General features: G+C 52.1%; 1 protein-coding gene and 1 long non-coding RNA gene across 6 annotated transcripts; one reads left to right on the top strand and one right to left on the bottom strand.

The window, feature by feature from the left end:
* Positions 1-20529: 20529 nt before the first annotated feature.
* Positions 20530-31760, bottom strand: LOC116638233. The gene is made up of 3 exons (XR_004300667.1): positions 29063-31760; positions 26595-26810; positions 20530-20688 (listed from the first exon to the last, which is right to left on the bottom strand). It is a non-coding gene; the product is annotated as an uncharacterized LOC116638233 (long non-coding RNA).
* Positions 27908-44909, top strand: CHST1 (carbohydrate sulfotransferase 1). 5 transcript variants are annotated; one of them, XM_032413984.1, is made up of 4 exons: positions 27908-28296; positions 40995-41067; positions 41499-41595; positions 42745-44909. In XM_032413984.1, the coding sequence occupies exon 4, from the start codon at positions 42787-42789 to the stop codon at positions 44020-44022; it is 1236 nt and encodes a 411-aa protein (XP_032269875.1). In that variant the 5' UTR covers positions 27908-28296; positions 40995-41067; positions 41499-41595; positions 42745-42786; the 3' UTR covers positions 44023-44909. The 5 variants fall into 5 exon arrangements, with proteins under 5 accessions (XP_032269875.1, XP_032269873.1, XP_032269874.1 ...); XM_032413982.1 differs by lacking the exon at positions 40995-41067 and adding an exon at positions 40643-40825; XM_032413983.1 differs by lacking the exons at positions 27908-28296; positions 40995-41067 and adding exons at positions 36086-36284; positions 40704-40825.
* Positions 44910-67595: the final 22686 nt, after the last annotated feature.

The following is a 67595-nucleotide window of genomic DNA, read 5'->3' as shown; positions in this document are numbered from 1 at the left end:
CCCCCCCCCCCCCCCCCCCCCCCCCCCCCCCCCCCCCCGCCAGCCGCAAGCCCCACTTCACACATGGGGCAGCCGGGGCTTGAGTGTCTTACATGGGCTCACAGGAGAACCCAGGTGGCTTCTCAGGGCGCACCCTGGTCATTCGGCCAGAGTGCCTCTTGATCCGGATGTGAAAACCTGATGCCCAGAGAAGCCAGGAGGTGACTTTTGTCTGTGAATCTCTTCATACCCAGGGCGGGTGGGGGTGGGGGGCAGTGAGCCGGTGAGAGCAGGGTGCCAGGAAGGAAGGGAAAGCGAGGAGAGGGGAGGACACCAGAGAGCTTTTCCTGGACATGACAGTGTTGCCAAGCCTAAGGCCCTACAGTGTCCGTCCTTGAAATACTTGCGAACCAACACTCAGTCTCATCGAATGGAGGCCACTTGATTCTGGACCTCAAAGACACGACAGTCTTGATATGTCTTCCGTGGAAGTCCTATGCTTGCCTCCTCACCTTGTGAAGAAGGCAGGGGTGGGGGGTGGTGGACGACACTGTCTGGGGGGTGTCTCCTCTGAGGTGACAGGGTTGAACAATGGTGCTTGAGAGCATGGATTCATGCACTCGGCTTGGGTTCGAATCCTGGGTCTGCCACCCACCAGCTCTGTGACTGTGGGCGAATTCTGCACCTGTTTCCTCATCTGTAAAATGGGGATAATAGTGCCTACCTATTGGACGTGTCGCCAGGATGAAATGAGTTAATGTGTGTAAAGTGCTCAGAATGTCACTGCCCATCGTGGAGAAAATGCTGGGTGAGCGTTTGCTATGATTTCTCCACTCTGGTTGAGTGCTTGCTTCTCAGGGAAATAACTTCAGGTTTTTCCAGATCTCTGTGAAGCTGAGACCTGATAGCCACCATCAAAGTGACTCCTCTGGGCTTTGAGGAACCTGCCGTTGTGGCTGAAGCTCCTTTCACCCTGCCCTCTGTCTTGAACTCACGTATCACAGAGTATTCAAGTACTCTTAATCCTAGACTCTTCGACCCAAAGGGTTTCCTGAGATCGTCTGTCCAAATCTTTTGTTCTTCAGAGACTGAGATAGGGAACATGACTTCCCCGGAGATGCCTAGTCAGCTTGGGGGCTTTTGCTGCTCTAAGCCTTTGGGTTCTTAATCCTGTGATGGTGCCCCCCACAACCACAGACACTTGGCATCAGAGGTGTTGGGGGCCCTGCAGGTCGGAAGCCTCAGGATGGAGGGGAGGCCACCTGGGTAACCAGCAGAGGTTTAATTAGGTAAACCGTGCCACTGAAAATGCTCCCCACGTTGGTTTTATAAGGCACATTAGCATGCTGGTGGGCAGGGCAAAGAGGGGCAAGAGAGTCCCTTCTTTTCTTTGTCTGGGGGCGGAAGAAGCTGTTTCAGTCAGTGGAAGAAGAGATATGGCACTTTGGGGAGGAAGGGAGAGGCTGACTGAGGGCAAGAGCAACTTTCAGCCCTACTGGGCTGGTGGGCGGGAGAAGGGGCAAAAAGGGGAGAAGTGCCAGGTCGGGGGGAGGTCAGGAGGCTCGTCTGACATCGTGATGTGCTTACAGGAAGATGGAGATAAGCGCTGGGGCCTGGCAGGGATGGTTAGCAGGGACTGTTGACAGTCTCCTCCCCCGTCCTCCTCCAGCCCCCGCCCATCTCCACCTCAGGCTGCTTAGGGGGGCATCCGAATACTCTTGTTGCAAAAGAACTGCTCCAGAGTCTGTCAAGCTCGGGCCAGAACGTGGGAGCCCCCTGGAATTACACTGCCCAGAGGTTTGATCCCATAGGTCCGGGATGGAGTCTGGAAACCTGCATCTTTAACAAGCTTGCTGGGTATTTCTGCTGCCAGTGGTCCGTGGACCACATTTGAGAAGACTGCTTTCTGGAATCTATAGTGTCGAACAGACTGTCTGGGGGAGGGCAGTAGGCAGCCACTTGGAAGGAACGACGGATGTTTATTCGACATCTCACTGACGATCTAACATTTGTTGACCCTGTGTTTCCTGCCCTGTGCTAGGCCCTCTAGGAGCTGCGGAGGTGCTCTGCCCCCAAGGAGTTTGGAGATGAGCTGGGAGGACAGACCAGGACCAAAGTATTCGAGTGTGACCCGGAGTGGGACAAGTGCTGTAAGAGACGGACCGACAACACCCGGGCTCAGGGCTGAGCATCAGGGAGGGTAGGCTGGAAAGTCTTGTGGCACTGGCTCGGGAAGGCCCGGGCTGCCAGGCTGAGGAGTTTAGGCTTTGTTCTGCAGGAGGCTCGGAGAGGTCAGATTAAGCCCCATGGAGGTCAAGTGACTTGCCCAAGGTCACACAGCTAGTTAGCAGGAGCAAGACCAGTCTCCAAACCCACTCATGAGAAACCTCTCAAGGAATTTCAGTAGGGATGGAGATGATATGATTACAAGGGCTTTGGGGACCTTTGTCTTGCATGTAAGATGGATCAGGTGTGAGGGTTTTTTTTTATTATTATTATTATCGTGGAGGATGGCTGTGCTGGGGGTTGATGGCTACTTTAGGGAACAATTGTAAAAGCCCCTGTTGTAGGGCCTTCCGCTGCAGTGGAGGGACTCCGTGGTGTTAGACTTCCTTGAACCTGCCACAGCACGTGGTATAGGACGAGTGCCACCAGGCCTTCGCTGAATGACTTTTTAGTAGAATCTAAAGAGAGATCTTGGTCTCCCTTGTTTATTGGTGGTGGAGAGAACAGGTGGCCTGGGACAGGTGAGGCCCTCGAGCCACTTGTGCCTCTGACTCTGAGGTCAAAAGCAGCTTTCAGCTCTGTCTGGAACATCTACCCCTCCCCTCCCCTTTCTCTCCCCAATTCATCCTCCATGGTTCACTAGGAACTCTAGAAAATTCATGCCTCACGGTTCACCCGCGGGAATCCACAGTCTGTGAAGGGAATATGCATGAGTGAGGGAGAGTGAGAGTGAGAGGGAGAGCCAGTGATGAAGAGCTGGGCTGCTAACCCCTCCTACCTCTCCATAGTCTAGGACAGCTCTGTGGGTGTATGTGGGGGAGGGGACGAGGAAGTTTTCCTCTTGGCTGTCCAGAGCCTCTTGCTTACCTTCCAGAAGAGCCTTGGTCACCGAGTCAGTACCTTACTGGGACAGCAAGGGAGGTAACAAACATCCTGCTCCTACCATTCCTAGAGGCAGATGAACTTGTTCGGGATGGCTGGGGCAAGGCAGCCAGGAGCCGGGGCATGGCGCAGACCCCACAGTGACCAGAGAGATCAGCTCTTCCTCTAATCCTGAATTGAGTATAGAGAAAGAGCCCTAATAGATGATTTGGGTTTGAAGTCTGGTCTTGGCTGCTAACTAGCAGTGTAACCTTGGGCAAGTCATTTGACCTCTATGGGGCTTAGTTTCTTCATCTGAAATATTTGAACAAGACGTAGTTGTACGAACCTTGGGCTCATTTTCTCCTTACCAAAGAGGATGGGCCCCACACATGAGCTTGGAGATGTGCTTTGGGAGCTTGGTGGTGAGGGGCTCTGGCTATTGGCTTGGGAGGGTTGGAAAGGTGAGATGGTTTCTCCCAGGAATCTCACCTCCTGATCAGGGACCTAAAGAGGAAAATGAAAGGGGAAAAAAAGAACTTGCAGAGTTTACTTCTGACATGCCAGCCTGGAGCAAGGGCCTATCCTCCAACCTTATGCCACACCCTCCCTGCCCTGGAGGCTTCTGGCTTGGAGCTCTGGTGGTGGGGAGGCTCACTAAGGAGATAATGGGAGGATGGAAGGTCAAGGTGTGGAGTGGGGGTGGGGTCAGGAATAGAGTGCCTGCAATACCCTCAAAAGCAGAGAAAATACTTTTTTCTCACCCGGGACGTGTGTTGGTGCAACATCTAACCTTCCAGCTGCTTTCTGAATTGCCCCTTCAAATCCATCCTACGCACCCCTTCCAGATTAATCTCAAAGCCCTGCTTTTACGATGAACCTCCCCCACTCCGCCACACAAACCAAAACATTTTTGATTCCTTGCAAAAGCCAAACCAAAATAACCTGTTCTGGTTCATAATGCCTGACACTGAACTTCTAAAACACTTACTATCTCTCTCACTGGTTTGGCGCCTCTCTACTGTGTAATCTGTAATTGTCTCTTCAAGGTTTCCAAGTAAGTTGGAAACCTATTGATTCATTTTCTTATTCATTGCCTTGACAAACACGTATCGAGTCTTTATTGGGTGCCAGGCCGTGTGCTCTGAGAAAAATGTCTCCTTGTGCACAAGGAGTATGCCTTATCTAGAAACAATGACAGACAAAGGGAATTACAAAGTAGCGCGATCACCAGACCCTTTCTGGACGCTCTGCTAGGGAGTGCACGGGATGGGAATGGAGTCAGGGGCTGAGGTGTGTGGTGGTGCGGATGGAGGTCTCACAGGGGAGGAGATGTTGGAGCAGGGCTCACCTTGAAAAATGCATGGGGAATTGACCAGGTGGGGCACTGTGGCAAGGGGGGGGGTCTTGGTGACCCAATGGAATATTCAAAGTGTGGAGGGGGTGAGAGAAAGAGGGAGGGCATCAAAAGGGAATGGCAAATATCTGGAGCATGGCGTCTAAGTGAACACAGCAAGTTATGAACCCGAGGTGAGGAGGGGCCGCATCCTTAATGGTGTGTCTTCCTTCCCCAGAGCTCAGGTTCTGAAGGCAGTGGGAGCTCCTGAAGGTGCCTTCAGTTGGGAGTTGGGGTGGGGGGGTGGGGGGAGTGGAGGTTCATATGGTACAGGCTTCTTAGGGGACCACTTTAGCCATCTAGGCCAGACATGATGAGCGTTTGAGCTACCTTCAGCTGTGGGCAGGCAGGAGCCAGGAGGGGTCTGAATGGCAGGAGTCAATCTGACAGAAAGGATCTCCAGTGGTTCTTCCTCCCTTGAGCTTCTCATCCCGCCTCTTAATCCAAATCATAGTATCACAGACACAGAACAAAACCTGGGGATCCTGTGGATCAACTTGTCTTCCATCACACAGTTGGGGAAAATGGAGGCTCGGTCAAAGGACATGCTTTGGCCAAGGTTAAGAAGAGAAATGGGTGCTGGAAATGCATGGGGCCCATGATGATGTGCTGGTTGGATCTGGAGGTTGAATCTACCTACTGGTGATTTTGTATCTGAGGGCTGTCTCCTTTCCAGTTCCTGAAAAAGAGTGAGGCCCAATTCTATTAAGGGGATAGGAGTTCAAGTTGGGCCTGGTCACGGGTAGAAGGGAGTTAGATAATGTGGAAGCAGCTCCTTGTGATGCTATGAAGGCACCATCTTGCTTTCTACTGAGGGAGGCCGAAACTCAATTTTAAAAGGTGCTTTTAACAGAAAGTCCCTATAGCACTTTTGCTCTGTCTAATACTAGGAACAGTGATAAAGAGTCCTAGTTTGAGCTTTTGAAACTACGATCTAGAAATGCAATCTGAGGTCTGTTAGATACTTCCTGAAAAAGAATCCAGGAATGAAACCACGATGGTTCTCCAACTATGCCCAGCTAGAAGAGTCAGGAATTTCTGCCGTAGTCAGAGTGAGCTTTGGAAGACAAACTGAAAGCTAGGTGGTCCACGGCCATCGAAGGCCCCTGAAATAGAGCTGTGGCGTGAGAAAAATCCAGGCTTGGGTGTGGCTTATGAGGGTTTTAAATGCCTATAAGGTGTGAATGAACAGAACTCTCAGAATTCCTGGAGAAGGGCTCTGGCCCACCCAATGATTTAGTTTCTTGATTACCATAATTACGTATCCATAATGCATGCTATAGGAAGGGAAAATGGCAGCTGGGTCCTGGACTATAATAGTCTAGGTCGGGGTAAGCCATGTGCAGCCTCTGACATGTTTCTTAATAGCAAAGGCGTTGGGCACCCAGTACACTGCTTACCTAGGCTGTCACTTACAGTTTTTTTTTACCCAGCGTTTTCCAACCATGCTATCACATGGCAGAGAGAAGGCAAGCGCATCCCAATCTAGACCATGCAGGTTTTCGAAGCCATAGCGCAGCTGATGTGATTGGAACAAACACACAAATGACTGGATCTGGAGTTAAAGATCCCAGATTGGATATTCCAGCTGTGGTTGGCTGGGTCACATTGCTAGGCCTCGGTTTCCTCATTTTGTAAAATAAGTCTTTGTAAGACGAACACTCCTTCTGCTTCAAGGTCATTCGACAATTACGCGCAAGAGCGCTTTGGTACGGTGTTGGTCTTTGGTGTTTGGCAGGGTGAAGGTGAAGGCCGGAAGGAACATTAGTTAGGACAGCTCAGCAAATGAGTCTAACTAGGTGAAGTGCCTTGTGGCCCTGTGTGTTCAATGAGTGGTAGTGTTTGTGTCTTTCTGGAGGGGAGAGCTTTTAGTCTGGTTGATTTTGATTTGTTCTCTGGACACCATGGAAGGCATGATTTCCCTCAAACCGTGTCCCGGCATTTTCTCATCATTCTCTTTTTCTCCTTTATGCTTCTGCATGGTTTGGTACCCTTGTTACTTTCTGCTTTGGGAACACAGAGCCCTGTAGCCTCACTCCCCGTCACTCCCTGGGAGAAAGAGGGTGGGGTGGAGTGTCCCCTCTCTGGCAGCAACAAAGGACAGAAGAGCAACCAGGAGAGGGAGATGGGCTGCCACCCTCATTTACGAGATGAGCTAGCTGATCCAAGGAGACTGGTCAGACCAGTGAGAGAGCAGAGGGCTGTCCTGCTTGGGACTGAGCTTCCGAGCACTCAGGCTCCATACACTCTTCCTAATCTATGACCCAAGCCCTCCCTGAAGGGATCCAGGTATTGCCCTCTGATCCAGACTCCTTCCAAGCACTGTCCTTGGCTCCCTCTCTGTGGCCAGTCCAGGAATGTCCACACTGACAATGTCTTCCTCTTCCTCCTATCTGGGTCCCTAATTATCTTGCTGATCAAGACATGTTTTCCTGGTGGTCTGAATCGTGCTCATATAGTGTAGTCTAGTCTCCTACTTCTAAAAAACAAAACAAAACAAAACAGAAAGCAAACTCCTCCTGCCTCAACATGAGTGATCATATCCAGAGATGCTTACGAGATACCTTTCTCAGGCACGGTATTTAATGATTCCTCTCTAACTTAATAGCATTTCCCCTCGAGTGAAGCTGTGTCTCATAGCATGTCTCACCACCTCCTGCCTCTTGTCAAGTCGCTTATATACGTGTCCATGCCCTCCAGCCAAAGGTCACCGGAAACACACCTCTGGTTACACAAACTTGGTTTATTGACTCACTGCAACAACGGAGAAAAGCACTTTATGGGGAATAAGGGCAGTTTCGGTAAGAAGATGTTAGAAAGGACTTATTATAGGATTTGGGACTGTTTAAGTGATTTTGGGAAGAGAGTTAAGGAAGTGAGGCTTTGCTTTAGATTCAATGCTGTCAGAAGACACGTTAATTCTATGATTGGTATCTTAATAGATTTGATCTAGAGGGAATGAAGTGAGACTCAGACCATAATTGGGAAGGAAGCAGCAGTTACTTATATTAATATTAGCCAGAATAGGATGTCCGATCATTGCTGTGGCTTGGAAAATATGAAGGGCCAAGTGATAGTGCCAAGTCAGGACCTGTCAGGGGCTACTTTTCCCTTCCTTGGTCCTCTTGTTTGGCCAAGGACAAAGTAAGAGTGCAAGACGTTCATCTATGATATTCAGGTCTTCACTGTGGCCAAAATTCTGCTGATTAGGAGGCTGTTTAGAGAATGTAGTTTGTAGTTGGACCCAAGTTAGTGTCTCCTGCTCCTTTGTGGCAGGGAGAGTTTCTTAATCTTCTGATGTGACACGGGCTACACAGTAGCTTTCAAGACTGCACAGAATACACCAGGCAGCTGTAACACAGGCAGTGATCAGAAACAGAACTTCTTGTTGGTTCTTGTAATTGGCCCTGAGGACAGGCACCTGGATTATTAAATCCAGGCAATGAAAATGTGTCCCAAACCCAACTGTTTTTTTCTAGAGATTTGGGTGACTTTTTCCATTTAGCCTACTTCTAGATTGTTCTACTTGAGCCTATAGTGTTTATATGGTGTAGCCAGAGGGTTTGCTGTAGTGTGGATTCCCCTGGGCTATCTAAGAAGAAATTAAGGGCTATGTGATCATCCATGACAACTCTGGCTAATACATTTCCATTTAAAATGGTTGGTTTGGCTTCCAGAGCAGCAGTTGTTAAATTGATGACATCTTACTAGGGTCGGGGGAGGTTTTGGACCATCTTTTCCAGCTGAACTATCCCTTCTGTGGGAATTGCAGTTTGCACAGTATGCATGAAGAGTGAGTCTGCTGTCCCCTCTGGCAGTCCTCCCAGGTAGCTTGTGTTTGTCTCTTTTTGGAAGTTTCTGGACATTCTTTTCAGGGAAACATGATCCACTGAAAGGCTGGTAATGTTAAACATCTGAAAATCTCTCAGATTTGTCCGGAAAAGGAAAACTTAACGTGTGGCAGGTGGTATAAGCCTGATGTCCACAAAAAAAGTAATATCCTGGCGGGGCACAGACCATATTGGCAATGTCATTTATCCCAACAGGAGAGAGCCAGGTATTTTTTTTTTTTTTGGCCTCAGGGTGGGAAGCTTTCCTGAGCGGAGTTAAACAGCTTTTGCAAAGCACGATGGGGTGTCTCTGGAGAGAACGAACTATTGCAGCAAGAAAATGCCCAATATTAGTCTCCATTTCTGATGGGCTAAATTTTGCCGATAGGGTTATAATGACCTAAACAGAAGCATATTCCTGACCGGGGCCAAAGTCCAATTTTTTTAAACATTTAAATTTGGGATTAATTGTATGAGGATCAGAAGGACTTGTGGAAGAAGATCTATCTTCTGTAGTATTGAAAGGAACAGTTGTTAAATGTTTGTCACCTAGCATCAGCAGTAGTTATAGGCTGAGGAAAACACAAGGGAGTTTTATTTTTTTCTTCAGGGGCAGAAGACCTCAGGGGGTCAAAAATAACAGGATTTAGATAGGGAGGTCACGTTGAGAAGTCTTTTAGTTAGTTAATAGAGAGTGTCGAAGTATAGTCCTATACAAGATTATCGGTAGAGGAAAACAAAATGGCGCCAAAGAATCCGAATTAATCTTGTTTGGTGTCTCAGGTGGCAGTTATCCACTTCTTTGGTCAGCAGCCCGTCTGTTGTCTCAGGCAGAAGCTCTCCTTTTCTGCAGGCAGCTTTTTTCTTGAGGTTTCATAAGAACACTCGGTGTGACATCTTCCAGTGGAATGGGTGTCCAGTTTGGTGACGTCTGTCTTTGAGTAGGGAAACACAAAACCAGTGATCAACAGCTTGGCATTTTCCTGCTGTGTTAGTTGTTAACAGTACTTGATAAGGTCTTTCAAGGCTCCAAGGCTATTTTTGCCTGGCTACTTCAGAATACAAGCACCCTGGACCTCCTGCTTTCCGGTCACACAGAGGTTGCTTCAGGGGGGGCGAGATCCAGGAGTCCTCGATGTTTGCCCTATTATGGAGTCCAGGGTCCTGGGCCAAGGCAGCGAGAGCTTGAGCTGAATCTCATTTGAACCTCTATTTCTGTTAATACACCATTACCAACATACAAACAAAGTTGGGTTTATTGACTCATTGCCGTCAAAAAGAACACACATCATGGACAATGGTGGTGTTCCTCAGTGGGCTTTTTTTCTTTCCCATAAGTCCCCCTCGATTGATCTGGAAGCTTCAGGAAGACAGAACCTATGTGTGGTGTTCCTCATTGTGTTTACTCAATGTGTGACTCAGCAGATGCCCTTAAAATTAGCAGCTGGGTAAGGAAATGAAGGGATTTTAGCCTCTTATGGAGAGGCCTGTTACCTGGCAGCCTGAGAACTTACCGTCACTCCTCTTTCTCTGAGGCCGAAGGGGCTGAAAGGAAGACAGACAGATTCATCGGTGGGGAAGATGAAGATAGCACTCCAGAGAGAGCAAATCCCAAACTGGGACTCTCTTTCCAGTTGTTTTCCAAGAATGGGAAGTTGAACTTCTACTCCTGGACTGAACTGGGACCATGGAGACTGTGCAGGGTGCGGCTCTTACCGGACAAGAGAGGCGGTGCCTGAGAAGGAAGGGAACTCACAGAGCTGTCTTTCTGGAAGAATTGATGTGACAACAACAGCAAGAATAATTACACTATTTCTCACCTGTTGGTCTTGCTTTCGGTTGCTCCTTCTTCCTTTCCTTCCTCTGCTCTTGAAAAATCAACAATGCCATAAAATATTTGTGCCACTTTCATGCCAGGCATTGGACTTGGGTTATAAAGATGAGCAAGGCATGATGCCCAAGGCTCGCTCTTCAGTGATTTATGGGGTCGGGGGCAATGGCAGAGAAGTGATAACCAGATTACAACTTCCTGTTCCAGACTCTCTGAGCTCCAGATGACTTTTGGCTTCTTCTTTGGTTCTATGCAAGTACACAGAGAAAGAGGCATCATTTTGCTCCTTGATAGCCAAGGCGAGAGGCTCCTGGTGGTGACTTCTGGCCATCTGGAGGGAGAGAAAGGACTCACATACTGGAGGTGTGGCCTCAGCCAGCAATGAATTTCCAGCGGCCCAGCACCCAGGGCTCTGGAGGGATAGAAGGGAGGCAGGGTTGGAACAAGGAGTAGAGTGGCTCAGCGGTGGTTCAAGTTGAGTCAAGGCCAAGGTAATTAGGCTGGGAGTGAAAAATGGGGCAGCGAGAGTGGTCTGGCAGCTCGTGGAAGAGGGACCTGTCCCAACAACCCTCAGGACCCCTGAGCCTGTCCTGATCCTCCCCCAACTCCCTGAAATCTGGAGAAGCAGAGCCTGGGTGCGGGGAAGCACACTCCCTGGGACTGAGCTGACTCCTTTCCCCCTGCCCTGCAAGACCCTCACGAGGCCCCCGGGCTTCACTTTCTCCCAGGGCAGTCGTGTCCCTCCTCTCCACGTCCTCTCCCTCCAAATCCATCTTCATTAGTAACTATAAACGTCAGAGTCAGAGCCGTTAGAAGACTGTTCCTAGATAAATAATGCTTTTCATATTTAATTTATGAGTAGTTCTGCAGCCTCTTTGGGGTGTGCTGGGTTAATTAAGAGCTGAATTAGATGGAGCTGCATCTCCCTAAGGAGACTCCATTAAACTCTTTCTGACCAAAAAAAAAAAAAAAAAGGAGAGAGAGAGAGAAAGGTAGTTGAAGAGAAGGGTCCCTTCTCCAAGGACACCCCCTTCGTCATGGCCTCAAAAGAGAGCCAGTTGGAGGGGAGCTCAGGATGCTTGTAGTTCAGCTTTTCTTTCTTTTACAGTGTGGAGCTTCCTCCAGCCTCCGAGACAGGTGGTTCCCGCGTGTGGGTGGTGCAGGGAACTCAGCGTGGTGAGCCAGGTCAGCTTTTCTGGCTGGCATGGGGTTAAAGCCCTGTAGCCGGGAAACCAGCCTGGAACAGGGCCATTTGCCTATCGGACCCTGCCAGGAGCTGGATGTGGTGCTGGGGGGAGCTGATCCCAGGTCTCGGGCCAGGACTGTGGCTCTGAAATTTCAACCCCTATGCCCAGCCCTTTCACCCTCAAACTCAGTTCCCTTTGCTGGGGCTGAGCAGATGAGGGCCGTGTTTGTCCTGAGCATTTCATGGGCAGTCGGCGAAATCTCACAGAGCTCTGCCCTCCCCCCGGGAGGACTGGAGGTCTCGCCACTGGGGGAGGCTGCTGTGGCAGCGTTTCCCTGGTGGCTCTGCATCCCCCCGCCTCCACCCCCACTTCGTGGGATCAACCTGCAGAGCTCCAGCGGTTTGGTCCACCCCTCCCATTTAAGGGGAAGCAATAAGGACAAACTCTTAGAATGAATGGGTTACAGAGGTGGACTCAGAATCCTAGGCTGCTGCCACCAACACACTCAAATACACGAGTGTGTGTGTGTGTGTACATGGTCTGTGCATTCACAAGCCCTTTCATGGGCTATAGATTCACAGAGGGCTCTTACACCCCACCAAGCTGGTGGTCCTCAGATCCTCGGAGGTCTGTGGGGGGACAGATGTACAGCCTTGGATCACAAGCAGACCCTCCCAGTCTCCTGTTTCCCCTCGTTGTACAGAGAAGAGTGTCCCCACACCCCTGGAGACCCTGTCGCAGACCATGTGGTCAGGTAGAGTCTGCACACTTTCAGAGTCCTAGACCCTGCCAGCACCCCTGGTGTCCCCAGACATGGTCACCGAGTGCCAGACGATCACAGCCTGTGTCCTGACCTCGTTGCCACATGCTCACGTTCCTGGTATAAGCTTCGGGCTGCAGAATCAGTCTCTCTACCAAACATGCTTGTACATGCGTGTGCGTGCGTGCACACACGCACACGCACACACGCACACACACGCACACACGCACACACACACTTCAGCACAGGGCTCGAGTCCAGACTGCTACTTTGTTATGTAAAACAGATGGAGGGCTCTTTATGATGGTCCCTCGGCCTCCTGAGCAGTTCATTGTAGGATTGGCAGCCAATGGACAATGAACCTTCTCGTGAAGAATAGGAAAAGCAGAACGAGCGGGGCTGAAGGGTGCCCTCCGCACAAGCAGGCGTGCGACATCCCTCGACCCTGCAGACTCCAAGCACACACCGTTTGCTCCTTGGTCCATCCCACCTGGCGCTGCGACATCTTGTACTCTTGAGGACTGCTTTCCCTCAAAGGGCGGCTCCAGCAAATCAGACAGAAACTTGGCCCCACCTGCCCCTTTACCTTTGCCAGACCTGCAGCTGGTGGGAAGAGGCGGAAGCTTGAACAGGCTGGGCATTGTAGAGATGGGCGGAGGGGCTGCTGTGGTGCTCTCTGCATTTACCTGGTGTCCGATTTGTAGCTCCCCCTCCAGTTTCATGGCCAGGTTCATATCGGGGACAGATGTGGCTTCTCTGGCTAGTCCTGTGGGGCTTCTGCTTGGGCACAGTTTTGTGCCCCCCCGGCTCCCCCCACAATGCCTCGCTGGTGTTCACCTGGAGATGGACTCCCCAAAGCAGCATCAAGGACTTCAGTTCTGACCTGAGGGCTGGGAGGGTCTCAGAGGTTGTCTCTCTCCACTCTCCTGTGTACAGAGGAAGAGGAGGGACTTGACCTTGGCTGCAGCTCCAGACCCAGGACTCCTGGCTTCTGTCAGCCTTCTTCCCTGCCCTGGTGGCACACGCCACAGCTCTTTCTCGTCTTTGCTTTACTTACCTTGTCTCGTCTTTATCTTACATAGGTGTATCTTGCTTTATACAACAGATAAGTTCTTTTAAATGTTGTCTGTGAAGAGGGATTTCCACATCAAATCATACTGGAAAGTGCGTCTTCCCTCCCTCGAGGAGGAGTTTGCTCTTTAGGCCCCTAAGTTTGTAGAGCTGTCGTTTAAAAGGGGCTTTACATGTTGTTGCCTTTGATCCTCGAAAGAGCCCTGGGGATGGCAGGGCGGGCTGCCTCTTGTCTGCCTTTCGGCGGGAGGTCTGTCTGTCTCACTTGATCGCTGAAACACTCAGCTTGGAAACTGGATCGCTCAGTTCCATCCTGTGTTTTCCAAAGCACATTCCACAGAACACTGGTCCTGAGAAATCTCTGTGATGAAAGGGTTCCTCCGTCAGAACAGTTCAAGAAAGGCTGCAGACTCTCTCTCCCTCTTGGAGATTCGCCGCCACGCATCGGAGCCCATTAAAGGCTCTGAGAAGTCTTGCTATAAAAACCTGCTTAATTCTGCTTTTCTGAAACTTCTTTGGCCATAGGATCCTTTATTTCTGGTAATACCTATTGAATGGAAAGCACGGTGGGAAACATTTGTCTGGCTTATTTTCTGAGTTATTCTGGATTTTTCACCTCTCAAGTTTAAGGGAGGCCCACTGCCATCCTCCCCTTGCTGGGCTCCTCTCCCTTTCTCCCTTGGGCATCCCTGTGCAACCTCAGGGCAGAGGCCAGAGCTGTTTTCTCTGGCTCCTTTAGACGGGACAAGAGCAGGGAGGGCTCACAGTGGGGCTGGGCAGCGTGACCTGGCAAAGCTCAGGAGACCTAAGACGGACAGCAGGCCGGTGGAGGTGAGACCAAGCCATCCTGGGGCAGTGGAAGGGGGGCCCAGGTCCAGCTTGCTGGCCCTGAGTGTCTGGCTGGGCTCCCGCACTGCTCCACCCCCCACCTGGCCTCTCAGCCACTGGCCGGTCTGCCCAGTGCGCTCTGTCACCATCCATCATTCTCTCGGGAGCTGTGAGATGCATCTTCAGGGTCTTCCTCTCTTCCTCTCCTTGTCTTTATCATTCCAACCATAGCTTGGATTTCTTTTCTTTCACCTCCTGCCTGGACCCTCGGCTGAGGGGCTGTGAGAAGTCAGGTTTTCCTGTCGCCTCCTTGCCCTTGATCATACTGTCTGAGCCCTCCCCCACAATGTCCCGTCCACCATGTCTTGTCCTTCAAGTGCCTGACCCAGGCGCCTGTTGGATGACAGGGGCGGTGCTCACTTTGTGACCCCGGAAGTGAATCCAGTGCTGGTGATGCGATCTGCCCCCAGAGAAAAGGAGGGGATGGTCTCTCATCTTTCCTGATAACTCCTCTTCGAGTGCATCAAGGCCAAGCTCCCTCTGCTAGAGCCCCTTATTGACCGATCAGCAACTTGGGCACAAGGTCATGTCTGCCAGCCTTCCCCAGGGTGCCCGCAGTTGGCTTTTTGAATGCAAGGGCAGGAGCCCACTCTCCCCCTGTGACTTACAATGCTCAGCCCATTGTCTCCTCCTCTACAACCTTAGCCTGGCCATTCATCACAATGTACAAGAGGACAGCAAAGTGTCCTGGGACTGACACCACACAGTTTGGTCTTGGAGAAGCTACTCTATGCCTCACAGAGCCTCAGTTTAAACATCCTGAAAATAAGGGACCTGGGGCCTTCCTCACAGAGATCTAGTGAGGTTGAACGCGGTGTTAGGTACGAACAGCTCTTTATAAACTTTAATAAAATAAAGGCAGCTCGTCCACTCCCCTCGCTGGGAATGGAGGGTTTCCGTGCAGATGAACTGAGGATGCTTGGCCATTACAGGTGTTTGATAAAAGCGAACTTCTTTCCATTGTTCTTACGGAATCTTCCTCCTACTTGACGTCAGTCCCTGGAAGACCCTGGTCTCAGCCTCTGCCCAGAGTCAGCCGCCAGCATCTGTGTATTCTTTGCCAAAAGCATAGCAAGATTCGTGTCCCACCTTCTGCCCTCCTGAAGCACAGGATGGTCCCCTCTAGGACAGTGCCTGTCCCTTTGGACAATGCCCCCCACCCCGGGGCTGGGATTGTGACCCCTCCCTGGGCACTTCCTCTGTGTCGAATATGTGAATGATCCATCCAGAAAAAAAACAGTGCCCACTTCCTGCCTGAACACAGGGTCCTTCTCAGTTTGTCTCCCCTGGGAATCCCAGAGCTGCAGCTGAGGCTCTTCTCAGGAAAGCCATCTGTGAACATATGGGGCACCCTTGGTGTTCTGTTGGGTTTCACCCCAGCCTCATTCCCACATCTTGCCCTTGGAAACCCCCCTCCTTGTAGGAACCTTGTTCTCTCTCCCTCCCTGCTTTTTTCTGCGGGCTTCTGGTTCTGGGCAAAGCGTACCAATCCAGATCAGCGCAGGGCAGCAAGGGCCCCCGGCGCCGCGCCCCCCACCCCCGCAAGCAGGTCAGAGGCCCAGCCCAGCAGGCCGGCCCAGCCCCAGGGGGTGGGCGGCAGTGTGGGTGAGTGAGTGCCATTTGGAGAACTGTAGCTTGTGTGGGTGTAGCTGGAACCTCAGAAGGACAGTAACACAGATGCTGGCATTTGGGGCTGAGTCTTTCCTAGCTCCCTGAAATGAAGGGGGCAGTGGATGTCGTGGTGAATCATCAGACAGACTTGTTTGCAGTCCTGTGTGCAGGGTTCTGTCCCTGGGACAGGAGGCTTTCTCCCCCTCCAAGGCTCAGGCTGTGCTTCTCAGTGCACTGAAGGATGGATGGACGGGAGGATGTGCTGGTTCAAGACCAGGATTTGAGTTCCCAGTGTCCTGCTTTGGGGTCGGTTGGGAGAACGCACTGACCAGGTCATGTGGACCCCTCATTCTGAGGTCACTTTCTGCAAGTCATTTGGCAGCTTGGTGGCGGCCTCCCATGAGCTGGGGCCTGAACTGGGTCCGGGGTTTCCAGAGATGAGGAGTTAAGCTAGGGCCGTGACCTCAAAGCACTCTTCGTCTAGTGGGAAACACAGGTGCATAGATGTTTAAAGGGGCAAAATGGTAACAGATGGGGGTGTGAGAAGTATCATGAATTCCACTTTCCCGGGAGGGAGTTGGGGCAAAGGGCTGGCAGGGTAGGGGACCTGAAGCCAGACATCAAAGCTGGAAGTGGCCCTCGAGACAGATGAGGGAGAGGTAGAGACCGTGGGAAGGCGTCAGGCCAGGCTGTGGTGCTTGGGGTACATGAGGCAGGGGCGGCTTGGAGGAGGAGATGGTGTGGGAGAGCAGCGGGCCAGCCCAGACTCAGCCCTGACCGAAGGGCCGCTCTGGGGGCTGTGTCAAGGTTAGCTCAGGATCAGAACAGGTGCCAGGGTCACCGCTGAAAGCCAGATTGCTCAAGCCAGTATTTTAAAAAGGCAGGTGGAACATGAGGGCTTCCCTGTGATTTCTTCTGATCCCTGGGCTGCTTAGCAGGTTAAGTGGGACTTGGGATTTGGCCTTCTGGGGGAACTGTCAGCCCATCCATAGGCCCTGGGGTCCCTGTGCTGTCCCAGAGCACCAGAATGAGGGTCAGCCAGACAGCAGGCAGCTCGCCCTGCCTGAAGGAGTGTGCCCTGAGAGCTCAGCCCCCTGCCTCCTGCGGGAAGGGGGGGTCTGGAGTGGAAGGGATGAGAGCCGGAATTGGCTGAGAGGCTCTGGGAAGGTCCTTCCAGGTTGCATTTTTATCACGAGACGCTTCATTCTCTGTCCCCACGGAGAAGGTGCTCACAGTTCTCTCTGCATGACCTTAACATTTTCCCCACTTGTCGAGGTTCATTTCTTTTCATTTTCCCTCCCAGGGGGACAGACTTGGACCAAGAGCCTCCTTATGCAGTGCGGTAGCGGGCCTACATGGGGGCCTCCCTCTCACCTGGCTTGGCCTAGTCTCTCTTTGCAGTCTCTCTCACAGACACCCGTCTGAGCCCGGCGCTGCTCGCTCAGCACCTCCTCTGCAGGCTCTGGCCCTTACCGGCTGCCTGCAGCTGTCCCTGGGGACCCAGCCAGGCTCCCTCTTTCCCCCCATCTCCTCCACTCTCCACTTCTGGCTCGAAAGGCCTTGCACATCTCTAGACAAGGCCTGAAGTCCCCATTCTAGAAGCCCAGATTTTTTGTCTGTTTGTTTGTTTCCAAGGTTGAGCAGACATGTCATTGGTGGAGGAGCCAATAAGAGGGAGGGGGAAAAGTGGGGAAGGAGGGGGCAGAGGGACGCTTTTCAGGCGGTCTTAAAGTCAACTAGTAAAGCTAATAATGATAACAACTAGCATTTATTGAGTATCTGCTATGTGCTTGCTACTTTGTTAAATGCTTTGTCTAATACAATTATTTCTCTTACTCCTCTCAACAACCCAAGGACGTATATTCTATTACTACCCCCATTTAAAATGGAGGTCTGGACAGGGGGTGAGAAGAACCTGCTGTTTACCTGCTTCTCTGTGGGGAGCGGGGAGGGCTTCCTCACCAAGGGGGTGGACTCTCTAAAGGCCAGCTAGGTCATCCCCCTGCCTCCAGCCTGGATTGCCTTGGAACACTTTGCTGGGGAGGGCTCTGGACCAAGCTGAGGGGTCTTGGGTGAAAGTCGCTTCTTTGCTACTTTTTGGTGTCTTGTTCTGGGTCCCAGTCAGAAGGTTGTTCTCGTGGCCTAACAGACACCCTTCCTACCCCCAGTATATCCCTGGATGATAGGGAGTGGCAGCAGGGGCCAGTGGAAAGAAGAACAGCAATGTTTCTGTTAGTAGGGCCTTGACCTAAGTTTCCACCTGCTCAGTGGGTTGAAGCAGGTGTCTGTACCCCAACAACTTTTCCCGGGGACCCTATTTCAATGTTCTTTCTGTGGGTCCCCCCTTTGCCTCAATGTCCTCCCTCCGTGTCAGGAGCTAGATCCCGGGCCTGGGGGGCCCTATCCTCTCCATACTCACGTGCCAGCCAGTAGGCCAGTAGGGCCCTCTTTCTGGCAGTCCTTGCTTGTTCTCTGACCCCAGGAGCGGGGCAGGGAGCTCTGTACCCCAGAGTGTGTCTCTTTCCTGTTTCCACAGCCTGACTCAGGGCCCTGCAGGCTGCGGTTGGCAGATTTTGCCCTTTGAAAAGATGTCTTTCTTTGAGCGAGTGAGGAGCTAATCATTAATGTGAAGAGACCCTTCTAGGACAGATGTATTCTGTGCTTACTTGGAGAATGGCTGAGCAAGAGCAGCTGATCCACTTTGGAGAGGGACAGAGATAACTCACCTCCAGGGGAGATTCTTTATTTTATTTTTTTTCTGGAACGCCCAGGAAACCAGATAGGCTGGTTGCAATAACTCTGGGTGTTTCCCCACATGCCTCTTGGGCTCTAGGGGGATGCTTAGACCTAGTGAGAGCCTCCAGGGGTTAGGCACTCTGGGGGTCTTTTGGAGACAGCATTTCGGTGTGGATTGAGCAGGGCTAAGGATAAGAAGCAGGGCTGTTTTTAGAGACTCTTTCACCCCAGAGAAGGAACTGCCTACAGCTCTCACCTGCCAAGGAATGATCTCTGGTCATGGGAAGTTTCTTACCCATGCAGAGGAGGCCGGGCTTGGCCAGTGACAGGGGAGGTGGGTGGACAGAGTGGCCACAGGAGTGCTGGGGAGCAGCCTGCCCTGGGAGTGGAGACTCTGGGCACCCATCTCTGTGATGAGCCCACTGCCCTCTAGGAGCCATGGCACGCTTATCTCTAAAACAGAGGTGTTAACTATTTGTCCCACCTTCCTCCTGTGGCTACGAAGGATAACGTGAGCCACTGATGTGATGCTCAGAGCAGACCTGCTCCAGGGAACTTGGGGACCCCCTTTCTTAGCAGAATGAACCTCTTCCTCTGTGTTCCAGTGTATTTGCCCCCTCCCCATCCCCCTTATTTCCACCTTTTGTGATCATGTGGCCTGGTGCCTCCCTTTCTGGCTTGTCTCTGCCCCACCTCCACCACACTGGAATGTGAGCTGGCTCAGGACAGGGCTGCCGCCTGGCTGGTCCTACTGCTCGGGTGCCTTGCAGGGATGAGACCCAGGAGAGAGGCAGGCGGGCCATCTGTGTGATCCGGACAGGTAAGAAAAATGGGGCTCCGTGATCCAGTGACTTGCCCAGAGCCACTCAGCTTTCAGGCTAGACCTGCCCAGGTCGGTCCTAGCCTCCGGGGTCCATGCGGTGGCGGGGTGTGAGTCGGCCCTGAAGGCCCGGAAACACAGAGCATCTGGTAAGGTGAAGAAAACCCGGTGGGCGACACTGCTGAGACACTGGCCCACACCTGTCCTGCCCAAACTCCCACTATTTTTGTCTTCGTTTTCTTCCCTGTGGTAACTCTTGGAGACCTGAAGATGGCCCCAGTGCCCCATGAGCCTTCCTGCCTCTTGTCCCCGAGATCTAGAAACCAGGTTTCCAAAGCCCTCGACCTCCTGGGGCCCTCCCTGACTGTCCCTTTCCGCTTTCTGGACAACCCTTGTGCAGGGGGGATCCCAGGAGGGACTCGGAGCCCCGGCAGGGAGGGGCAGGTCCTCCCTCTCGGTCACCCTGTCTGGGAAGCACTTTATGAATTTTTATACGGGCTCTGCTCAGAAGATGCTACTCAGTGGGAGGGAGCAGTCACTTTTTAAGACCCACCTACTTCGCTCCAGGCTCAGGGCTGAGGCTCCTCAGCATCTCATTCCCCCCACAGTCATCCTGATGGGGCCGGAGGCATCATTGTTTTTCATTTCATAGATGAGGACACAGAGGCACAAAGGGACGAAGTGACTGATCTGAGGTCCCATGGCCAGGAGATGGCGGAGCTGGGATTTGAACCCAGGCACTTTTGGAGAAGCACCCGCTCAGCGGCAGTGAGCTCCAGCCCTGCATTTCTCGGTGGAAGGCTGCCGCTCGCCGCCCTCCCCCAACCCAGCCGGGCAGGGTTCCGGCTGCACCTGTTGGCCTCCTCGGCCTGGGTCTTCACTGAGTTTGCCTGGAGACGCCGTGGAGGGGAGCCCACGAGGCCGTGACAGCAGAGCGAGGAGAGGGGGCTGTGTGGGGACCTGGACAGTTGCCCTCGGCTGGAGGGCAAGCCCGCAGCCCCCAACTTCCTTCACGGGGCCGTGGGGGGGCTGGGCTCTGAGACGTCAGCGGCCCCTCTGCAGCCCCAGCTCGGCCGGGCCGGCTGGCCTGACTCTCAAGCCACAGAAGGTTCTGGATGGTTCATGGTGGAGCCCAGCCATGAGCTTTTCCTAGCGGGGCAGCCACAGCCCGATGCAGTCTGGCAGGGTTGGAGGAGGGGAGGCAGGCTGGAGATGAGGAGGGGAGGGGAGGGGGCTTTGGAATGTTTGGAGTTTGACTTTGGAATTAAACACACTGAAGCAGTGGGCATGGTGGCTCAGGAATCAGCAACTCTGGTGCTCTTGTATCATTTGTTTTAATTGTGCTTGGTGTTTGAATTTGAAGAAGTGGTACACTCCCGTGGGTTAAGGAAGGGGTTTATTGTGGAAGGTCTTCCTCCAGCCTGCGTGTCCAGCAGTGTGACTTCTCTTCCCCGAGGCAGTCACGGTTTCTGTGTGTCTCTCCAGAGATGATCTAAACACACACAAGCAGATATGTATAGAGAGTATTTTAAGACGTGTTTGCACACTATCTGGAAAATCATGTTTTGCACGTCGCTCTTTTTCATTTAACAGTCTATCTTGGCAATCTACATTAGTATACAAAGAGCTTCCTTAGTCTTTAATTATGGCTGGGTAATACTCCCTTCTGTGGATGTACTGTCATTTTTAAAAAATGAAATATAATTTACATGGAGCAAACTGCACAAATCTTCAGTGGACAGTGCAATGCATGTTTGCATATGTATATACCCAGGTGACTGCCACCCAAACAGAGTACTTTCCATTACCCCAAAAGTTCCCTTGTGCCGCTTCCCAGTCTAAAGCCCTGACTAGAAGTTCTGATTATTCTGACTTCTAGCTTCTCAACCTCACTTCAGGTTCCTTATCTTTAAAATGGGCGCAATGTTGGAACTGACTCACTTGCCCGGCATAGTAATTGTCCAACAAAGGATGGATGTCAGGTTTATTTAAGTCCCTGGTCGGTATTCATTCTTCTACCTCTGCCTGGGCTCTCCAGTTACCTTCAGACTCTCTCTCTCTCTCTCTCTCTCACACACACACACACACACACACACACTCACTCACTCACTCACTCACTCCTACACCCTCCTCCTCACTCACACATCGTCTAGCCATGGGGATAGACCAAGAGGGTCATTGTGCAAAGGCCAGGCTGTGTGAATGGCTCCATTGTTCCAGGGCTGAGTGCCCAGAGCCAGCCTGTATGGCACTGACCAGGGCTGGGCTGTCCAGTGGGAGGTGCCCATGGGCCCCTGACCAAGGGCTGACCACACCTGGCAGGACACCCACTTCCCCTCCTTTCCCAGAGGGAGGAGGGAAAGAGCCTTGGTTTGATCCAGGCCTGGGTGGGGGGGAGCCCAGAGGATGCCTCCCATTCTCTACTTGGCCTCCTGACTGGAATGCCAGGGCCTGGGGCACCTGCTGACGTACACGGTGACCTTGGCTCTGAGAGGCTGGGGGCAGATGAGGAATGGGGATAAGGTGAGAAAAGGGAAGTGGGCATTGAATGCTTGCTTATTCCTTTTCCCCTTCTGGTGTGCATGAACGTGGGGATCCTGAGGGTCTGGGGGATGAACTGGCCTGTAGGGAACCACCTAGAAGCAGGCCTCTGCTGCCAGGTGGCTCACACCCCAGAAACTGGTCCAGGACTTAGGACTGTGTTTGCCTTTGGGCCGGACTCCCCAGTGTGGGACTTCTGTGTGCTGGCATACAAGATGAGTCTGTCCACTTACCTGCGGAGCTTCTCCCGGATTCCTCAGAAGTGATGGTCTTGGCACCTATCTCTTGACCTTATGCCCTTTAATGCTGCCTGTGAGATCTGGTGCAGGGCCCACTCTTTCCCTACTCCTCACCATCTGCCAGCAGGGAATGTACCAGAAGGGCTTCCTACTTTCTCAGCAGCAGCCAGGCCTGGGGAGGGGGTTTGCCTTGGGGGCCAACATGAGGTGAGCCCCCATGAGCAAGAGGTAATGAGGGGTGCAGAATGAGGGCAGGTGAGGGGTATGGGGTCAGGAGGCAGAACAAGGAGGGGCTGGCCTGGAGGCAAGTGAGGGGATGGGGGGAACCTAGAGGGTGGGGGCAAGGGTTTACCAGACAAGGATCCAGACTTCCTAGGGGCTTGATTTCCTCCTGCCTCAGGTAAGTCCCCAGACTGGAATTCCTGGCTGCTCTGGGAAGCCCATGTCCCTAGAGTCTGGGCCAGATTCCTGGTGGCCTCCCAAAGTCCCAGCACACACCATTAGTTGCTCTTCCTTCCTATCCCTGCCAGCTTGGGCACCTGCCTCACAGAGCTTAGGTCTCGACGTGTGCCTTGCCAGTTCTCCGCTGGACCATGCGCCCGGTCTGAACCGTCTGATCCAGGGGCTGAGGCTACTGTGGGCAGGAGCAGGGGAGGGAGCCCAGCCCTCCCAGGATCCTGTCTCTGGGCCAGCCTCCCTTGCCATGGAAATACTCCAACAGAGGCCTGGGAATTACCCAGGATGTGAGTTTTAATTGCAGCCCATGATCCTCTTCTATCCGTCCCCAACTCTCACCACCTTTCCCAGTCCCAGGGCCTGTGAGATATTCCCTGTACCCTATTTTTAGATCAGACACAGACTCCTTAGGCCTTGTTTACCTTTGGTCAGTCTGTCCATCTCCTCATAGCTCTGTGGCTGGGTGTCTCCGGTGGGGTACCCGGTGGGGCCTGGGGTGAGGGGAACCTGAGGCGGAAGTTTCCAGATGAACACAGGCCCTGTGGCCATGTCTCTGCTTCCCCAGCAGGCAGGCTCTGGGAAGCACTGGCGCAAGCTGGATTCTAATAGCGCCACCTGATTCTCTTCAGCCTGGGCCTCCAGGGGTGATTGTGGCAATGGCCAGCAGAGTGGCTTAGGGAAGGTCAACATCTATGCGGGACCTCTTCTTCAGAAGGCAGCTGGAGCAGGCTCCTCCCTCAGCAGGAAGTGGACATCTGGCCTTCTCTGACTTCACCTTCCTCCCCGGAAACTTTGGGGGACTTGGATGAGACTGGCCTTGGCAAGACCAGTGCTGGACCATGTGATGCCAGAGGAAGGATGACGGAGCCTGGGGGATTGGCTGAGGACCAACACGGACCACTCCTGCTTCCCAACCACCAGGCCCAGAAGGGCAAGAGCCCTGGGCTGGCCAGGGTGGTCTGGGCAGCACGTATTTTGTGGCTTGGCTACTTACCAGAAGGAAATCACTTAGTTTCCCTGTTTCCTCCCCTGCACCAAGATTTGTTGACATCCTCTAATTTACCGGGGGCATTTTGTTCTATAACTGGAGAATGAGAGGGACTGTCTGTTGGGAGTGGCTCCAAGAAGAGAAGGAGTAAGGAGGGAGCGGTGTCCTCCTCTCTGGCCCCTTGGCCCGCCTTCGAGGCCAGTGGTTAGATGGCGCAGTCATCAGCAGGACAGTCTCTTTGTCGAGAGGTTCTGGGGCCTGCACAGTTGTGCTTCCTGGCCCTGGGGACCTCGGACCCCTGTGTTAAGATGCTGCCCTCCTCGCCTCTGGCCACCCAAGGTCTGGGGCTCTGGGGGCATCAGGAGTCACCCCTTTGCCTGGACATTAGCTTCCCCACCAGGGTTCTCATCCGGGAGGTAGGACAACACCCCGTGGCATCTGGCAAGTTCTAGAGCAAGAGCAGACAAACTCGACAGATGGCCAGCGCATAGGCTGGTCTGGGAGCAACGCTCTACTCCTCTGAGGGATTCACAGAAACCCCGGAAGGTGGGCCACTGGGGTGGCTTCTCGAGGGGCTTCGGCTGAGGACTTGATTGGGCAAGAAAGGGCAAGAACAGGAATTTTGAATTTTTGCCAAAATGATGTGGTTTTCTGAATCCAGGACCCGGCAAGGCCTGGCGACCTCTGCGCTCAGGGATGCGCGGGGGTCTTATGAGGAAAAACTGGGATCACATATATCTGAGGGACCAGTCCAGTGCCTGGCCCGCGGTAAGACCCTCAAATATTTGTTTTATTTCAACCCCCAAAAAGCTCAGGTCCCTTGATTTATCCAGAAGAGGAATTCATCCAGAGCAGGGTAGAAGTAGGGGATAAGAGGTATATAAGAGATGTATTCTTTGAAAAGTAGGAGACCCAACTGAAGGCTCAACTCACTTCCTGTGTGGCCGTAGGAAGTGAAGGTAAGTCACTTAACTTCTCTGGGTCTCAGTTTGCTCATCTGTGAAATGAGGGAGTTGGGTGAGCTTGCCTCCGAGGGCTCCTCCACTCTCTCCCGAATGGCCCTCCTCAGCAGCAGGCCCTCCATTTCATCTGTGGGGAAACTGAGTCTCCAGAGGACAGGTCCACTGGGCCTGCCCGCCTCTACCCAGATTTTCTGGTCAGAACTCTCCGTACAGGAGCCGCGGGCTCTCAAGCCTGCAGTCTGGGAAGAGCCAGGAGCCATCCTCCCGGGGTTTGCTGCCTTGTCAGCGTCACAGGTGAGACAGGGGAAATTGAGGACCACGGCGGCACATCTTAAATCAAAGCCTGGGCCATCAATCTCCCAGAACAGACTGAAATCACAAGGTGGGTGGCACAGAATGCCCCCAGATGGACCGGCAAGAGATATTAAAAAACTGAAATCTTGAGCCCCCAAATCCCTTAACCAATTTCCAGACACCCAGGGGCCTGCATGCTGAGGAGAGGAAAGAGCATGCTTCATATTAGAATTCTCCAGGAGGGCCTGGGGGCTCTATTTCAGGAAAACCCCTCTGGGGACCTGGGGGCTTCTGAAGGCCCTCTCCTCCTGCTCTTCCCTGCAGGCACCCGCACTAGCTGGGCTGGCTGACTGTGGCCTGGCAGAGGGGTGAGTGTGCGCGGCCAGATGGCTCGCTCCGGGGTTGGCTCCATTGCTCAGCAGCTCTGCAAACCTAGGCAAGCTGCTTAAACTCTTTGGCCCTCAATTTCCTCATCTGTAAAGTGGGAATGGGAACACCTCCTTCCTAGGGTTGTTTTGAAGGTTAAACAAAATAATCCACACAAAGCAAACAGCACAGCGCGCCTGGCACGAGGTAAGACCTCAAACATTAGCCACTAATATTAACCTTTCTATTATCACACAGATAAGCCCAGTCTGGCTACTGCTGCTTCTCACAGGCTCTCCTGCTCTTTTGCCTTTTTATACCCTATCCATCCCTCAAGCCTCAGTTTAACTGCTGCCTCCTCCAGGAAGCCCTCCCTGAACAACTCCCCAAGACTTCATCTTCCTCTGACTTCCAAGGCTACCTATTGTGCACTTGATCACATTGGCCACGAAGGTTCTTTCCCACTTCACTGTCTGGGATCCCAATTCCCCAAGCAAAGGTCTCTGCTTTTGTTTTCTGCCTCTTCTCCCCCCCACCGCCCCCCCGGCATGTCACTTGCCACAGTACGGTGTGCACAGTAGGTGCGCATGAAACACGCATGCTTGTTATTAATTGGGAGATTTCAGGAAACTGGAAACAGAATCTTGGTGTTCCTGAGACCAGGACCTATGTCTATTTTTAGAGTTTAAATATTCTTTAAAAAAAAAAATTCCAAATTCCACTCTGTCTTTACATTACAACCACACCAATCTTTTCATGTCAGCCAGATGTACATTTCCCTCCTTTCCACCTGAAATACACCAGAATTTGAAAAATGAGGCGCTGGATCTGAGAGTGTGAGATAGAGAAGGTGTTCTCTAAACCCTGACTATTCTTGTCAGGCCGAAGTCTCAGGGAGGGATTAGCTCTGGGTGAAAGTGCAGGTTCTGATGGCTCAGCTCTGTGCTGTTAGAAGCTGGTTTTCTACGGAGGGACAAATGGAATTTTGAAACATGAAGTCCTTGCTTCTGGAAGGTCAGCACTCTTGTGAGCCATCCCAGAGCACTGCCACTCTGTGGGGGGCTGGCTGGGCAACGGATCTAGTCACCTTGAAATCGGGTTGGAGGACCAGAACTGCCATCCTCCTGGCTGCGGTGGGTGGAGGGCAGGTGGGGCAGAGGCAGGGCAGGAAAACACACCAGAGGTGATCGGGGATCACACTGGGTCACACCCCGGCTTGATGGGGATCCGCTGCCAGACTCGAGGTGGGTGGGCTGGGGGGGTGGATTTACAATTAAGAATTTGCAATTGTGACCAAGACAAATGACCCTTGGTCTGGTGGGATCCTAGGGGCGGGGGCCTTCCTACCATCTGGTTCTAGGTGGAGAGAGTTTCTTGATGGTCTGAGTCCTGGGTGCCCCAGAGAAGTACAGGGCCCCCATGATCCCCTGGGTGGGTGAGTGAGTGACGGCTACCCTGAACACCCACCAGCCGGTAACAGTAACAACACGGTGCAACTATTAAGCACTCGCCATGTGCCACACACTGTGCTGAGTGCTTACATGCATCTTACCATCTGGCCCCAGGAGGTGAGGACCAGGATCTCCATCATCCGGACCACGATCTCCATTATCCCGACCAGGAAACAGGTGCCAAGGCTTTCCCAGGCTGCCTGGAGTTTTCAAACCCTCCGTGGCTCTGGGGCGAGTCTGGGAGTGATGGAGAGGCTACAGCTGGAAATCCGAGATTCAGATATGGGTGCAGATGGAAGCTGACTGCCTTTCCCGGCCTGAGAAGATAATTGTTTGGTCGGAGCTGAGGAGCAGCACGGGGTCCGGCGGTACAACCACCTACCCCTCTGCAAATGAGGAAACAGGCCTCCGTGGGGGCAGAACTGGGATTCTCTGCCCTGCTCTCCAGCCCAGGGGCTGCTGATCACGTGGTACTCGGCCTGCTTTTCCCTTCCACTCCGGAGAGGCCAGGGGTCCGTTTGTCTTGTCACCAATGAGTCCCTGGTGCCAATGTAGGCCTGGCCTTCGGGAGATGTTCAATCAATATTTGTGCAAAGAACGAAGGACTGAGGTGCTCAGCCTGCTGGCTCTGGCTGTGAGAGCAGATCTCCCCTCCGGAAGGGCCGCAGTGGCTGCACATTTCCACCTAGGAGTGCCCGTGGCAGTCTGGTGGGAAGGGGGTGGGACTGGCCTGGAGACTGTCCCCAGCAAATCCACCTAGGGGTGCCCCCACCAAGCCACCCCTAGACCCCGCCCAAGAGGCATAACTGGAGCAGGGCAGATGATTCATTTCCACATCTGCGAGGTAAAGGTGGAGGGTAACGGGCTAGGGGTGTGTATTGGGGGTGTTGGCACCGAAAGGTGGATGGCTCCCGTTCTGGGTTCTGGAGTCCCTCCGTTGTGCTGGCTGGGGACGGGGTAGAGGACATCTGGGCCCGGGGCCAGGTTGGGGCCCCAGCCGGACTTCCTGGGGGGCACTCAGGCCGAAGGCCCTCGGTGAGCGCCCTCGGTGGGAGGGCTGGGAGGGTATGGGAAGAGGTGTCAGTGGGCGGCCCCCGCCCTCGCCAGCCGACCCCCTGAACCCCGGGGTGTGGGTGTGGCTCCCTCCGGGCGGGGGTGGGGGTTGGCTCGGGAGCCGGCCTGCGGAGGGGGCGTCCGGAGCGCTGGAGGCTGGGGCCGCGCGGAACTGCGCGGGGAGCGGGAGGGCGCGCGCTGGAGGGGTGGGGAAGAGCAGGGGGCGGGCGGCAGCCGAGGGGCGGGCGGCTTCGGGGGGGCGGAGCCCGGACCGCAGCGCCCGCCGCTCGCTCGGCGCTATAGCCGCCGCCGCCGCCGCCGCCGCCGCCGCTCCGCGCTCGGGTCGCAAGGCGGGCGGGCGGGCGCTCGGCGAGAGGCTCCCGCGCCTGCGGCTGCTGCTCTCCTCCGGCGCCCGGGGCTGCGGCGCGCTGGGTCCCGGCCCCTGGCCCGGCGCCCCTCGGGCCCTCGCACCCCGGTCCCCAGTCCCGCGCCCTGCCCGGGAGAACGCTGTGCTCTGGCCGGGCCGCCCCGGGCTCGCGCCCCCGGGCCATGAAGAGGGGCCCGTGAGGGGCGCGCGGAGGCGGTGGAAGAGGAGGGAGGAGGGAGGCCGAGGAGGAGGGCGCGGAAGGCGGAGGATGCCGCCGCCGATGCCGCCGCCGCCACCCGCCGGCCCCCGGCGAGCCTGACTCCAGACCCGAGGATGGAGCCGGCGCTGGGCGCTGCAGCGGCTCCCGGTGCGCCCCCCACCAGGTATCGGCCGGGCCCGGCGGGCCCCGGGCGGGCGGGAGCGGACCCTCGCCGCAGCAGCGGGAGGGGCGCGGGCGCGGTGGGAGACGCCCCTCCGCTCGAGGACAGTCGCTGCCGGCGGTGCGGGCCGGGGGGGTGGGGCGGGGGTGGAGGCCAGCAGCGCGTTGGGCGCAGGAAGGGCTCCCCGGGGCCGGTGGCGGGTGAGCGCCGCGGCCACCCCAGCCCTCCCCGCCCCCATTCGGTGAGGGCAGCAAACTTGAGACGCGCGGCGGCCCCGAGGCGCCCCGCTCCCGGCGGCTGCGGAGCGCACTCGGGGGCTTCCCGGGGCTCACCGTCCTACAGTCTGCCCGGCTCGGGGCTGCTGAGGCGCCTCGAGACCCTGAGGTCCCACGCCTGCACCAACTTTCCAAACCAGGGCTGCGCCCGGAGGCAGGGGGCTGCCCCTGGCTTCCTGCCCCCGGCCCGGCTCCGAGCCCGCACCAATCACCCAGCGTTGAGCCGGATGGATGGTGCAGAGACCCCTACGCGAAGGCAGAACCACCCTTCTGCTCTTCTCTGGGTTACACCCCGGAGCAGCTCCTCCCAAGCTCCAGGAGCGCAATGCTTGCTTTCACAGTAATAGCCCTAAGTAGCCCTGGCCAGGATGCTAGGGGTTAAAAGGTAAGACCTGAGGATCGTCCTAGGGTGGCACCTTAGCCTGATTTGCCATGCCCCAGGGTGCTCCCTCCCCCATCCCAGACCTGCGGGTTCCCAGGATTAGGTTCCTCACCTCTGGTGCAGGTTTCCTTCCGATGGACTTAAACACTGTTCCTAAGCAGAAGGCTCCTGAGAAGGACAGCCTTGAGCCCTGCATCTTTTGGAGGGCTGGTAGGGCTGGGAGCAGAGGGGACCTAGGATTAGGGGCAGGAGGCAGGCCCCCTGGCTGCGAAAGTAGCTGCTTTGGCAAGGCAAAGGAACTGTATGCATTAATAGGAAAGCTGGTGGGGGCTAAGGGACCAGGTACCCATCTTTGGGGCTTTCTGGATCCCTTACGATGGGGCTGGCTGTCTTAGACAGAGCCCTTACCTGGGCAGGCGATTCCAAGGCTCCAGTCCTCAGCAACTGGGGACACTCACAGGCATCACCATGACCCTGTTTCTTTTTCCAAGTGTTCTCACCGACATGACTCACACATTGGATTCACCAGGGAGGTATCAAGCCGCCAACCTGTTCTCTTCCCCTCCTTCCTGGGTCTTCAGGGAGCAGCTGGGGAAAGGAGGGGGTGGATTTGCTGCCCTTGGGCCTTAGCCCCCTGTGGGAGGCCAGGAGCCTGGCACTGTGAACTTTCATTTCCCTGCTATGTCTCCACTGGGACAGGTGAGCTGCCCTAGGCCAGGCCAGGGTGGGGGCAACGGGGAGGAAGTCTCTGCTAATGATCCTTCCAACCCTGCCGGGGCTTTGAAATCCTGGTCACGCCCCCCCGCCTGGCACATATACTTAACAGCCTCCTCATCTCAAAGCAGAAACACATTTCCCCCCTAAAATCCAAATTTCCCTCTTTGCTAAATATTGCAGTGCTTTTGGCCAGAGGTTTCCTCCTCGGCATTGAAAGTCAAGCTCCTCTTGCAGACAGCTTTCCTCCTCCCTGGCCTCTCAGCTACCTCTGCCACGTTCAGGCCCCAAGTGGGAAGGATGCAGATCCCCCTTACCTCCCTGCCCCCCACCCACAGGGTCTTAGTTCCCGAGGAAGGGTGGTGCTCATGGTGCTGATGTAGGGGTCGTGTTTGCTGGCTGCAGACACAGACAGGTGGACATCTGTGCTCCCCTGAGTCTGCAGAGGGGCCCAGAAGGCTGGTTCTCACTGGGGGGCAGGCTTGTACCCCTCTGGGTTCCCCTTGCCCACGCCCCTGTCTCCTTCCCTTTGCCCATTGTGGCTCTCTCTTTACTTTTCTAACTCACTCTGCATTGGTGCGGGGAGGGAGCATTTGATATTCATAATCTGGTTCAGAGAAGGTCCCGAAGCCCTGAGTCACTGTATGGTTTCCATGGAAACAGACTTGTTCTGAGGACTCGGGTAGCGCAGCAGTGGTGGGGGAGAAGAGAAACATATAGTAAAATCGGGCTCCACAAGTGTGGCAGGAGTTGGGCCAACTCCCTTTGATGGGGGCAGGGAGAGGCTGGGCAAGGCTCTGGGGTCCCTGCAGGAGGGGCTGCCGCTCCCCACACTGGGGTCCCCCCATCGGGAGCTGCTCAGCTTTCCTTGCGGCTCTTGGCAGACTGCTACTTCTCCATGGGCCTCCTGGCTAGGTGTCCAGGCTCATCGCTGCCACCCTATGCCTCACTTTCCTCCTCTGTGAAATGGGGAGGAAAGAGCACCTACCTCTTGGGGGGCTGTGAAAGTCAAATATGTTGATATGAGGAACGCACTCATAATGGAGCCATAGCAAATGTTCAGTAAGTGTCATTATTATTAACTCAGGGGGTTGGAAGGAGCACCGCCTGTGTGGTCACCTGGGTCCATCCTCTTGGGCAGGTGGTCTTGACATCAGGCAGGGCTGGCCTCTTGCTTTGGAAGAGCCTCCCCCAGCCGCCCCGGCTGGGAACCAGCCATCCATTTCTTCCTCCCACAAAGCATTTATTTAGGTTGCTGAGGGCCTGTCACCGTGCTAGGGAGGCCTGGCTCCTGTTCAAACCCCACCTGTCTAGGAGCCTTGTGGGAACAAATTCTCCAAGTCCAGATGGATGGGCAGCTTTCTGCCTCAGCCTCCTTGGGATCGGGCCAGAGGGAGAGGGACAGGACAGGTCCAGGCTCTGAGGATAGAGAGAAGAGTTTGGGATGGGGCAGCTCTTCCTGATCTTGGTGAGGCCCCTCCTTCCTGATGAAAGTGGGATCAGGAACTCTCCAGAAAGAAAACAGACTCTGCCCTCCCCCACTCCACCCTCCAGGTGAGAACTTCTATTGCTGAAGTGTTCCCAGCACACCCTGCGAGTCTGGACAGCTCGGGGCTCTAGCTGGGGCCCCTAGCGGATGTGTCATCGTCCAGCCAACAGGGAGAGGGGGCCCCCTTACCCCAAAGCACCTGCCCCGGCCGTGTCGGAGCCCTGGCTCGGGGACAGTGGGGGCACTAGGGGTGGCTCAGCCAGTCTCCCTCACCAGCCCTTCTCTGCCTTGCCACTGTCCTCTCCCTGGCCTGCAGACAACCCCTGCTCCCCTCCTTTAAGGTGGACTGCAGCTCCGAGCTCCCTCCCTCACGCCCCATCACGACCAGCTCTCCGAGACCCCTCCGGATCTACCAGCCCTTTCTTCTGTTTTACAGATGGGAAAACGGAGATTCTGGTTTGCTCCTGTGACCCGCACCCCAGCTAGCTGCGGCCACTCCCAGCTCCACCCCAGCCGTGGGGATGCCCTTCCCTCTTCCCTGGCTCTCCGGGTGGCCCCAGGTGCTGCCCAGCCCACACATCCAACCCCCCTCCCCCAAATAGCAGTTTCCTGCCAAGGTTCTTCCCCCGCCAGGTCTCTCTGGACCGCTTTGCTGTCCTCATTGGTGTTCACAACACCTTCCAATTTAATATCCTCTGCAAATTTCATTAACGGACTGTTTACTCCCTCTCTCAGGATCATTAATGAAGATGTCAGATAAGATCTGACCCAGTGCCGGGTCTGGGCAGCCCTGCCCCCACTCCCAGACTCTGTCCTGCAGCCCCTTCCCCCTGGGCTCGCCTCCTCCACTCAGGACCCTTGGGACCTGCCCCCTCCTGCTTTCGGCCCCATGACAAGTGCTTAGGGCCAAGTCTGTTTGAATTAATTTTGTAAGATTACTTGAGGCGCTGTATCAAATGCTTTGCTAAAAATCAAGATATATTACCCTGCCTGCATTTCCTTCATCTACCGGTCTTGTAATTCTATCAAGAAAGCTATCAAGTTTGTCAGGCGTGATTTGTTCTTTATAAATCCCCACGGCGCCACGTGGGGGCACAGAGTTCCCGCGTTTTCTAAATGTTTAGAGATTCCCTCTTTGTGTTTGCTCCTTGATTAGAGCTGGAAGGCTGGGAGCTGGGAATTGTGGGGAGAGCTCGTCTCCTCCTCTGGGATGGGGGGCGGGGCACAGCTCTTCCCTTCTCTGGGTCTCTGCTGGGGGCGGCGAGTTGTTTCGTGCCCATGAAGTCCGGCCCGCGTGCTGCAGGCCCCAGGCTGGGTAGCGAGGGTGGGGATGGATGGAGGGCCTGCTGCTCTCGCTCAGGGATTCTGCAGGCAGATGAGCAAGACAGACAGACAAGTCTGCAGCCAGCATTCCGAAGGTATCATTAATTGAGTGATTGCCTTGAACCAGGCACTATGCTCAGATCTCATTTAAGCCCCTCCCCGGCCCTGGGAGGTGGTGTGGGCTCCCCTCCCTGGGTACCTGGGGATCAGAGAGAGTAAGGCTGTCCAGGACCCAAGGTCTGGGTTTTGCCTGCTGCTATGGTGCTCCTACTCAAGGCATAAGTATAGGGTCAGGAGAGCTAATTGGGGTGGTTCAGACAGAGGGTTTTAGGAGGTCAGAGGGGGAAGGAGCGGAAGCCTTCAGGGAGAACCTGGGAGAGGTTGAGGACCTCACACACAATGCCTCATAGCCTGAGTCTAGTTCCCCACCCCGCCACTTCTGAGCTGTTGGAGCAAGTCACTTAACTTCTGGGAGCCTCTGTCTGTCACCTGTGTCATGGATCCGGCTGTAGTTCTGACTCCCAAGCTTGGAGAGAGGGTCCAATAAAGTGGGCACGAAAGGTTCATCACATGGGGCTAGGCCTTCAGCGAGCAGCCATCATGTCCTATCGAGGTACCTGTTGATGTGGGGGCAGAGACACTCATCCGATTTCAGATGGATGGCTCCCAGTGGGTGGCTCTCCCTACACGTCTTGTCCAGGAGACAGAAGGGTGACAGGGTGAGCCTCCCCAGCATCCTGGCACAGGGGCATCTGTGCATCCAGCTGTGGGCTAGTGGTAAGTTCTAGGCTTAGGGAGCAGGGAGACCTTATCCTGGTCTTGAGCCCAAACCCTAAACCCCATTCTAGACCATTTCAGGCCAGGTGGGAATAAAGACATTCTTTGGCATCCTCTTGGCTACGTAGGATTTGGACGTTCCTGGGCTTTCTGGCCAAGAAAATACACTTCCCTCTCCTTGCCTAGCCGGAGTGCTTCGGCTGCTGTCTGTCAGGTGTCGTACTGCACCAGCCGTGTCCACACCCATGACCTCTTCCAGTCTTTATGATAATCTTCCTTTTTGTCCTTCAGCTGGGGAGGGAGAGCCCCCTGGGAAGTGGTGAGGTGGCACAGACCTGTTTGGGGTGCCAGGGAATCAGGCAGGCAGGGCCTTAGGCAGCCCCCATCCCTCCGGCTGACACCCCGGGGACCTGATCCTTAGAGATGGTCAACTGGTGTTGGGTGAGCCCAGGTCTGGGTCAGGGTGGATGCCCAGGACCCTGGCAGCCATCTTGGCCCTGGCACACCCTGTCCCTGCCCTAGTCTCCAGGTGCAGGGTGATGCTCTTACTCACGGGCATGGCCTGGGAGCTTATGTATTGTGGTTAGGGCCAGAGCTTGGGGGTCCTTAGAGCTGAGCTCGAATCTGGACCCCACCACAGACCAGCTGCACACACCTAGATCGACCCCCTCATTTGTCCGTGCCTCACCGCTCCTCATCTGTGGAGGATGGCAGTGGTACCCGCGGGTAGCACCCACTTGAGGTGAGCCAGGACCGGGGTCATCTCTGGGTATGGGCTCCCACAGCCCCCTCCATCCTGTGTGAGAGGCTCAGGTGAGCCTCTCCCATGCCCAGCCCTCCTCCCCAGGGGCCAGCTGGGGAGGAGGCTGGAGACTCCAGCATCTGGGGACAGATGGCCCCCCTGCCAGCCCCTCCAGCAGAAGCTGGGAGGATGGGCCGAAGCCCCGGTATCCAGGGGGTGGAGCCTCAGTACTATTCGGGCTCTGGCTGTGGCTGCTGAGGAGGGGTGGTGGTGGTGGGGGGGACAGGAAACCGGGGCCTTTCCGCCCAGTGTCGGGGCAGAAGGGTCCGCCTACCACAGGCCAGGCTGTGGTAGGACCGGCCTGAGGGAACCGGGCCCTTCTGACTCATCCGTCCTCCTCCTCTGTGAGGCGCCGGGCACACTGGGGCCTTGTGCCAGGTGGTCAGTCACTCTCCCCACTGCTGGGGAAAACTTTCCTTGGGTCGGGCCAGGACCCCGCCAACCCGCTGGGCCCACAGCAGGACCGCGAGGCAGTCTCTGCCACCCCGACAACAAGTGTCTCCAACCACACAGGCTGTTCGAGCTTTGGTGGAGGAGGCTGGGGCATCTGTTTTTACTTCCTTAAACATTTTCAGTCCATTACAGCTGGTCTGTAGGCTTGAGTAGCTCTTGAAAATCACACTCCTGATTCTTACTTAATGAGCACGTGCTCTGTGCCCAGCACTGTGCTAGGCTCTTGATGTTTCTTGGCTGTCTCACAACCCAAATATTTGGAAGGTTCTGTGACTACCTTTCCCGTTTCACAGATAAGGGCAACTGAGGTCTACAGAAGTTACATGCCGCGCTCGGGGTCTCGTAGCCATCAAGCCGTAGCAGTGGGGTTCAAACCCAGGCCTGTCCGGCCCCACAGCTGGGATGCCCAAATACCACCCAGTTACACCTGTGGGTAACTTTTCAAGGACGCTTGAGGCACCCAGGGGGTCTCCAATGTCATTATGTGTGGACATCAGAGGGATCTGCTCTGGAGATACCAGAGCTCCTAAGAGGCAGCTGAGTGTCTCTGCTGAGGGTGAAAAGTTGGTGGACAGTCAGTCACTTTCTGGAACCATGACTGTGAGAACTTGCCCCACTCAAGGTGCCTGAAGGAACTATGGGTTCTGCCTATGGGGTCCGTGGGTAGATCCAGGGCCCGGGGACTCTAAAGACTGTATACAAACACCCTGTTTGTGTTGGTGCAGATTCTGGGGAGAAAGTCTGCAGGCCTCCCAGTGTTTCAACTTGTGGGGGCATCACCCCAAAGGGAAGTACTATTACCTCCTATCTCCCCTGGGCTGACCCAGACCACAGAGGCTGATTCTGGACCCCATGGGATCTCCTTCCCTGGAAGGTTGCACTGGCTGAATTATGTGCTGGCATACCGCTCACCTTGAAGGATGTTCTGGAACACAGCCCCATGAAACTTGTCCTCGGGCTTATTAGGTACGAGCTCTTGAGAATGGCAGGCTGTGCTCACGGCTCTCTCTAGGAGACCCCTCGGGAGAAATCTTTTACTGGATTTAGTACCAGGAATAGCTGGGCATCTCTTGAGCAGATGGTGTAATTCTCATCTCATGGATCCTATGAAACATGAAATGAAATATTTCCCTTTTCCCGTTGGCCACCAGGTAGCTCTGATCCATCTGGGTAGCCCAGAAGTGTCTTGGCTCTTGTATGCTAATCTGGCTTCTAGTTCTTTCGGACTTTCATACCCTTGTTTTTCACTTACCTCATTTCACGACCTCACTTTTTTTTTTTTTTAAGGAAGAAAAAAAATACCTTGCTGTTTTATATGTTTTAGCTTTAACTAAACAAACATCTCTGGTGGGTTGTTGGCTACCGCTTACCGCAGACCCAGGGATTAAGCACTTCCTTTCTGCAGTCTCTCCCAGAGGCCTGTTTGCCAACTCCTTCCTCCCCATCCTGTTCCCCCTGCCCCTTGTTCCAGTTCCTGGGGCTCCGGGGCCTAGGGCCCCTCCGTACTGGCTCCTGAGGCTGGTTGGAAATCTCATGTTCAGGATCTTTACTCTTTGCCCTCCCTATCTCCTCAGAGTTCCACAAGCTGTTTTTAGGAAGAAAAAGTGGGGAGGGGAGTCATTTCCCCAACTCAGGCTTCCGTTCCTCTCCGAAGCCCCACGTCCCCTGGGAGGTCTCCCTCTTTTTCAGCTCCTGCCCTGTCTTTCTCGGCAGCACCCACTGACTGCTGTCCTTCGCCGCCTGCCTGAGCAGACAGAGCCCAATTGTGGCCGAAAGGTAGTGACTTTGACCCTGGTGCCTTGGAAGTGGGGGAGGGGAGAGCCAGCTGGCAGTGCCCTGGGGGGCAGATTAGGAGGCACAGTGAGTTACCAGTGTGATTTCAATGCCCCACCCCTCCAGGTCTTGCATGGGGTGGCTTTGCTCTCTCCCAGAAAGTTAATAAACTCAAATGGAACTGAGAGGCTCAGTGTGAGCTGCCTTCCTCCCACCGCGGTCTCCTCGCCCCTCCCACCGGGGCAGCTGGGGTTACCAGATCAGTGGTTGTATATGCATGTATATAAATACTCCCCCCCACACGCATCCCCTTTTTAAAAACAAGAAGTAGCAACCTACCCTTGCACATGTGTTTTCTGGCTCTAGCTTTTTTATCTTGGGCGATGGCTCTGCATTCAGTGTATACAAATCTGTGGAGGCTTCCCTGGTACGGGCAGTTGAAAAGAAAATCCTAGGGCAGGGGAGAATACTGCTCGTAAGGGGGTTGAAGCCTCTGAGGTGCCCATGGGTGGGCTTTAGGGGGTCCAGGAGCCTTCTGATTGTGTGTAAAGTTGTAGATACAAATGAATCTTTCTGGAAAGAGGGACCATGTCTCTCCAAGGGGCCTGTGGCCCAGAAGAGGCCAAAGCCACAGCTCTGGGTTGGATGGAGTTTTATAGAGTGGAAGCTGAGGCTGGGGGGGGAGGCTAACTCAGCAGAGGGCGGAGCCCTTTGGCTCTTAGGCCCCATGGGGGCCGCCGTGGACTGGGCTGAGGGGATGGGGCCCAGCTGCCAGCCCAGCTATCTTGTTGGAGGATGACTGGGGCTTTCCCGCTCCCAAAGGACCATCCCCCTGCCAGCAGTGAGGGGGGTCCTGACTCTGAAAATGGAGCATGGCGCCTTCCTGGGACCAGAGAACCCCAGTGGTCAGAGCTCGGAGGCCCTTAGAGTAGCTGGATCTATGGAAATATCGAGGCACAGAGGGGCCAGGGGATGAGTCCAAGGTCACCCAGCCAGAGAAAGCAGAGGCCGTTCCTGCCTGTGATACTAAGTTCGGTGTTCCTTCCTCTGGGATGAGGAATGAGACTGGGAGGACAGGCCTTCTGGATGAGGTGAGGCTGCGTGTTGCTGCTTGCCTCTTGGAGTGTGGGTGCACAGAGCAGAGGCCACAGCTCGGGTGGGGGTGTCATCACCACACCTCAAGGCATCCTGCAACATCACCTCCGCTGGCTGAATCCTCACACGAGGCCACAGCTAGAGGCCCCGAATTCCGAACCCAGCTAAGAAGGCAGGGCTAAGAGGCTGTACTGCAGGATGTGGCCACTAGAGGGCAGCAGGCAAGCCGCTGCAGGGCTCAGCTGCAGAAAGTTCTCAGGCTGGGAGAGGAGCGGAAGGAAGAAGGGGCAGTGAGCAGAAGCCTGCCAGGCGGAGGTCTGGGCACCGCAGCCAGGAGGAGGGTCTGTCTCACTGTCAGAGTCGGTGAGATCTGTTCTCAGGTGCTTATGCGAGACACAAAGCGGACAAGACATTTAATGATGATAACAGTCATGTACATTTATCGAGTGCTTTATGCCGGGCACTGTGTTAATTAGTCCTCACAATGTTAAATGTGAGTCCTCACAATGTTAAATGTGAGTCCTCACAATGTTAAAATGATCCCCATTTTTCAGGTGAGAAAACAGAGGCCCGGAGAGATTCAGAAACCTGGCCATCAGTGGGGCTTTTGCCAGAGCCCATGTCCCAAGCAGGAGGCTGTGTCGTATTCTATGCCTGGCATTGACTAAATGCCTCAAATTCTTTAAATTCTTGCAACCGCTACTATGGTTATACCCATTTTATGGGTCGGGAAACTGAGGCTCAGAGACCGCTAGTGAATCCAGGTCCACACACCTGCTAAGTGATATCCGGGTGGGTGTGGTTCCATGGCTTGAGCCCTGAGGTCTGAATTCCAGTTCTCCAGTGGGGAGGTGTTTTTCACTCCCACCCTGTGCCCTAATCTGAACGTGGCTGACACTGAAATCTGAGCTTTCTGCTGGTAGTTCACCAACTCCCCGGCCTTCCAACACAAGTTACAGATTCTGGGCTCCTCTGTCTAAGGCTTGTCTGGATGTTGACTACCCAGAGATGGAGGAAGGTCATGCCAAAGGCTGCTCAAAGCCCAGGGAGGGGCCGTGGGGCTTGCAGGCTGGCTTGGAGGACAAGGGCATTGAAGAGTTCCTTGCAGTGGCCAGAGCTCCCCTGGGAACAGTGGGACCTGGCCCTGGGGCCTCTGGTTTTCAGGGCAGATGCCTCCAGCATACCAAGGAAGCTTGGCCAGTCCTGAGCCCAGCTCTGCCAGGCTGGCAGGAGAGGGAGGGGGGCATTTCTAGGAGGGTCTGACTTTTTTCATCTTCCTGTTCCCATGCCCTCGCTTTGCCCTCCTGGGAGGCAGGGGGATGGCCTGTGGCTGGGCCTTTGGACACAGTCCCCTCGTGGATGCTCAGACTATACCTTGTGAACCCGAGTCCCACTTTCTTAGGGATTTATACCATCGAGATTCTTCAGTTACTCCTGATTTATTAGCCAAGGCAGCAGTTTTGAATCCTGGCCTTAAAAGTTTCTCTGGGTTGGGGTGGGGAGAGGTGGTAGGGAGAGAAACTTAAATGCTCCCCTGGATGGGTGAATTCTCCTTTTGGTACCAGAATCTTTGAGTTAAGTGAAATCTCTTTCAGCCTTCTGTTTCCTGTCTTGGTGGAGACCAAAGGGGATTAAATGTAGTGGGTCAAGGAGGAGGATTCAAGCATGGCCTCCAGAGCACACTGCCTGGGCTAGAATCCTGGCTATACCCCTTACTAGGAGTGTGAGCTGGGGAAATTCATCTAACCTTGCAGAGCCTCAGCTTCCTTATCTGTAAAATGGGGATATGACAACATCAACCACACAGGGTTAGTGTGAGGGCGAGAGGTGTTTTTCACTCCACCTTGTACCCTAATCTGTGATCCCCCCTGGGATAAACATCATGAATGCCCAGTAAGTGCTTGCTTCCTTCATGTTCCCCCCGCCCCCATAGTTCCTAGAACAGTGCCTGGATCATGCTCAATATCTGACAGATCTTTATGAATAAGTACAAAGAGAGTCCATCTTAATGATGTGCATTGGGGCGTTGCAACTGTAGACCCTTACTTAAATAACTTAAAAATATTACCTACACTATTATTAATGGTATTCCCTACCTGTCTTTAGAGGCATTTGTTTTGGGGCACTTAGGCAGGGTGGGCCTGCATTTTGCAGGAGAATCTAATTTAATGCAGAGAGGCAGTTTTCTCTGGGCACCTCATTGAACCCTTTTGATGAAGTCAGCATTCTCTGTGGCCCTGGGGTGAGGTAGGGGTGGGACGAGGGGTGTGGTCAGGGCTGTGGTTTTCTCTGATCACACTGGAGGTTCCCAAGAGTCTAGACTGTGTCCTTCCCATATTTACTGCCACCTGGTGACATGGTACTCTTCCCTATAGGTACTGAGTGGAGTTTCAGACTTAAAATAGGACTCCTAGGATCCAGAGCCTCAGCTGGCTCACTGTCATCTCAGCTCAAGCTCTGCGCCCCTTCCAGAGGCAACCAGACTGCTTCAGCTCTGTTTCTTCTTCACTAAGCTGATGGTAAAGGGACCAGAGCACTGGCCTAAGAGTCTGACACAGAGGGATTCGAGTCTCTGCTATTCCTTATTTGCTTCTGCACATTTGCTTAGTCTGTGAGCCTCAATTTCTCCATCTAAAAAATGGGAGTGAGAACCTTGCCCTCCCAGAGGAGGCTGTAAGGAATAGCGTGGTGTCTGGAGTTGGCTGAGCCAAGCAGCACAGCGGGTTTGGGAAGTGAGGATCCACGAACCACTCCCCCAAAGGAGTCACGCCAAATAGCGGGATGTGGGAAGAATATTCACAAAGCACAAGTTTATCCCCTCAGCCATGAGTCTTGATCGACAAGACCTTGATCAACAAGGCCGGACAGCAAAGGGAAGGATCTGTAAGTGTTACATTACAGATCGTCTGTACCCTTGTAATACCTGGTCTCTCTCTTGCCGATTTACACACAGGCCTGGGACATTAATCGAATGCATGTTTGAAGGCCAAGTGCATGTAAGCTGGAGGAACAAGGTCAAATCTCCTCAGAGGGAAAGAGCGTGGGCTCTGGGGAACCTGTGAGATGTGCGTTAAACCAAGCATGTGAGCTCAGGCAGGTCACCCCACTCTCTGTGCCTCAGCTTCCTCGCCTGTGAAATGGAGCTAATCCTGGCTTCCACATGAAGCTCCTGTGAGGAATAAATGAGCGAATGAAGGTAAAGGGCTTAGGGAGTACTCGACGGATGCTAACCGAAAAAATGCTACAGTCTTGGTGTTTTAACTTAGAATCCGCGGACAGCATCGAAGTCAGGAACGCTCCCTGGTCCACTTTTGCTTTGAGTTTTAGGTAGCCGTTCTGCTCTCTGGTGTGGTTGGAAGAAGAGCCTCCCGCCCCAGCTGTCCCTCCCGAGCGGGCCTCGGTGTCTGGGCTATCTAGACGGAGCTGCCATTTCCACCTGGAGGTCTGGGGTGAGCCCCCCTGCCTTGTTGACTTCCACCGAACCCCTCTTGGGGAGTCACTGAGAAAGTCAAATTTTGAAGGGTCAGGCTGCTCTGTTGATTTGAAACGCAGAGCCAGTCGGGGCTGTGCTCCGGCCTAGTTTTCTGGAATAACTTTGACTCTCATACCATTCCACAGTTGGCTGCCGAGCACTGTGTCTGGTTGGGTCAGTCTGGTCACCAGAGCTGAACCGAGCTAGGGAGGCCTCAAGGTATTGGTGGCCAGTAGGTTTCTTTGCAACTCCCTTGGATGGCGGGTGTGGGGGGTCCTCCCCGGGGTGGTTGCCTGTGTGGGGCACCAACTCTTGGTCAGCTGGGGGTGCCGGCTTGCCAGCTCCCTGCCCACTGGGTCCTGGTGTGAGGGACTCGGACTTGCCAGGAAGGGATGCGTAGGGCGTGGGGGAGGTGGGTGGAGGGCTCAGGAGTCAGGGGGCCAGATCCCCTGGGATAAAAGGTGGCCCTGGGATAGCTGGAGCCCTGAATCGGTGATAGATCTGGGAGAGCAACCAGGGCCCTTGTCAGCCGGCCCTGGGGGGGGGGCAGTCTGTGAGGACACAGGACATAAGAGGGAAGGGGTGGGAAGGGCGATGTTGACACACCGACCCCCCCCCTCAGAACGCTCCCCCTCCCTCTCTCTCTACAGTCTATTGCTCACAGGGCCTCTGCATAGGCTGGGACTGCCAGCTAGGCCAGGAGACCTGGCAGCTGCGGACTCCCCAGCTCGGAGCAGCCCCTCTTTGGTGAGTGGTGGAGCCCTTCCTGCCTTCACTCTGGGAGCAGCCCCAGCCCTCTGCCAGGGCCCGGGAGCTGAGCCAGCCTCTCTTGGGGGCGACTTCCAGATGCTCAGGCTGGCACCTTGCTCTGGACCTTCCCTGCTCTCCTGCCCCTGCCCCCCTGCCCCGCTCCCACCTTTGCTTTCTCCATTTCTTGAGATGCCCCTTCTGCTCCACCCCCTCATCTTCTCTCCATCCTGCCTGGTTCTCTGGGGCCATTGCTGGGTCATATGTGGCAGATTCTGCTCTGTGGACAGACAGCTGAGAGCTGAACGGTGGAGGCCCTTGAGGACTAGCCAGGGTGGGCCCCTCCCACCCCACCCAGGAGCCAGTTCACTCTGTTGTCAGTGGGGGTCATCTGCCCCACACCTGCCCCTTGCCCCAGTGGCCAGGAGCAAACCTGGAGGGTGCTTGGGGCCTGGGAAAGGATGCTTTTCAGCAGCCCCTGGATCTTTCTCTGCTCTGGGCCAGTTGACTCTCGTTGACCGTGGGGGTCCCAGAAGTCCTCATCTGGGTAACTGGTCACCTGCACCCCTAAGTTGGGGTGGTGGGCTTGACAAGTTGTCCCCCTCTCCTGGCCCAGTGCACGGATCCTCATGGTGTGCAGGACAGGAGCTCTTTTTCCTCCTGGGGTGGGCAGGGGATGGAGGAAAGATGCCCAGTGGGGAACCCGGTGCCTGCTCGTGGGGGTGGAAGATGCAGGTGGGCCCCAGAGGTGCTGGCAGGGGTGACAGGCAGTGGCAGGAGAATGGCTCGAGGCAGGAACTGCTGGGCCCCTGAGTGTGTGACCTGGGGAAGTTAGCTTCTTGCACAGTGGGGCCCCACTAAGGAACTCCAGGTTCATGATGGAAGTCCCCTGCAGCATTTGTTAAACTCTGCATGTGGGGAGTCAATTTGTTCGGTCCCCGGAAGCTCCCAGGAGTCCCCAGAGAATGTAAAGTCTAGCTTAGAAGCTGCTCAGTCCTTAGGCGCATGTATGAGCATCGGGCAGGGAATCCGGTAGGTCTGGGGACACCCTGGAGACCAGCCCGTCCAAGGGAGCAGGCTGGGGCCCCTGGCGCAGTGATGCATCCCGCGGCAGGCTGCTCCCTGAATGCCGCCCACCTTTGCCTGCAGACCTCGCATGGTGGAGAAGCAGCCCCATGAAGGTGCCTAGCCATGCAATGTTCCTGGAAGGCCGTCCTCCTCCTTGCCCTGGCCTCCATCGCCATACAGTACACCGCCATCCGCACCTTCACCGCCAAGTCCTTCCACACCTGCCCGGGGCTGGCGGAGGCGGGGCTGGCCGAGCGGCTTTGCGAGGAGGGCCCCACCTTCGCCTACAACCTCTCTCGCAAGACCCACATCCTCATCCTGGCCACCACGCGCAGCGGCTCCTCCTTCGTGGGCCAGCTCTTCAACCAGCACCTGGACGTCTTCTACCTGTTCGAGCCCCTCTACCACGTCCAGAACACGCTCATCCCCCGCTTTACCCAGGGCAAGAGCCCCGCGGACCGGCGGGTCATGCTGGGCGCCAGCCGCGACCTCCTGAGGAGCCTCTATGACTGTGACCTCTACTTCCTGGAGAACTACATCAAGCCGCCGCCCGTCAACCACACCACCGACAGGATCTTCCGCCGCGGGGCCAGCAGGGTGCTGTGCTCCCGCCCCGTGTGCGACCCCCCGGGCTCCCCCGAACTGGTGCTGGAGGAGGGGGACTGCGTGCGCAAGTGCGGCCTGTTGAACTTGACGGTGGCCGCTGAGGCCTGTCGCGAGCGCAGCCACGTGGCCATCAAGACGGTGCGGGTGCCCGAGGTTAACGACCTGCGGGCCCTGGTTGAAGACCCCCGGTTAAACCTCAAGGTCATCCAGCTGGTCCGAGACCCGCGCGGCATCCTGGCCTCCCGCAGCGAGACGTTCCGCGACACCTACCGCCTGTGGCGCCTCTGGTACGGCACCGGGAGGAAGCCCTACAACCTGGATGTGACGCAGCTGACCACGGTGTGCGAGGACTTCTCCAACTCCGTGTCCACCGGCCTCATGCGGCCCCCGTGGCTCAAGGGCAAGTACATGTTGGTGCGCTACGAGGACCTGGCCAGGAACCCCATGAAGAAGACCGAGGAGATCTACGGTTTCCTGGGGATCCCCCTGGACAGCCATGTGGCCCGCTGGATCCAGAACAACACGCGGGGCGACCCCACCTTGGGCAAGCACAAATACGGCACCGTGCGAAACTCGGCGGCCACGGCCGAGAAGTGGCGCTTCCGCCTCTCCTACGACATTGTGGCCTTCGCCCAGAACGCTTGCCAGCGGGTGCTGGCGCAGCTGGGCTACAAGATGGCCACGTCGGAGGAGGAGCTCAAGAACCCCTCCATCAGCCTGGTGGAGGAGCGGGACTTCCGCCCTTTCTCGTGACGAGGGCTCCGTGGGCGGGGGTGAGGGGCACATGGTGTCAGTTTTGATAAAATGGACCGTTTTTAACTGTTGCCTTATTTCCCCCTCCCTCTCCCGCCCGGTCTTTGTGTCCTTCCTGCCCCCCGACCCCCAACAGGCCCCGCCCCCCCTTCCTTCTGCCTCTTTTTGTCCCTGAAATTTGCACTATGTCTTGGACAGGAATCACTGGGGCGGAGGGGGCATGAAGCGGGGTAGAGCCCCCAGCTCATCCCATTCAGACACACGGCTGTTGGGTCTCTGCGTGGATGGTGACAATGTTTACAAGCACCACACTCACACATTCACATACGCACACATGTACACACACGGGCGCCCACGAGGAGAGATACCCCCAAACCATGGAACTTCTGCAGCATTTCCAGTGGCCCAGTGGTCAGGGTATGGTAGTTTTGCACTGTCTTACTTCCACAAGGTAAGAGGTTAAAAACAAAAAGGTCACCTCTCTCTAATTTATGAATGGTGTCTAATCCCTCCCCATCCTGCTTCCTGCCCCCAATGCCCACTGCCCCCCTTGGAGCAGAGAATCTGCCCCCCACTCTCCCCCCCCCCACACCCACCCCGGCCTGCCCTTGCCTGCCGGTGAGCAGGGTTTTACTGTGAGGTGAATGTGGACCTTGTTTATTTTTTCCAGTCTGTGGTGATGCTGTCTGTCTGTCCGTCTGAGTCTTGTGGCTGCCCCTGGACCAGTGATGGCTGATAAATCTTAAGGGTTTCTGATTGATCTTGGGGTCCATCTGTGATATTTCTTTGTGCCAAAAAGAAAAAAAAAAAAAAGAGTGGATCAGTTTGCTAAATGAACATTGAAATGCTTTATCTGTGTTTTCTGTAAATAAAAGAGTGCAATAATATCTGGGCGTGATGGTAGGACATTCTGAAGGGCCGAGGGCAGGCCTGGGTGGAGCCAAGCGTTTCTGGTTTGGGGGACAAGAGAGAAGGAGGTGGAGGTGGTGATTCAGTGGCCGGTCTCGAGCTTTTAGAACTCATGTCACCCTATCACTGTCAACACTGAGTTCAGTGGTTCATTTGCACTCAGTTGGTGGAGATGAGGCACCTTATAGCCAGGGGTGATGTTCAAAATATTTAACACGCAGTGTGGCTTGCTGACGCAACGTCCAGAGGTCAGGATGAAGTCCCGGTGACCCCTTCCTGTGCCAGGTGTTGCCCCTTTAACTGCTGGGTCTGGGGCCTGGATGGCTCGGGAGGGGGGCCATTCCCGGGGTGGGGTGGCTCAGAGCAGTGGCTGCTGATCAGCTGGCCCGGAAATATTTCAGCATTGTACCCAGGAGTGCAGGTGTACTGGTATCTACCCTGGCGGGATCCCAGCTGTGCTGTTTCCCTTCCCATCCTTGGCAGTCTAGCAGCTTCCTCCAAGGGAGCAACTTCCCCGGCTGTTTCAAGAAAACAGCTGGTCCCTGGGGTGGAGGTCACAGCTCTGTTGTCCTGGGACAATGAGAGCCCCCGGGATCAAGCAGTCCCAGTGGTCCTGGGCTTCCTGAGGAAACTCACTCCGGGGCTATAGTCTATGAGTCAGGAGGATATGGATTTAGCAGCCATAGCAGGTAGCTGGGGTAAAAGGAGCTTCGTCAAGACAGGCTATGTTGTTTCCTCCAGACGTGACAGCGTGTGCTGGCTTAAGCCGGCCAGGGCCGATACGGTGGCCCCGGGATTGTGTGCCCAGATATGAGGGGCCCGGGCTCTTTCCATCTTGTTGCTGCTCCATTATCCTGAGGTGTTGCTCTTGCCTGTGTTGTCCAAGATGGCTCACGAGGCAATGGGAAGGGGAAGAACAAGGAAGGAGGGCACAGCTCTGCCATTTGTGAGCAAACCCCCAAAGTTACAGAGGTCACTTCCACTCACGTCTCATTGGCTAGAACCTGGTCAGCAGGGCCGCATGTAACCCCAAGGGAGGCTGGGAAATGTAGTCCGCTATCTGGGTGGCCATGACTTCTGAAGGGGCCCATGAGTCAAAGGCTTATCTCCCCGGGCTTCAGATTTCCTCTCTGCAAAAGGGAGTCAGTGTGAGTTACACCTGCGCGCTTCAAGAAGAGTTTGGAAAAGTCGGTCAGGACTGGCGGGCGGGGCCTGGTGCTCTCAGCCCCTGCTTCACGGTCTCCGCTTCTCCAGCCTGTGGTGAGTGAGCCAACCTATAAATTGGCTTCCTGGCGTCAGTGCTCAGGTGATCGCTCCCTCAGTGCCCCTGGCTAGCTGTTCTAGCACCCGGGGAAGGCCTCCAATGGACATCACGGCAGGTCGGTTCTTCCCCTGTTACAGTAAATGGTGCTGTGGCACTTGTCTCCCAGGGAGGTCCCTTCTCTTTACTTGCCCACTGCCCTGCCTCGGACTATCCTAGAGCTGGGAGGCTTCTCTCCCTTGGGTGGGTGGCTTCGCGGTGGAACTGGGAGACACTGGAGCTGGCCCCTCAACTGCCATGACAGATGGCGTTAATAACATTGACCGGGGCTTTAGAGGCAAGTCCTGTTGAAGGATCGGATCACTCATTCAAGTATTTCTGACTCTTCTGTGTACAGGCCCTGGGGTTATGGATACTCTTTCAAGAAAGACTGTCTCGTGGGAGGCAAACAGATAAAAAGATGGTTACTGCATTGGTGAAGCACGGTGCTCCCAGGTGTGAGCCACGCAGGCAGGCCTGGGCCCCATACAAACTTGATCCTAGAAACCACAAGGCCACTGTAGTAAGTCACAGGCTTTTCCCCTAGGCCTCCTGGTGTCATTTGATGTATCTTTGGTCTTGGGGGCTTAGAGAAGTCAGGGAGGGCTGCTTTGAGGTGGTGCCAGCTGAAGCCAGTCTTGGAGAGGCGGGCTCTGGCCTTACACGGGGAGTGGGAAGATTGTTTACTGCTGAGTGGGGAGCAGGTGCCAAGGCACGGAGGTGAGAAGGTATGAGGCATTTACAGCAGTGGGGGCTGCAGGCAGGAAGTGGGGGGTAGACCGTGTTCCACATCCTGTTCCCAGCTTCTCAAGCTTGGAAAGTCCATTTTACTAGTTCACCCAGGGCAGTTCCGTCTTCAAGGGATTTATTTATGATGATCAGCTACACATGACAGAGGGTTTGTCTGCTTCCAGGACCAAACTCCTAGACTCTAAGACTCCTGTCCTTTTGGAGGTCCTGCGTGTCTGGCTCTCCCACTCCCAGCTTCACCCACACCAGGCTCTTCTTCACTCTGCACTCTCTCGTCTTCCCCTTTCTTTCAATTCCTCGAACACACTGAGGTAGATTGTTATGGTTATAGCCCCTAATTTGTTCACACCCGACTCTGGGCTTAGCCCCGTGCCTTGCTTTGGCCAATGTGACAACAGCAAGTGTGGTGGGTATGGAGACACGAAACGGACCTTTGGAGGCTATCCTTTTTGGCTTGCCTGGTGGGAGCCTTTCGCTGCATGTGAAGGAAGCCCAGCATAGCTTGCTGGGGAATGCAGACCATAAAGTGAAGAACTGAAGCTCCCCAGGCAAGGTCAGTCAGTTCTTCCCTGACTTGGCAACTGACTCAGACGCACAAGTGAGTCCTAGCCAAGATCAGCAGCAATGTGACCTGAATTGTTGGAACTGCCTGGCTGAACTCAACCCAAATTTCTGACCCACTAAATGGTGGGTTAAAAAAAAAAAAAAAGTGGTTGTTGTTTCAAGCCACTATGTTTTGGAGTGACTTGTTATACAACAAAAGCTAATGCCATTCCCTGTCCCACGGGGGCCTTAGCACAGACCAGACCATTCCTTATGCCTGCGTCACTTACTCCCTTCTTTGCCTAATTAATATCCACTCATCCTTTGGATCTCAGCTTAATTATCAACACTTCAGATTAGTTCTGTTGTCCTAAGTATAGGCCCTTATATAACTGATTCTATATCTCATATTTGTATATCCTGCTTATAGCCCTGATGGCACCGTGTACATCTCCTTTATAGCATTTACCACAGTTGTAATCACACCTTTTATTACAGGACCTGGCACATAATAGGTGTTGAATAAACACTGGCTGAATGGATGAAAGAGTGAATGAAACAGGTACTCCCCACTTGCTCACTCGCCTGGGACCTTCATGAAGAAGTGGGCAAGGCCTCTTAGGGATCTGGATGAGACCTGAGGCAGCTCATGCCCTCCCAGGCTGTTCTGAAAAGTTATGGGGAGTTGAAGGGCGCCTGGATGGCTCAGTGGGTTAGGCGTCTGGCTCCTGATTTCCGCTCAGGGGACGTGAGATCAAGCCCCATGTCGGGCTCCACGCTGGGAATGGGGTCTGCTTGAGATTCTCTCTCTCCCTCTCCCTCTGCCTCTCCTCCACCGCAAAAAAGAAAACTTATGGGGGGTTGAGCTGAATTTTGTCCCAGGACTCAATGTCCACCATTTCTCCCCCACCCCCGGCCCAACCACAGTCAACAGTTCTTTCTTTCTTTTTTTTTTTTTAAAGATTTTATTTATTTATTTGACAGAGAGAGACACAGCGAGAGAGGGAACACAAGCAGGGGGAGTGGGAGAGGGAGAAGCAGGCTTCCCGCCGAGCAGGGAGCCCGATGCGGGGCTCGATCCCAGGACCCTGGGACCATGACCTGTGCCGAAGGCAGACGCTCAACGACTGAGCCACCCAGGTGCCCCAGTCAACAGTTCTTTCTAATTCCGCACTGACGTCCCTGTTTCTTCGCTGCAGAGCCTCACCTGCCTGGCCACTTGTTACAATTTCCAAGGTAAACGCTCTGGAGGAGAATACCAGTGAACAGACACGTGTATAGAATTTTACAGTTTACAAAGCGTGCTTCCCTTCCTATTAGTCACACCTCTCCAGTGACTGACACAGAGGCACCTTTTCCCAGCCAGGAAATGGTGGTTAGAGCACCACGTAAGCAAGACTGGCCCTGCCCTGCTTCTTCTGTGTGTAGCGCTTTGATGGCTTAGATCCTAAGGAGTTATTTCCTGGTCTCGTCCCCACGCTCCGGTCCGTCCTGTCGAGTCTTTTCATTGCAGGTTTCCTCTGTTTGTGTGTTCCCACCTGCTCACTCGATTTTCTTCTCACCAACAGCACTCCAGCCTCCTGGTCCCGCTTCCCTGGTGCTCTTGGGGGCTCCCTGGGCTCCACTTCTTATCATCCCAGAGGGTACTGTCCGGGACAAACCCCAGTCCCTCCCTGGGGAAGAATTTCTCCCTGCTGAATGCCTCTCCTTGTTGGGTAGGAAAAGATATGGGAGAAGCACCTTCACAGACATATTGAGAACACACATGCTTTCCTGTTTCCTGAGGGCTGGAAAACAGGTTGGAATCACATCCTCACAGGCAGGTGGTCAAGGCTGGGACCCATCAGGGAGTCTGGCTGAAGCCGTGGGCTGAGTGGTCACTGGGGTGGGCTTCATGTTTGTGTGTATAGGTGCAGCTGGGGAGCTAATGCCAATGTTGAGGACCTGGCTGGTCCGGGGGCTTGCAGCCTGCCTGCTCAGGGCACACACAGACAACCAGCAAGCCTTCACAGAGTCCCAAAGTGCTCCATCGAAACCTCGGATCTGCCCACCTGCCCATCTCCCCTCTACTTGCGCTGTTTGCTTACAGGAGGTGAAACTGCAGATGACTTGTATTTGCAGTTGGGTCGTACTCATCTTGGGGACCATTGTGATCAAAAGTGAGTTTCCAGGTTCCGGTCCCATCTTTGCCCCTACTTGCTGTGTGACCTTGTGCACATCACTTAACCTTTCTGAGCCCCCTCGTCCTTACGTATACAGAGATAATCATTCTTTTTTTTTTTTTTAAAGATTTTTATTTATTTATTTGACAGAGAGAGACATAGCGAAAGAGGGAACACAAGCAGGGGGAGAGGGAGAGGGAGAAGCAGACTGCCTGCTGAGCAGGGAGCCCAATGCGGGGCTCGATCCCAGGACCCTGGGATTATGACCTGAGCCGAAGGCACACGCTTAACGATTGAGCCACCCAGGCGCCCCCAGAGATAATCATTCTAATACCTGCCTCAGAGGGCTACTCAGAACACTGCATAAGGTAGCGCTTTTAAGTGCAGAGCATGGTGCTTGACACACAGGGGGTGCTCAGGAAATGCTGGCTGTTACGGCCTCGGGTCATCGTCACCTCTAGATTAGATGGACTTGACCTTTCTCCCCCCTTTAGGGTGTCTGCATTCATGCTCTTTTTCCATTCACAAAGGATCATTTTTAGCGTGGGGGCCCAGAACATCTTCTTCCTTTTGAAGACCCGGGGAAGCCCACTGTCTCCAGTGATGAAGGTTATAACGTTTTCTTAAGCCTGAATTTTTGAGCATCCTGGAGTGGGGCTGGGAACAGCCAGCCAACCACACCCGACCCTTGGAGGCTTCCTCCTCTAGCAAATGTCAGCATCACAGCTGCAGGCAACAATGCCTTCTTCCGGTATTGCTTCCTGCCTTCTTCCTTCTTTGGTAACACCTCAGCCTTCAGCAAGGTCACCCTGGCCTTGAGCTGGCTTTGGGAAGCCGGATATGACTTTGGGACCAAGCCTTTGCCCCGAGGGGAGCAGGAGGCATTTTGAACCATCCAGGAAAAGCAGAAAATTAGGGATTTACGTGACAGGAGGCTCAGCTGGAGACCTTGTTCACTGCATCTTGCTGGACAAATCAGAAATTTACCCTGTCACAAACAATGAATCATGGAACACTATATCTAAAACTAATGATGTAATGTATGGGGATTAACATAACAATAAAAAAAAATTAAAAAAAAAAAAAAAAAAAAAAGAAATTTACCCTGAGCCTCAGTGTCCCAGCTATGGCCTGGGGGCAATGATCAAAAAGAATGTATCTTCTGCAGTAATCGACAATGTAGGTTACATATGTCCATTTAGTCAAGTTAAACAGATTGGCAAAATGCCTTTCTTGATTAAAAAAAAAAAATTCTGTTTATTCTAGTGATTACTGAGAAAGGTTTGTTAATGATTTCATCCTATGATTATGGATTTGTTTATTTCCACATAAGTTCTGTCATTTTTTTCTTTATGATTTTGAGACTTTATTTTTAAATGCATACAATTCTAAGATTTTATTTATTTATTTAGAGTGAGCGTGTGCACAAGCAGGGGGAGGGGCAGAGGGAGAGAGAGAATCTCAAGCGGGCTCCCCATGCCCAGTGCAGAGCCCAACACGGGGCTCGATCTCGAGACCCTGAGATAACGATTTGAGCTGAAATCAAGAGTCAGACGCTTAACTGACTGAGCCATCCAGGCACCCCTAAATGCATACAGTTCTAAAATTGTTATGTATTTCTGGTGACCTTGTATCATCATGAAGTGTTCATGTTTACCTGGCAATGCTTTTGCCTTAAAGTCTATTTTGTCTGATGTCAATATAGCAACACCTGCCTTCTTGGTTAGAATTTGTTTAATTTATGGTTCCAGCTTTTAGCCCATATACATGTCTTGCAATTGCTGATGTGTTTGAATTTATAGCTACCATCTTATTTTGTGCTTCCTGTTTGTCTCACCCATTATATGCTTTTTACCCCTCCTTTTGATTAGTATATATATATTTTATCTATTACATCTTTTCCCCTGCACTGATTAGAAATTACATATTCATTTCTATTCCTTTAGTGATAACCTTAGAAATAACAAATTCTTTTCTCCGTTTATCCAAATCTAAAGTTAATCAATATCTTTACCGTTCTCTTGAAAAACACACTTAATCCCTTAAATATGCTTTAATTCCACTGGCCTTCTTTTAAACTTCTCTGTGGTTGCTGTGATGCATTTTTAAAGCTAAAGCATTATATATGGTCTTCTGTTTTTTTTTTTTTCTAAATCATCAACTTTATTAGGTTATCATTTGCACACAATAAACTTCACTCATTTTTTTTTAAGATTTTATTTATTTGAGAGAAAGACAGAGAGAGAGAGAGAGAAAGAGAGAGCAAGCACAAGCAGGGGGAACCATAGAGGGAGAGGGAGAGGGAGAAGCAGGCTCCCCACCGAGCAGGGAGCCTGATGTGGGGCTTGATCCCAGGACTCTGGGACCATGCCCTGAGCCAAAGGAAGATGCTTAACCGACTGAACCACCCAGATGCCCCTAAACTTCACTCATTTTAAGTATACTGTTTGATAAGTTCTTTTTCTTTTTTAATTAGGAAAAATTTTATTTCATGCAACTAGTGTGCATGACAGTTCATACATTCATACCAGTGGAAAAACCATTTGATAAGTTTTGACAAATGTGTAGTTAGGTAACCATGATCACACTGAAGATATAAAACATCTTTATCAACCCAAACATTCCCTTGTGCCCACTTGTAGCCTATCTACTTTCTCCGTTCCTAGCCCTTGGCAACCATTGAACTATTGCTGTCATTATAGTTTTACCTTTTATTGAATTTTGTGTAAATGGAATCATACAATATGTAGCCTTTTTCTTTCACTTAGGTGACGGTTGAGATTCATTCATGTTGAACGTACCAATGGTCTGTTTCTCTTTTATTGTTGAGAGTTCTTCCTTCCCCTGTACAAATCCAAACTTCCACTTGGTATCATTTTCCTTTGGCCTGAAGAACTTTCATTTTATTTATTTATTATTTTTTAAAGATTTTCTTTATTTGAGAGAGAGATCGAGAGAGAGCACACAGCAGAGGGAGGGGCAGCGGGAGAGGAGAAGTGGACCCCTGCTGAGCAAGGAACCTGACTCAGGGCTCCATCCCAGGACCCCAGGATCACGACCTGAGCCAAAGGGAGATGCTTAATGGACTGAGCCACCCAGGTGCCCCAGTAAAGAACATTTAATTTAATTTTTTTTTTTTTTTTTTTTTGCTGTGGAGGCTGACTGATTATAAATTCTCCCAGACTTTGTTTGAAAGTCTTTATTTTTGCAAGAGATTTTTGTTGGCTTTAGAATTCTAAGTAGGTTGTTTTCAAAGATTTTGATTCATTCTTTTTTGCCTTGTATTCTTTCTATGAAAAGTCTTCCATAATTCTTAATTTTTTCCCCTTTGTATACAATATCTCTTTTCTCTGACCACTTTTAAGATTTTCTCTTTATCACTGCTTTTCAGGAGTTTTGATCATGATGTGCTTTGGTATGTTTATCTTTATTCTGCTTGGGGTTCATGGAACTTCTTGATTTGTGGGTGTATAATTTTCACCAAACCTGGAAAAGTTTCAGCGATTTTTTTTCTTCAAATATTTTTTTCTGTCTTGCCCTTTCCAAGACTCTGATGATACATATGTAAGGCACCCTGACATTGTCCCATGGATGACTGATATAAGTTCATTTTCCCCCCTAGCCTTTTTCCTCTCTGTGCCTAATTTGGATGGTTTCTAACACTACCCTCTCAAGCTGTCTAATCTTATTTCCTGCAGTATCTAATCTACTGTTAATCCCATCCAGCATATTTTTTCCATTTCAGATTTGTATTTTTCATCTCCGTGTGGCCCTTGGGTCCTTTTACTTTATAAATTTCCATTCTATATCCTCATTGTGTTCATGTTCTCCTTTAAATCTTTGAACATTTGTATACAATTTATAATGTTTTAAAGTCCTTGATGATGAATTCTATCCTCTTAGCCATTTCTGGGTCATTTTTATTAATTAATTTCTTTTTCTCCTGGTTATGATCATATTTACTCAATGCTAGCTTTTCTGTAAGCTTAGTAATTTTTGATTGCATGCTGGATATATCAGTCAAGGGCCAGATAAAGACGGAAATCTCATCAGTAATTTGAACAGGGACAATTTAATGCAAGTAATTATTAACTAGTCCAATGTGGTTAATTACTACAAGGGGTAAAGGAGGACTCTAAGGAATATAGGAATAATGAATGCAGGAAGCCCTTCCTCTAGGGCTGAGGGAGTGTTGACAGGAAGAAATGAAGAACTTGAAAGAGACATCTCCAGCCCTGCCCCCTTTGAGTCAGACCTTGTTGGAGAGGGTGTCTCTGCCATATGAACACACAGCCTGCCAATGGAGAAGAAACTTGCCAGAGGGTTATGCCAGAGATTTCCATTTCAGCAATATACTTGATGGCTGAAACACTCATTAGAGGAGGCAGCTGGGTCCTAGCTGGTCTGCAGGATCTACCTGTCAGGTCAACAGGAGGCCAGGGTTCCAGGGGGCCAGTGCTGGTTCAGGAAGTGGTCTATTAGGTGTTTGGAGAACTTGTTGGGGAACGAGGGCCACTAGGCCTCCTAAACAGCTGTGGGGATAAACTACACCAGAATCAGGAAGAGAAACTTCTTTCTCAGCAATGATCTTGCAGTGACACCTCCCCACCTGCCTCAGCATCCTTCAAAGACAAAATCTAGCATAGCACCAAGTATTCAGGGTCCATCTCCAGTATCGTAAAGCAGGACAATGAAGGGTGCATTTAGAGCTAAGAAGCAATAAACTGGCATATGGACATTATGCATTTTCTGTGTCAAATGCTGGATTTGGGTGGATTCCTTTATAGAGTACTGGATTTTTTTTTTTTTTTTTTTTTGGCACAAAGTTAAGTTACTGGGGATCCTTCTGATCCTTTCAAGGGATAATTTTAAGCTTTATTATGATGGCTCCAAAGCAGAGCTACTTTAGTGCCAATTACTAACTTGTGACCCTTCTAAGGATCCTATCCAATGTCCCATGTATTGTGAATTGTCCCCACTCTGCATAGTGGGAACATGAACTATTCCCCTCTCTGTGTGGGTTCCTGGACTTGTGTAGTCTGCTACTTTCCAGTGTTTTTTTTCTTGACCTTAAAGAGTTTCACTCTATGCATGTACAGATCAGTACTCATTCAAAGATTCAAAGAGACCCCCTCTGCAGCTCTCTGGATCTCTCTCTCTTTCTTTCTCTGTGCATGTCCCTATTCTCTGGCAGGCTGCTTCACAAATTTTAGCCACATTGATCTCCTTAAACCTTGATATCCATCTATTCAACTCAGTGACACCATTGAGCTTTGTTTGCATTACTTGTCCCCTAACTGCAATCTGCAAACTGTTTCCACAAAGTTTGCTGGGACAGTCATAGTGCACATCTCATTTGTTTCTTTTCTTTCGGGGCATAGTCCCATGCTATTTGTTTTTCCAATATCTGAAAACATTTGTTTCTCTCTCTCCCCACCCCCACCTTTTGGTATATTTTCCTAATTGTTTATGGTAATAGGGAAAATCCCGAAGCAGTTTAATCAACTTCATGAGCAGAAGCAGAAGTCCCTTGTCATGTGTTTTAATTTTGTATTTAAAAAAGTCTCTTGATACATTACTTTTTATATAATTTAAGCTTAGTCAATATTTAATTAGATTTACCCATATGATTTCTTCTTTCCTCTTAGAACTTCTTTCTGGAATTTCTTTTTTTTTTTTTTTTTTCCATTATACAACTTTCATTGAGGGTCTGCTAGTGGCAAATTTTCAATTTTTGTATATTTGAAAATGTCTTTAACACTTGATTTTTCAAGATATCTTCTTGGGGTATGAAATTTTGGGTTGGCATTTATTTGTTTTCTCAGCATGTTAAAAAATAACATTTCACTTTCTTCTGGTTTCCATTACTACAGATGAGAACCAGCCATCACCTAGTGGTGCTCCTTTTAAGGACAATCAGTATTTTATTTCTGACTTAAAAAAAAAATCCTTCTCATTAACTTCGGAGTTTGAAGTTTTACTATGATGAACCTAAGTGTACTCATCTTTTGATTTAATCTACTTGGATTAATTGGGCTTTTGAACCTGATGTCTTTCATTAGTTCTGAAAAGTTCTCAACTATTAGTTTTAAAAATATCGCCTCTGCTTTGTTCTCTTGCATTTCTCCTTCTGGAATTCTAATTAGCCATCTATTATATGTACTTACTCTATCCTTCATTCTTATTTTTCCCTTTAATTTCCTATCTTCTTACATCTTGTGCTTAATCATGGGTAGTTTTGTTTTTTGTTTTTTTGGTAATAGTTTTCCAGTTCACCAATTCTCTCTTCAGCTGTGTCTAATTTGTAGTTAAGCGTGCACACCCAGTATTTGATTGCAGTTGTAATACGTCTCATTTCTAGATGTTAACTTTGTTTCTTCTTCAAATCTGCTTAGTTATTCCTTATTGTTTCTTGCTCCCTGTACATATTTTCAAGATTATTTTTTATTTCTTCAAAAAATGGCACACATAATTATTTTACAAGTTGTATGATAAGTCCAGTACCTGAAACCCTTGCAAGTTTGTTCTGTTGTCAGTTGTTCCTGTTGGTTCTCGGTCAGAATGCCTTGTTTCCTTGTGTATTTGGTTAGTTCTGTACTGTGGTTTGTGCATTTTTCCTTGAATTTCTATTTATGGAAATTTGTGAGACCTGGGATTGCAGAGAATTCTTCCAAAGAATATTTGTTTTCATTTTTTTGCATCTGCCAGGCCACTGGGGCCACTTACTGGCAGCCACCATGGTAAATAAAATTCTTGGTTTGTGGAGTTTGGGGACCACCCAGGTTGTGTGAATCCAGGTTATAAACTTTTGTAAGGGATGCCTGAGGTTTCCAAATTCTCAGTAGTACTTTTTCCATTTGCTACTTAGTGCTCAGTTTTAAGACAGTTCATTCTTCTCCAGACCCCCATGAAGGAGGGGATTGTTGGTATTTCTCATTTGTCCTTAGCCTGAGAGGGTAACCCTTGGAAGTCTCAGCTATTTGAGAGGAGGAACTCCTATCAGACTCTCCACCTTGGGCAAACCCTGGGCTTTGTCAGCTTAGCCCTGGGACACCAGAGAAACCAAAGCTATGTTTCTCAGGGTTCAATGAATGCTTTCTGGGCAAACACAGCTGCCACTCTCCTTACCTTTTTGGTTCTTGCCTTCATTCCCTGCATTTTTTGCCTTGTGCGTTATTTGCTTTCTTGCCAGCTTATTTTACATTGAAGAAGATTTTTCTTATTTTATAACAGATATTTTAGTTGTTTTCAAATGGGAGGGTCTAGCATGTATCTAGCATTTTATATTACCCCAAACTGCTGTACTGGGGTCACACTTAGCATCCTTCTTCAGTACCTAGAACATAGGTTCTCAGGCAGTATTTGGCAAATAAATGAGTGGACATGGGAATGAATGAAGATGTGCACACAGCTTTGGTTGCATGAACGGTTCATTAGCCATCTTGGAAACACCATGAGGTCAGGGACCTTGCCTAATGAACTCACCATTGCCTGAAACTCTCTGTAATGACCCATGCCAGCAGGTGTCTACAGATCTTGACTCAGAGAGGTCTAGGCGTAATGGGAAATCTGTCCTCATAAATGACACTTGTCTAATGCACAGAACAATTTTCCAAATCTGTGGGTCTTTGGGAATGGTTGGTTTTCAAATGGCGGGGTGGGGTTTCAATGGCCTGTCTCTGCTCTCTTGCTGGTTCTTCTGGGGCTTCCGGCTGCAAATATCCTCTCACAGTGATGGAGTTTTGCCTCTGGTTTTAGTGTTGTGATCTAAGCCCTTGCAGCTCAAAGTGTGGTCCATATACCAGCGGCATCTACATCACCCAGGCACTTGTTTGAAATGTAGACTTTGGGTGCCTGGCTGGCTCAGTTGGTGGAGCATGTGACTCTTGGTCTCAGGATTGTGAGTTTGGGCCCTACATTGGGTGCAGAGATTACTTAAAAATAAAATATTTTTTAAAAAAGAAATGTAGATCTTGGGCCCCACCCAGACTACTGATTCAGGATCTTCATTTTTTTTTTTTTTAAAGATTTTATTTATTTATTTGAGAGAGAGAGAATGAGAGAGAGCACATGAGAGGGGGGAGGGTCAGAGGGAGAAGCAGACTCCCCGCCAAGCAGGGAGCCCGATGTGGGACTCGATCCAGGGACTCCAGGATCATGACCTGAGCCGAAGGCAGTCGCTTAACCAACTGAGCCACCCAGGTGCCCCAGGATCTTCATTTTTGATAAGATCCCCAGGTTATTCATATGCACATGAATGTTTGAGAAATACTGCTCTAACCCAGAGCTCTCCAATGTGTGTGTGTGTGTGTGTGTGTGTGTGTGTGTGTGCAGAGAATGGATTATAAGCTTGCAGTGAGAAAATGATTTTTTATAGCCTTCAGGTGGCCCTGCAGGATGACCAACTCATTTCGATTTGCTTGGAGCTTTCCCAATTTTTGCGCTGAAAAAAACCACATCCCTGGAAACCTCTCAGTCCCAGGCAAACTGGGATGATTTGTCCCCTTACCAGACAGGGCCCAGGCATCCTGGTCTCCCAGAGGGAAGCAGAGCAGGAACTGTGGTTCCAGTAGTCTTCATGCTGAGGAACAACATCTGGCACCATGTTGGGCTGGGCATGGCTAAGGAGGTGTTTCGTTACCTGGACAACCCGGACACCTGTGTCAGCAGCCAGCTGCAGAGCACTATGATCCCCACTGTGGACAAGGGGTCCTTGGACTTATAAGAGAAGTTCACATTCCTGGAGGCCCAGTGCCCAGTCCAATGCAGGCCAAGTTATGAAGGGGGAGATAAAGAGGTTGGGCAGGATCTCCAGGGTAGAGCTGCTCTGGGAGAAGGCTCCAAACCCCCGTCTTTACGTAAGGTAGTGACTTAAGCCCATTTGTAGGTGATTTGTTCTTTTAGTGGCATCCATGTTAGCTGCAAAGAGAGAGTTCCAACAATACATGCACACTTGGCAAATTAGAACTTCATCATTATTTTGAAATACTTGGTATGAAATGTTTGATTGTGTTCATAATCCATTCACATCATCACAAGAAATTTCAACATTACATTTGTCAAAGAAAGAAAAGGAAGAGCTGTTAGATTCTCTTAATATAATTTCAAGTGTTATACATTTTTGAATGGTTATAAAATGCTTTTACATTTTTTATCATGTACTGTGTGAACAAAAGTTTCCTGTCAATAGTGACTTCCAAGAATTTCAAGAGATCCTCATTAGAAAGCCCCACCCAGAGTTACGTATGGCATTACACGTGTAAAGCCTGATATTAAAAAAAAAAAAAAAATGTTCATGGAAGAAAGCTCAAGGTTCTCATTAAATTTTTTGAAAAGATTTTATTGGAAAGTTTTATACATATTCAATATTTAATATCTCCTTATTCCATCGTACTTTTATCAGAATTATATAATATAAAGAAAATGGACTAGTTTTCCCACCTAGTTCCCTATAGATGCTCCCAAGTTACCTCCAGTTTACCCCAATGCACTGTGCAAATCTGACCACTTTCTCTGTGTGCCCAAGTGTGAGGTACCTGGGAAGTCTTGTGGTAACCCTCTGTGCTCCCAGTTCTCTGAACTGACTCGGGCCCCTCTCCCCCTCACTGGGGAGGCACGGGGGAGAGAACAAGGCTAATCACAACACCCTCCAAGACTTTCCTTGCTCCACTCTCGCTCCTCCCATCTTCCTCCCTCTTCTTCTTTAGTGAAAATCCAGCTGCCTCCAACGGTTGCTATGGCAACCCTAGTGCTGGCAGGAGCAGGGCTGTCCTGACTTAGGGATGGGCTTCCATGACAGAGCTGCCCCTCCTCTCCGGGGCAAAATTATGATGGTGGGTAGATGGGGTCGGGGCACTCAGGGACTGACCCAGCCTTCTGGATCATGGGACCTCTGCACTCAGAGCTGCTGGGGACACACCCTTGACCTGGGGTCTCTCAAATACCTGGCTCCCACACTTCACATAAAGCCTCGGGGTCTCTCCGAAGGTGAATTCACTGGAAGGCCACACTCTCTGATCACAGTCGGTTTCAACTGGCCTTTCTTCTAGGCCCCCAGGCTACATCTTACCTCACCCCTTGCACAACAGGCAGCTAGAACCTGAGTTTGGCCTCCAGAGTTTTGGAGTGTAACTTGATAGGTGCAGGTGGTGTGGGCCTTGTGTCCGAGCTTGGGAGTCAGAAGGATGCGGGTTCAAGTCTTGGCTCTGCCACTTTGTAGCTCTGGGAGCTTGGGCGAGTCATTCAACTATACTGAGCCTCAGTCTTTACATGCGTATGGTGGGATTATTAAAGACCCATCTCATAGGATTGCCATTTGTAGCTTCCAGGACCCCAGGAACATGAACTGCTTTTGTAAGTGCAAGGACCCGTTGTCCACAGTGGGGATCACAGTGCTCTGCAGCTGGCTGCTGACACAGGTGTCCGGGTTGTCCAGGTGATGAAACACCTCCTTAGCCACGCCTGGCCCAACATAGTGCCAGATGTTGTTCCTCAACATCTGGATATTAGAGTGACTCTTCAGGTACATCCATAGAAGCCCACAATTTAGCAACTCCCCCTCCAACCTCCTCTGCCAATTTAGGGCTCAATCTTCCTCTTCCATCTGATGGTATTACATGGAGATATTTGTGAGCTCATACTTTGTCAAGCTCTCAGCTCAACTCATGGCATTCAGTAAATGCTCAGTTAGTGAGGATTGATGTTACTATTTCCCTCTCACTTTCCTGACTGGTTTCCCTTCTTTTCCTTTTTTCTTTTCTTTTCTCTTTCATTTATTTATTTATTTTTTACAACAAATCCCGCCAGGCCCTGGGGGTTCAGGGGGCTGTGACCACTTTAGCTTTTCGTGTAAACCTGACTCTCATAGAAAACAATATCCCGAAGCAGAAAAAAGAAAACAAAAAATCAAACTCTGTACATAAATCAATAATTCTGCACCAAGTGAGAGTAATTAAGAAATGAAACCACTAGGAAATACCCAAGAGAGCTTATTAGAGAAAATAACACTAAAACTATTATCTAGCGGTTCAGAAACACCTACTCCGGGTGGTACTCAGCTCAGGGTTTGCAGCTGTGCCCCATCGGGCAGGGGCGTGTGATGACGGACCCTCTGGCTGTTCTCACTGGTTGTGGTAGCTCCAGGGGGATTTCCTCCGCTGGTTCTGATATTTATTTTTTTGGCAGTGGACTAATAACCATTGGCCGGTACCAAATAACATTGATATTCTTTTTTTTTTTTTTTTTTTTAAGATTTTATTTTATTTATTTGAGAGAGAGAGAGAATGAGAGACAGAGAGCATGAGAGAAAGGAAGGTCAGAGGGAGAAGCAGACTCCCTGCCGAGCAGGGAGCCTGATGCGGGACTCGATCCCGGGACTCCAGGATCATGACCTGAGCTGAAGGCAGTCGCTTAACCGACTGAGCCACCCAGGCGCCCAACATTGATATTCTTGTTTTGGGTACTTTCTCGGCAGATTTTACTAGATCAAATAGTGTTTCAGGTTGGCTTCTCCAGGAAGCAGGCTCTGAGACAAGTTTAGCGTGCCGGGTGTTGATCTAGGAGGGTCTGTGGGATGAGGGCCGTTCGGAAGGGAGGGGAGGAAGCAGAATGCAGCAGAGGGAGAAGTCAGGCTGGGACAGCCCAGGCTCACCCCAAGGGGGCTCTGCAGCTGATGGTGGTCCAGCAGAGCTCTCTGAAGGGCCAGGATGGCAGGGGCTCTTCTCCACCCGCCTCCTTGGTCAGTCACTGGCGGCGGGCCGTCCTGGCAAGGGCACGTGCTCTGATGATGGCTCTGTGCAGCTGACGCGGATGCTGAAGGGGCACCGTGGGCAACAGGGGCACCACACCCTTCCTTGAAGGGGGACCTGGACTGTGCATCTCTTGGTCATCACAAAAAGTAAACTGAGGCTGGGATGCGGGCCTGGAGCCTTGCTGGGTCACGCGGGACATTATAGTAGCTCCTTAGGTACATCCATGGAACCCCACAATTTAGCAACCTCCCCCTCTCCTTGCCTGCCAATTTAGAGCTCAATCTTCTTCTTCCATTGATTAGCAAACGAGCTCAGATAGGAAAGGGACCTGCCCAAAGTCTCCCGGGGCAAATCACAGACAGAATGGCTCAGTGAGCCTATGCCCTTGTTCGGGTCTGTTGGGCTGTCACCTTCCCAGCAAGGCTCGCTGACTCTGGGAGCTGCGTTAGATACTCCTGTATGCACCTGGTGACTTTCCAGACTCCCCATCAGGCCACGAGCTTGCCAAAAGCAGGGCCGATGAATGAGACAGCTGTGAGGTGAATCTTATCCTTAGGAAGGAAGGAATGAGGTCCTTGGCAGCATGGTACAGGGAGTCTGGGCCCATTGTTGGCCACTCCTATGGAGAAATATTAGGGCCCTTCTTCTTTTAGTCTTTAGTCCCTCTCCCCTGGCCCCTAAGGGATGAACCTCCATCCAGGATTTTGGGGTTCAGTCTCGGGAAACTCAGAAGTGATTTAAACCCACTTCTCGATTCCCGATGTGCATCTTTGGCCCATGCAGGGCGATCTGAGTGGATTTCTTTGTGACTTCCCTGTTCCACTGCTGGCTCCTTCCTCTGCACTGGATATGCTCAATATACTTGCTCTTATTTTTATGATTTTATGAAACCTATATTATTTTATGTGCATGGATTTTAATTTATGTAGATAGTATTGTGCTAAAAACCTAATTCTATTTTTTTTCCCCTCTCAGCATTTTATGTTTTTAGAAATCTATCCAGGCTGTTGATTCTAATTGCTGTGTCTACTGCATTTATTCATCCCTCAGCAATGGAAGCCTAGTTTGCTTCTAAACCTCCCCTCTCCCTGTCCCCTGCCTCGAACAGCCCCACAGCAGAGATCCTCATCCTCTCCTTCCAGATCTGCATGACAATTTCTCTTGAATCTCCGTCCAGGAGGGAGTTTCTGGTAAAGGTGTATATGCATGCTTAAATTGCCTAAGTAGACTCACACTGCCTACTCTTAAAGGACCAAGTACTCATCAAGCCCCGGGGCTCGCTAGACCTTGAACTCTCTTAATTAGAAGAAATAATTTAGAAAATTATTTAAAAATAATTTTTTTGAAGGGGTGGGGAAGCACTTTGCCAGCCAAACAAAACACAGAAGATGGATTCAGCCCATGGTCTCCAGTTTACACGCCTGAAGGCGCTTTAACCTTGGCCTTTGCATGCAGAGGGCACACATCCCTGACATCTCCTTTGTGTCTCTCCAGGGCCCAGTCCGTGTTCACACCAACAAGCCTTGAGCAGAGCTTCACCCCCTCCTCAAATAGACCCTGTGTCAGAACAGGTTCCGCATGTTGTAAGGAAGAACATTTGCAGCCTTCCTGGCCTTACCTCTCTCTCCGACCCCTGTCTTCAGGGACCACCAGCTGTCAGAACAGATGAGATTTATCTAGTGGGAGGCGCTCCCTACCTGTGTTGCCCTTCCTGCCCAGCAACCCCTCCCTGAAAGGTGAAGGTTGTGGGGAGAAGACCTGGGGGGGGGGGCTGGTGGTGGTGGTGGGGGCTGTTTTAGTTTGAGCTGCTATAACAAAATGCCATAAATGCTTATAAATAACAGAAATGTATTCCTCAGAGTTCAGGAGGCTGGCAGTCCGAATTCAGGTCGGGTTCTGGTGAGACTGCTCACTTCTGGTGGTATCCTCACGTGGCATGAGAAAGAGGGTGAGCTAGCTCTCCGGTCTGTTCCTACAAGGGCACTCATCCCATTCCTGAGGGCTTCACTCTCATGACTTAATCACCCCCAAAGACCCCACCTCCAAAAACCATCACACTGGGGATTCGATTTCAATATATGTGCTTCCGGGGGGATGCAGTCGGTCTGTCATGGGGACCATCAGCCCTTGGTCCAGCTTTTCCAGCAAAAACAAAGATCGTTGTTGTTCTGAGCCTCTTGAGTTTGAGAGAGCCTTTGAGAGTAGGGAATGTTCAAACCATTGTGTGGCCTCAGACAAGAGCTGCAGGTGGGCAGAGATTCTTTATAGCATTTGCTTTTAAGAGAGAAAAGAATATTAGCTATAAGTCTTCTTGTTTTGAATCAGAGCATCTGGGGCTCTAGCCTGTGCAGCTATTAATCCCCACAACTCCAGTTGGGCTTTCAGGAGCTGGCCAGGTTCCCCTGCTGGCACCCGGACTTCCTAAGGCCAGACGCCCACCCCCCAGCCACCCTTGGCACAGCGGAGTAGAGTGGGTAGGATGTGCGGGTTCTGGAGTCCGGCGGTCCTGGGTACAAGCCTGACCCTGCTGCTTCGGACTGTGACCTTGGACAAGCCACTTCATGTCACCAAGCCTCAGTTTACTCATCTGCAAGATGTGAGGATATTACCCACCTCACAAGGTGCTCTGAAGTTTAGATGAGCTAATGGTTGTAAAGCCCTTTAGCAGAGCCTGGCACATGAACAGAACTTAACGGATGGGAAATTCAAAAAGCAGCTCACGGGATCTTGGGATGCAGGCGAGTAGGAGCAATATAGCAATCAGTAGCTAATGTCCTTGGGTCTGTCATGTGCCAGGTGCCACAACACCGTGGGCTGCAGAGGGACCCGGGCATCTAGCGAGGAGGCAGAGAGAGGAGGAAGGGCCAGTGCACCGTGCAGCCTCCAGTGTGAGGGATGGTTTTATTTTATTTTTTATTTTTAAGGATTTTTGATTCATTTATTTGAGAGAGAGAGAGAGAGCAGAGCGAGTGAGTGAGAACAGGAGTGGGGGGGAGGGGCAGAGGGAGAGGGAGAAGCAGGCTCCCCACTGAGTGGGAAGCCAGATGCAGGGCTCGATCCCAGAACCCTGAGATCATGACCTGAGCCGAAGGCAGACACTTAAATGACTGAGCCACCCAGGCTCCCTGATGGGTGGTTTTTTTTTTTTTTTTTAAGATTTTATTTATTTATTTAACAGAGAGAGACAGTGAGAGAGGGAAAACAAGCAGGGGGAGTGGGAGAGGGAGAAGCAGGCCTCCCCGCAGAGCAGGGAGCCCAATGTGGGGCTCGATCCCAGGATCCTGGGATCATGACCTGAGCCGAAGGCAGACACTTAAATGACTGAGCCACCCAGGCGCCCCTGATGGGTGGTTTTTAAATGTTTCTTTGCCAAGCATTTACTGAGTTGCAACGTTGGAACCCACTCCCGCTGGTTTAAGCAGAAAAGGGATTTATGAAACTACATGGGATCATGCACAGAGTCATGGGCGGGCGGGAGCAACAAGCTTGAGGTGAGGCTCCCAGAGGGACTCAGGCCTGTGCTGCCCAGCTGGCTCCATGGGTTAAATGAAGGCAGCCACAGCCCAGGAGCCTATTTCGCTGCAACCTTGGTCTCTTCTGCCCCCGGAAGTTGGCCTTGTAACTAAGGCCACCCGGAGAGCTGGACCACAACACAGAAGTCTGTGCCTGTGGCTGCCTGGGCTTCAGTTCTGAACTGGGGACTCTCAGGGCAGAGCCCAGGCCCTGCACCTGCGTCCTTGCCGCAAGGGAGCCTGGGAACCGAGTTCTGAAATAAACTTGGGAAGGCAGAACCGACAGGGAATTTCCCCAAACGAGAAGCTTTTCCAAGGATGGATGCTGCACAGTCACAAATAAGGCAGATGTCCCTATGTCCCTACTTGAAGCACCATGTAGGGAATGTGGGGGCATGTGACAGAAGGGGGGTTAGACCCGGCTTTTAGAGGTGTTCCCTGTCTAGCGGGGCAGACCAACATCTACGTGTGTAACACTGCAGGTGACTGGAGGGGCTTACAGGGCGCGGACCATCCACCCACCCACTGCATGTCTGTGCCTGGCTCCGGGGGCCTAGTTGGTATGAGAGTATATTTGCGACCCCTCCAGTGACGGTGTGCCACAGTGGAAAGGGGAGGGTCGGCCAACCTGGAACCAAGTCCTGACTTTCCTATCGACCACCCATATGATTTAGAATCTCTTAGTTTCTCTGAGCCTCAGTTTCTTCATATGTAAAATGAGGATAGTCCCACCCACCATCTAAGGGCTGGTGTTCATGTTACTGATAATGTATGTCAACTGCCTGGTATACTAGATGTCCCATAGAAGGGAGTCGTTTTATGGTTATTGGCATGAGCGTGATGAGAGAGGCTTCTTTTGGTGGGGGCCTGGATGCAGTGTTTCAGGAGGTGGATGAGAGGTTGGGACAGACAGGAGGGTCCAGGGCCCGTCTGCCCTGGGCATTCTGGGATGTGTTACTGTTGCCTGACAAAGGCATCCTTGGGACTAAAGGAGCAAACGTTCATTTTTGAGCTTCAACTTTGATTGTCATTAAATAAAAGAAGTAGCCCTGTCGCTCTAACAAGTGAACAGCCCCCTCCCCGCAAAGGGTATCCTCGGTGCTTTTCTCAGAGTCCCTACTGGAACAGGACAGCGAAGAGCCAGACTTCGGGTTCTGGGCCGCTGGCTGGAAGGTGATCTCTGTCCTGCATCTGGGGATGTCCAGCCAAGGGCTTCAGCTCTCTGGGTGGGAACGGAAGTGAGGGAGTCATATCCACCCAGGGTGGGCAGGTTCTCGCAGGGTCAGGTCCCAGGTGTGGAGACAGATAGGTGTGGGGGTAAAGCAGGCGGCAGGCACATTTGACCCCTTTTCTCTGGTCTCCTCCGTACTCCTGTAAGGTACCAGCCCTAGGCTCTGCGTCCCTCGGCTTGTCTGACACTGACAGCTGTCTGGAGGACGCCACAGAGGCAGGGCAGGGACAACTCAGCACATTCCCAGTGGTGTATGTCTGGGGCATCTGCATCCTCTGGGTCCCAAATTGCTTGCTTCTTCCCTGGGAAACTGAGTCAACCCCTCCTACCCTTTCCTCAAGCTCCCACCTGCCCACATGGGCTGCTTCTCAGAACTTGACCCTGAGAGGTGCCCCAGAGTGTCTTCCGGAGGAAACAGCCCAGAGGGGGCATTTTGGGGTAGTAGAAAGAATGGAAAGGCTTTGGGGTCAGGCAGACTTGCTTTTGACCTCTGGCTCCCTCTCTTACCTTTGGAGTGATCTTGGGCAAGTGACTTGCTGTCTTCACCTGTAAGATGAACATTTAAATATTTCTCTGATGGAGTTATTATAAGATCAAGTGTGATGGCATACGTACCTGGCAGGATTTCCTGCCTCAGAGAAGGCTGGCCGACTATTTGTATTCTGATCTATTCTCTGTCTGTCTGTCTGTCTCTCAGAGAAACAGAGCAGCTGCAGAAGAGTCCACCGGAGTCAATCCACAGGTGAAAAACACTGACTTAGAAAGAGATTTTAAATGCTCTAAAAAAGATGGGAATTATAGACAAATTTGGTGGATGATACAAATGATTCATCGCATAAGCCTCTAAAGAGGAAGACTGCTCAAAAAAGGGTTAGGAAGTGCTAAAAAATAAACAAAACACAGTTTAGACCGTTCAATTCTGCCTAATTCAATAAATATTAAAATAATGGTGCCTAAAGATATCAGGCTTAAAAGGTGAGGTTCAAAGAAGGAAGAAAAGACACAACTAAACAGAAAATCCTCTTTAAGCTGGATTAAACTAAAAGGGACCTTTTGGAAGAGTGTAGGGGTATCTGGTTTCAGGTATGGCTTGATTCAGGAGCTCAAACGATGTCATGGGGCACAGGATAGAAGTCCATGATGGCTCCATTCTCACATAAGAGCTCCTCCTGTGATAGCCAACTGGCAGCAACAATTCCAGACTCACATGCTCCCAGGCTCAAGCTCAGCAGGAGATGGAGGCCAGCAGTCCTAGAAAATGTCTCATTGGCTGGATTGGTTTTTGTGATCATCCCTGAATGAATCACTGTGGTCAGTGATTTTATTGCAATGCTTTTATTGACCAGGTTGGCATCACATGCCCACCAGTGCGGGTGGGGACAGGGTGAAGTCAATACCAGCTCTCTCCATGAACTT

Source organism: Phoca vitulina, unplaced genomic scaffold (genome assembly GCF_004348235.1).
Source record: "Phoca vitulina isolate PV1807 unplaced genomic scaffold, GSC_HSeal_1.0 scaffold16, whole genome shotgun sequence".
In the NCBI taxonomy this organism is placed as follows: Eukaryota; Metazoa; Chordata; class Mammalia; order Carnivora; family Phocidae; genus Phoca; species Phoca vitulina.
This window is presented reverse-complemented; position numbering and strand designations above follow the sequence as displayed.

What these genes read in the sequence shown, in the direction of transcription:
- CHST1 (XM_032413984.1), top strand. Translation starts at nt 42,787, where the DNA reads ATGCAATGTTCCTGGAAGGCCGTCCTCCTCCTTGCCCTGGCCTCCATC.